Consider the following 67837-nt stretch of genomic DNA (forward strand, 5'->3'; position numbering starts at 1 on the left):
GCAGGCAACCCAAGGCTCTTTTTCAGTAATTTATTATTATCTCTCTCTAGAAAATTTTATAAAACTATAAAACTTGAGCTATGAAAATAAATTGTAAAAAGAAAAAAAAAAGGCAGCCCGGAGCAAAATATTCTTTTGGCGAGCTAAAACTACCATGACACGGTTTTCGGTCGTAAAATTTTATCAAAATATGTCTTTGCTCCGGGCTGCCGAATTTTTAATACTAAAGGTCTATTTAAGCTTCGTTCCAAATTTAAGGATAGTATGTTAAATACAAAAGAATTTACCGAAGAACGCGTGATGGAGAGCGGTGCTTTTATAATGCGCTAAAGTCGCTATACTTTTTCAATTTTGGATTCAAACGAAAGAATTCGCTGCCATATTGTTTCTGACAGCGAACTACGTCATGACTCACGATATCAAGTCGATTGAGCCACAAAAACTATCGGAAAACTTCGGTTTTATATCGCCCACGCTTCGCTTCATCCGAATTCGGTATCGCGTCCCAAACAAATGACGTCATCCATAGCAAAGGGCTGAACGCATGCGTATTTCGACAGTGAAACACGAAACCACACCATAAATTCGACAAACAGCAACCTGACTTGTCGACAGACTTTCTTCGAGTGTTTTAATGATATACCGTAAATCCTCTATTTAGCCCCCCGGGGGGCTTATTTATTTCAGGCACGTTTGAGGGAGGGCTTATTGGAGAGGGGGGGGGGGGGGGGGCTTAATTGAGAGGGGGGCTTATTGATTTAGTTGAAACGCAGCATGTAATATGATTGTAACTCAGGATTAAATGGAAGCATTACTATTGACCGTCTCGCATAATCTGTAGTGATGTACATGGCATTTTTATTATTTGATTCACCTGTGTTAGTCTCTCGAGTATAATTTATGATTATTGTGAATAGCAAAACTAAAACATGGTAACATTAATAAAGCAAGCTAAAAAGAAATGTTTTGAACAACCAAGACTTAAATAAATCACCTTTAATCAGTACACGTGATTCCTTAGTTGTGAAAGGGGGAGGGGGGGCTTATTAGAGAGGGGGGGGGGGGGCTTATTTGAGAGGGGGGGCTAAATAGAGGATTTACGGTATATGGTATACAGTCGATCCCAAAACGTTGTCCAAGTGAAAAGAGGTTTATAGGACAATAAATGTCACGTGTCTCATTAAATATTCAGTTTTACGCGCGTGTGGAAATAGGAATCTGAACGTGCTGCATCACATGCGTGGCAGAAAATGTCGACGGCGGGTAATTCAAAACGAGTTCTTTCGACTGTAGAAGTTCGGGTTTTGGACTCCAAGAAGAAGTCTAGCTACGTTGTAAGAAGTTTACCCAATTTTCCAGTGTTAGAGACCGTTTCAGAGCTACGTTCTGAGCTAGTGAAAGCCTTACCAGACTTAGAGAACGTTCTGCAAGACTGAGTAATGAGTAATGAGCAAACCAATCTGCACGTACCATACCTTCTTGCGCGTGAATCCAAGCCTGTGGACCGTTCTGCATAATGTTTGGGCACTAAAAGCAGAGCAAGTTGTATTGAATATTTTCGACGCTATTTCATTCAATTGCATTTCAGGATGTTCTAGAAGACACTCCATGACGATATACTCTTCATGCGGAAAAAGTGTTCCTGTTTAAAGAGGTCGACCGACGGGCCAAGGATTAATGTCTCCACTAGTGTAGACGTCCGTTTGACCGTTTTAGGACTTACAAACAGATTAGCGGCTATCTCCTGGTATGTTTTTGCATAAAACAAATGTTGGTATACCATTCTCCACCTTAAATCATCCGAGAAAGCCCGCGGCATCTTTCAGATTCAGTTTTCAATACTGTAATTTACTTTTGCAACAGTATGCTAATTTTAAAAATCCACGCGCGTAAAACTGAATATTTAATGAGGCACGTGACATTTATTGTCCTATAAACCTCTTTTCACTTGGACAACGTTTTTGGGATCGACTGTATGTTATTTAGCTTATCAACGAGTGTAACAGAAATATGCATTAGAGAAAAGAGCCTGAAAAGTATAATAACAATAAAAATATATCACATAGACACAACAAGACACAATAAGTTTTGCAGGAGCTTTATACCAGTTAGGATTTTGGTGTCCCGCTGACAATTTCTTAACAATAAGAAATGTTACCTGAAACCCTGAACGTGTCGAAAACGCCAACAAGACACTGCTTGACGTCTCCTGATTTTCACTTCACCTTTTTATTCGCTACGTTTCTGTAGGCTCACATTTACAATCACTGATCGGAATCGCAAACACACCAAGCTAAAAGTCTCTCGAAAAACTCTCTTCGAAGATTATTACACAACCCAACCCCAAACCACAGTAGGCGGGTTGGACTAGAATTACAAACTCACTAACTCACACTTGAGTTTGCCTAATGGTCGTGGGTCGTGGGTCGTGGGTCGTGGGTCGTGGGTCGTGGGTACGAAGTCGTGGGTCGTGGGTATGAAGTCGTGGGTCGTGGGTATGAAGTCGTGGGTTCCAATTTCTTTCCAAATTTATCATTTATAAATTTAAATTTATCACTATACTTCCAAAACAAGATCGTGTGGCTTTGTTCCTATAAATTCGGTGTAATTGTGGGTTGTGCAAGGTAGTCTGTGTCTGATTTGCGTGACAGTGTTATAAAAATACACCAAAATTGGTGGCCTGGGAAATCTTTTAGCACTTTCTTACATTTCATTTAAGTATATTGGCCTTGCTGTTTAAACATAAATTTAGCGAAGAAAAGGAAAAAAAAAAAAAAAAAAAAAAAAAAAAAAAAAGAAGAAGAAGAAAAAACAAACAAACAAACAAACAAACAAAAACCACTAGTCGTCTACCTTGTTCGCTTAAACGAGGAGTCTTCAATGGACTTTATCCGGATGTTACCTAGAAACTGGAGCGACAAGCCGCTGCAAACGTGTGGAGTCGATGGACAGCAAATTCGCGTTTAGTTCGGCATTACGTTTCTCCTCGTTCTATGTGTTTCGTTGCGAGAAAGCTTGTTTCACTATTTCTTAGTAGTTCTCTTTGTGTTAATATGGAAATCCTGAGTAAACGACTTGAAAGTGCGGGGTTTACCGTTACCTACGACTCCAAGGTTGATGAGGACTGCTTTTATGCAGCGGCAGCGTATCAGTTGGGCTTAAATACCAAGTAGGTCAAAGAAGTTATATTCAGTAACTTAGAAAAGAACCGATTTGATGTAAGTATAATCAAAACGATGCTTTATTCTTGATTTTGCGGGTCCATACCTAAATTATTAGGAATAAAGTAGAAATTCGAATAGAGTCAGCTCTTTAAAAAATCATGTCCACCAACTACATGGAATGATGAATAATCGCCGGTTTAGGAGATTCCAACACGTGTCTCCATCTTCATCTTCATCACCAGTCTCAAACCTTATATTCAGTTTTATTGGAGCCAAATTTTAATTTTATGTCCTAATGTATACGAGAGATCTAGTATCTTTTCGTATTGGGTGCGACTGGAAAGAGCCTAGCTATGCCATAGATTGAAATATTTTACTCTGCATGGCTCACGGTGTGTGGACACTACAAAAATTTTTATGAATTTCGAATCATTCTCAAAACACTTCTAATTCGATCGCTTTTCACATAGTCTATTTTTGCTTCTGATTGTTGGTGTAAAGTTTATGGAAATATCTGATAAGATGCTCCTCTCGTTTTCTATTATCACGCCAAAACTCAAAATATTTGCTTTTAACTACCAATGACAAACAGGGAATACTAATTCGTTTCTTTATGTTATATAGAGCTCTAAAGTTGGTCGAGTATGACTATATTCTAACAGACGATAGGCCATTCATAGACGGGTATACTTCTAAACAGATGTGTTTGGACGTCTTCGGTCGGTCTTTTGTTTTGGTTAAAGTGGCAAGAGCTCTTGACAAGCAGCAGTCCAAAACAGCGTCAAGTGTTTACTTGAACAAATTGAGAGTTGTCAACACCTTTTTGATTAAAGACCTTGTGTTCGAATTGCGTGACGTTGAACAACATATTAGTGAACTAAATACTTGAAATATACGCTGATTTCAATCCTGCGCATTCTCTATTTAAAGTCAAATAGTCCTTTGTAATACCAAGGCATTGAAAAGCACCCTAAAAGTCGTGCTTTAGTTTCTGCCCATATTTAAAGGCCAAATAGACACAGACTACCTTGCACAACCCACAATTGCACCGAATTTATAGGAACAAATCCACACAATCTTGTTTTGGAAGCATAGTGATAAATTTAAATTTGGAAAAAAAATTGGAACCCACGACTTCGTACCCACGACCCACGACACTTATCATCTAATTAACGTGCAGTTCCCGACAAACGTGGTTTGGCTGGAATCTAACTTTTAACTAAGGGCGTTATAAGTAGCGACACCTTATTTCGCTAGCTTTCAACTTGATAGTTTCAGTTTGAGTTCAATAAATCAAAATACTGCAGCTACACGGATAAAGCCTTCGGCTGCCTATGATAGAGAGACAATCCGAATTCTACAATGCTATATCTCATTTATCAGAGAACCTGTAGTCTATGTTTCAAACTACAGTGGAACCCCGCTCTAAGGACACCCGCTTAATAAGGACACTTCGTTATTAAGGACAAGTTTCAAAGTCCCAACGAAAGCTCCATACATTTTCTGTTTAATTAACCCGCTTTATAAGGACACCCTTTAATAAGTACAAAGGGCACACTTCTAGGACCTGAATGACAGTTTACCCCGCATTAAGGACACTTTACTGTATTTGTTTATTGATATATAATGAGCATAATACGGATTATATTGTCAGTTTTTGCGTATCAACGGACCACACACTGATCTTTGCAGTATAGTTTCCTATTACAGCATAATGAAATAGACAAAGCTCGCAATACAATTGCACTGTTATTTTCCAGAACTCAACTCAAAATGAAATTGTACAATACAGTTCAGTAAATACGGATGTAGTTCTTGTACGGTAATGCACTTTTTGTTCCAGTTTAGGCTGTTATATTGACAATAAAGTTCAAGGTTTACAGTACAGGGGCTCTATATGGAACTTAAGGTGAATTTGATTAACCATATTAACTCTGGACGGTTGAATATTACTGACGTAAGGAGCATCACGCGGTCGCGTTGTTGTTGGTATAGTACAAACAGAATCAAGTACGGAACGGCCGTTAAAGAAGTAACGCTCATAGGCTATTCAAACCGTTTGACCTTTGGAATGAAAACGTCTGCATTACAACAGCGAACGAAGGAACACGGACGCAAGATAAGTAAACAAGTATAAGGTTGATTTAATTCAAATAATCGAAAGGAAAAAAAACCTATAGAAATCCAACCACATTCGGTGTCCTAGTGCCCTTGCTCGGATTAGAAACGAAGTAAACAAAATGGCTTCTTTCTGTTATGAGAGAGAAAATTAATGTTTTTACAGACTAAGCTAGACATCAGTTTTTCTAATTATTATTTCTTATCGTATGAAAACAAGATAAAGAACGATCAATTAGTTATTGAAAATATCGATATAAGATTTCAGTAAGGCTGCCATCACGCACGAGTTTAGATGATGGTATGCTTTGAATTTACAAGTAAACTACTTAGCTCCTCCCATTAGCATGTACACCTATGGTTACACCCTAAACACTCTTTACCCCTTTGCTTAGTTATTTTAGCACTATTCTTTTAAATCTTATGATACATATATTCCTCGTAGACCTTTCTATACATTTACCATATATTCACATATTATCTTTGGTTTAAGGTATGTTTAGTTCTATGATTGTCACTCGTATTATTCTTAATAAGATATCACACTTAGGAATTTACTATTTCCATTAGCCAATCAAGGCACAGCGATAATATCATATTGATTGTAGGATGACACCTGTCATGAAGTTATTATAAATAGAGCTCATGTAATTAGTTTTAGTCAGAAGAAGAGTAGAGATAGAGTATAGATTGAAGAGAAATAGAATAAAGATCCCGTAGCTCGTACCGAGAGCGGTCCATCCCATAACACTTCGATACAAAGTTTAGCACCGTTTTCTAAGAAAACGAAACAACTAAACTCCGAGAAATCGAGAATATGGATTCATATTATCGTAAACAAGCTAACTAGTTACTAAAAAGTGAGGATTTTTTTCCAGCCACAACTCAGGTCTCATACCTTAAATCACAATAAAATCAGCCTATAATCAGCTGTGAAAATTGCTGTACAAATAAGGTTTATTGGCTAACAGAGCTTCAGGTAGCAAATGAACGAAGAGCTTCTTCCCGCGTGTGTTATCAATTCAGGACCTGACACGATGTCATGACCAAAAACATTTTTATTTAGAACCCTAGCAACCTCGAGGGTGACATACATTACTGGTAACCTAGTGGTTTACATTACTGGTAGCCCAGTAGTTTACATTAGGTCTATGGTCCTCCTACAATTAATAAATTGAAATGAATGATCAAAGAAACATAAAGTGTGTTAAGAATTCCAAATGGCAAGGAGGCAAACCAGTTGGTCGAGAAACTGAATCTGAACTAATAAGGAATCAGGAAAAATACAGTCTCGGCTAGTGGCCACAGCGGGACTCGAACCCGGCACCACCGGATTGCGAGACCGACGCTATGACCATGCTGCCTTCTGCTTAACGTAGCCAATGAGCTTCCTGTCCCCGTTGACACGAGTGAAAAACGACTGTGCATGCTCTGAATCCGTACTCAAAAAATATGTAAATTTGACTTTCAAACATGTCTGGTAAATATAATTGTGTACTTCACAAAATGCCAAAACTTAGTGTCCGTGCTTGAAACTTAAGGGTGATTCTTTCATATTGTGTTTGTTAATACAGTATCTTGGTCTGACAAAGTATACTTGCGGAATTTTTTGTATACTTGGAAAAAACAAACGTTTATTTTCTCATTCAAACTCTTCAAAATTCTTAGAAAACGTGCTGAAATGCACGCATGCGCAAACGTTTTTCTCTAGTGTCGTCCTCGTTAATGATTTACCCGCAACCGAAAGTTGAATTCGATCCCGCTTCACATAATCATTCCGAACTGTATTAGCTCGCATGGGATTTGAAAGGCAACAATGAGGCTAAAAGTATTAATTCTGCTTAGCCTTTGTCTGGTTTGTGCTGTTCTTTTTATCGTGTTTATAGCTTCAGAGAGTAAACTGAGTTTTAATGCGTACACTCCTGTATTTCCAACGAATAATCTACTTGTGGAGCGGCTTGATCTAGATACGCCTCGTGTTGATACGAAACCAGTGATTCAGCCAAATGAATCCCAACAGCCAACAGCCAACAGCACAACTTCGCCTGTACAGGAGAATTACTATTTAAATAGGACGTTCTGCTCCATGAAGTTTAAAAATGGCGAGATGTGTCCTCCAATGTATACCGATCTCGGAGGACAGTGTAGCGGTAACAGCAGTGGCTTCTTCAACTGCGTTGATGTCAGGCGTTTGGGGTCACGCAGTCTAAGACAAGCACAACTTGCCATCACAAGAATGCTTGGATTATTCGACAATATCGCAAGGAAACATAGTATAAAATACTGGATTACTTCTGCCACTCTTCTTGGTGCTGCTAGACACAAGGGGTTCGTTCCGTGGGATTCTGATGCCGATATTGAAATTCCACTAGACGAATATGAGAAGTTCTTTAGAATTGGAAGCGTCGATTTGCCAACAGACGTTTTCTTTCAAAACACCGAATCGGATCGTAACTTGAGACCAAATGCCCAAACATACAAGGTTCATAAATACAAGGATATAGGGATGTATATTAGGACTTGGAATCCAAGACTTCGAGATACGAAAAGCTGTTATAAGTATTGTTTGGCTCATGGATGCAAATGGCACGATGGCCTAATGATAGACATGTATGTCGTTGAATCTGTTCCTACAGGCTCATACCCTTTGAAAGAACTGCTATTTGAAGGGCTGTCTTTACCAGTCCAAAACAACTGGAAAGATGTTTTGAATAGTAAATACGGCGATGATTATATGGTTGTACCAGAGGAAGGAAATAAGAACAGACACCAGTGGGATTGGCCGGACCCAAATCATAGCTGTGAAGAAATTCAGAAGCAACGATAACAAAAGATTTATTAAGACATCATAAAAAACAGTACTTTGAATATTTAGCATTGTTCTCTTTTATATAGAAACCTTTTTATTAATCAAAGGTGATTAGCAATGAAACTGAAAATAAACTGCAAGGCAACATACCACGACGAGAGACGACGATGAAGTCGAGTACGAATTTAGTCTTTAAATGAAATAATTCTGCATGGAGTCCTCGAGAGTGTCTTAGTTTTCTCTCAAGAGTTAGGATTTGTTTTTGATATCATGTCTAGCCTTACTTTTCGTCATCGTATCATACATATCAAGATTCAGCGCTCAGTTACAACAAGAGTGAAGCTTTTGTTTCAGCAAAAACAACGCAATATTAATCTCATTTCTACGGATTCTTTATGTTTTTTTTGTTCGTTTGGATCATTTGCTGGTGAAAATAAATCATTAAACCAGCCATACGCTACAGAAAGAAAAGGAAGTTTATTCAATGAGTTTTTGCTAGCAAATAACCTCAAGGCTTGGCGAACCGACACGTTTCACTCATGACGTGGGCTTTTTTAACCACAGCTTTGCTAATGATTTTTTTTAGTCAAGTAATTCCCAAACTCACGGGACAGAAGAACAATTAACATAGTTGGAATTAGTAAGACTGAGGAGTTTGAAGGAAGTAAGTTCAAAAATCGTGATGAAGATATGAAAATAAAAATAAAATCGAAATTTTGTATGAAAACATTCGTTGGAGGCATCTCTTCAGAAAAGGCTTTAATTCCTACAAAATTCACAATTTTCAAAAATCATACCTTCGCGAGTTTTAAACTAAGTACCTTGAAACTTCACATTTTTCCTGATTTAGACATGGTTTTTGCGGCTAAGGTAATTATTTTTATATTTTACCTGATAAAAGCTTATTTTCTTCTTACAAAACATTTTCATTTTCGACGCGTTAAAAACAACAAAGCTGCATATACACACAAACCTATGATTAGTCAAAATTATATTGTATCGAAAAAAGGAAAAGACCACTATAAGACTACTAAGACTTTTTCGCAAAGGACAGTTAGTCGTATCATGGAAATAAGGATCACGCTAAAAAAACTCTAGCATTCGAAATGAGATCCCGTAAAAATACACGAGAAATTCGAAGATCAATGATTTGGAAAAACGTATTCAGGTTACATAGAGGTGTGTAAATATTATCATAGCTAGTTTGTAAAATACCCAGCTGAATGAATTAAAGATATCAATTTGCATAACGAAAGAATTAAATGATGGCATAGTGTTAGCACAGTCAAAACGGCTAAGATATATAAAAAAAAAAAAAAAAAAAAAACGCAATGAGAACAGAGCTACGATAAAATTTGAATGAAAAACGAGTGGCAAAATGTGAACAAAGTGCATGTATGAAAAAGTGGGTTTAAGAAAGAATTTTGGTTCAATTTCATTTCTGATTCGAAGATGATTCATATACACTTATTTCAATAAAGTTAGTCGCCTGAAAAGCTACAAGGTTAAGACCAACAAGGATTATGGGTAGTTACATTTTACATGTTTCAACCGCTTTAATAACTGTTGATGGATTTTAGATCTTTTACCAGTTACAGTCTCACCTCTTCTGAGCATCCTCAAGCTGCAAATTGTATCAAAAGCTTTACTTGTTAGGTATTAAAAGTTTCCCATGATCCTCAGTGATCTCAGCTTTCTAGGTTTTTTGGTGACTAACTTTATTGAAATAAGTATATATGTACTTTTTAACTTTAAACGATCACAGGGCAAAATATCTATAATAGGTTTATGTAAGCTGTCTCTCTCTCTCTTTCTCTCTCTTTATATCTGAAACTTGTTTCCCGAAGATGAAACACACACCATGATCTTTACCATTAACAAACTGGAACTCTCAATTCACCATACATCAAAACATAAAATGTAAGATCACAGCACATACTCAAAATCTGCTGAGCTTTTTGTTTTGTTTTCTCAGATCACCGGTTCTGACCGGTTTTTGATCGGCCGGTATAGTATACACAGTATAATAGTACATAACTTTATGATTTTTCCTCTCTTTCTGTAGATGTTCTTAGTTTATACCTCCGAACTGACTTAGATTCAAGAAACGCAGAGATTTTTTTATAAACTTTTATTATCATAACTAAAGAAACTCAATGTACAATATCAACGCCTGTGGCTTTGAACAAAAGAAATGGTTTTTGTATGAATTAAGAAAACAGCTTTGCTATTCATGTTGTAAAGAGAACTAAGCCAACAAATTAAAGCAGTTGCACTTAATGGTTTTGCATAATCAAACAAGCACAAGAATTATCTAGGAGGCAAAATAATTTTCTAACAGTCTAGGTTCTTCCACACTTCTGTGTAAACCGAATAAATAACATTAATCTACACTAGAATCTACACTAGAATCTACACTAGAATCTACACTAGAATCTACACTAGAATCTACACTAGAATCTACACTAGAATCTACACTAGAATCTACACTAGAATCTACACTAGAATCTACACTAGAATCTACACTAGAATCTACACTAGAATCTACACTAGATCTACTATCTACACTAGACACTAGAATCTACACTAGAATCTACACTACTATCTACACTAGAATCTACACTAGAACCTATACTAGATCTACTATCTACACTAGGATCTACACTAGAACCTATACTACATCTACTATCTACACTAGGATCTACACTAGAATCTACACTAGATCTACTATCTACACTAGGATCTACACTATATATAGAGCTAGGCTATCAGCTATCAAGCTATCGGCTATTGGCATGTACCTGGCCTGAAAGTCCACACCTGGCTGAACTCATTAGTGAATAAGAATTTTGCACTAATTATTTTTTCAACTTGGATGGACGGTTTGCTTTGTAAAACTGAGAAAGAGTAGATCGTGGTCTTGATATCTAGTAGGTTTTTTTGACTCGCAAATTTTGCAGAACACAGTCCTCTATTGTTTCAAGTGACGGGTGTTTCTATTGAACAAATATATACTGACAATCAAAACATAATACTTAGTTGAATAATACCGGAAAAGAGCTGTAACTAAACTTTTTTTGTATTCACATGCATTGAGCGTTTTATAAATAAATTAAAAAAGGAAAATATTTTTGAAAAACGTGTTTGCTCTTTTTCCTTGGGCAAGTCATTTAATTGTTTGTTTTTCGATGAGTCAACTTCGTAGAACTCAATTAGGGTGAAACAAAAGCATAAAGTAAAAAGAGTCTTATCCTTTAACAATAGGCTTTGTGACAGAAAAACTATATTTTATGAATAATTAGATCAGAACATTTTATTAGGATCAAACTTTGACGTAAAATATAGGATGTGGTGCAATCCAGCAAACTAAGAATAGACATGGCTAGAAACACGGGGTAGTAAGAATAGCCATGACGTCACCGTTATTACGGGTCCGGAGTAGGGTATGGAGGAGAGCACCGGTTCGCACCGGTGGCACCGGATGCAGAACTGTCATTTCATATCTAATACGTCTTGGTTCTAAAATTCAAAGGAAAAAGATTATCAAACTGTGAAATAAAATCCACTTGATAACACAAATGAAAATATGAAGAAAAAGAGTTGGGCATAAAATCTCAAAATCTTTAGTATTCAATATCTTATCGCGGTAGTAAGACAAAGGACAATATCCGTAGAACTCAATTAGAATGAAACAAAAGCCTAAACTAAGCCTTTAAGGCTTTGAGATAGAAAAACTATATTTTATGAATAATTAGAAACTTTTATTAGGATTAAACTTTGACGTAAAATATAGGATGTGGTGCAACCAGTCAACTAAAAACATAAGAATAGCTATAACGTCATCTCTGTAAAGACCCTGAGGGGGAGGGGGGGGGGTACCTCAATGGCACCTCAATGGCACCTCACTCGAGTGATGCAGAACCGCCATTTCATATCTACTCATTAAAACATCTTCCATTTAACACTAAATGATGTGCACATTAAATTTTCAGTTTCTATTTTATCTACATTGATTAAATGCCAGCGTAACTATAGAGGAAGATTATAAAGCGAGCCGAAAAAACCTACGATGCGAGCTGGCTTCGCATGTAAGCGATTTTGTTCTTTTTCTTTTTTCTTTTTTTCTTTTTGCTACGGTAACACCATAATCCCTGATGATGGATCATCTAAGATCCGAAAGCTCTGAAAATAATAAATATATGTAGATGAAACAACAGCTGAATATTTCATGACCCACATTTTTACAGAGAAACCTTAGGTGTTTGTTTACATTATCTAAATAAACAAATCATTAATGTAAGTGTCTTGTTTTGTTAGTCTTAACTTTGCTCCATGAATATCAAACCTTATGTAGGAAACTTGGTATAACTACAGACCTGATTGAAGTCGACAATGAAGCTCCCTGAAGTCAGATAGTTTCACTGAAGAAACGCCATTTAAATTAATAAATTAACATTGATAATATGGAAATTGGTATTCTTAGAATCAGTTAACGTGAAGGAATGTAATTAACAACGGATTTACCAAGATGAGGACGAAGTTTGCTTTTAATAATCTTGCTCCAAAGTACAACATCGCTCGAAACTATCATTTTCTATTAAAACTTAATAGATATTTTATAATTGCTCAGAATAGTGATACATGATTTCCCGAGCATCAGTTGTTGTTGATCTTTGGATGGTTATCCCCAAAGAGTGTCATTCACGAGTTCTGCTTAGTTTCTTTAGATTTCCTTTAATTTTGACCCTTGTGCAAAAATGGTCTTGTGAGGTGGCTCGGTTGAGGTCAGGCTAATCTGTTGACCATTGAGAACCGCTGCGATGATCAGCTTAGCTGCACAAGTAAAAGTAACATTATCCAGTTATTTTAAAGGATGGCATCGCCTGTTCTAGTATTGGGTGTTCAGTACTAATAGCTAAACAAGTTCATAAGAACACTTTCTCCACCTTGTTGGCATCAATGCATCGTTGGCAAGTGAACTAGTACCATTGCTTGTTTTAAGGAGTTCAGGGGCAAGCAAACATGATAAATGTGGAGTTTCTTTGTAATCGGGACTAAATTAGGAGCCTCGTGATAACCTTAAATTGGTGTGGCCCTGAGTGCACGCATCTCATCTAGAGACACTTTAATCCTAATCATGGTTAAAAATGCATTTGAAAGTAGTCACTTGAAACCAAGGATGAGTTATGAAATCAATCAGTGGATCGAATATACCACTGGCACTACTTAGAGTTAGTAGATATGAAATGGCGGTTCTGCATCACTCGAGTGAGGTACCATTGAGGTACCATTGAGGTACCTCCCCCTCCCCCTCAGGGTCTTTACAGAGATGACGTTATAGCTATTCTTATGTTTTTAGTTGACTGGATTGCACCACATCCTATATTTTACGTCAAAGTTTAATCCTAATAAAAGTTTCTAATTATTCATAAAATATAGTTTTTCTATCTCAAAGCCTTAAAGGCTTAGTTTAGGCTTTTGTTTCATCCTAATTGAGTTCTACGGATATTGTCCTTTGTCTTACTACTTAAAGGATTAGACTCTTTTTACTTTATGCTTTTGTTTCACCCTAACTGAGTTCTACGAAGTTGACTCATCAAAAAACAAACAATTAGATGACTTGCCCAAGGAACAACTTTTATTCATAAAACGCTCAATGCATGTGAATACAAAAAAAAAAAAATTAGTTACAGCTCTTTTCCGGTATTATTCAACTAAGTATTATGTTTTGATTGTCAGTATATATTTGTTCAATAGAAACACCCGTCACTTGAAACAATAGAGGACTGTGTTCTGCAAAATTTGCGAGTCAAAAAAACCTACTAGATATCAAGACCACGATCTACTCTTTCTCAGTTTTACGAAACAAACCGTCCATCCAAGTTGAAAAAATAATTAGTGCAAAATTCTTATTCACTAATGAGTTCAGCCAGGTGTGGACTTTCAGGCCAGGTACATGCCAATAGCCGATAGCTTGATAGCTGATAGCTTAGCACTATATATAGTGTAGATCCTAGTGTAGATAGTAGATCTAGTATAGATTCTAGTGTAGATTCTAGTGTAGATTCTAGTGTAGATTCTAGTGTAGATTCTAGTGTAGATAGTAGATCTAGTATAGGTTCTAGTGTAGAATCTAGTATAGATTCTAGTGTAGATTCTAGTGTAGATTCTAGTGTAGATAGTAGATCTAGTGTAGATTCTAGTGTAGAATCTAGTGTAGATTCTAGTGTAGATTGACATCCACCCTGAGCGATTTTGAATTAATATGAAGCGGATGGATGGACTATCGATATTGCATTGGTTAGGGCTTCATTAGCCCTATTCTCCTGGGCAATGGCTCGGGCTGTGGGTTCATCTTCGTGTAGTTTTATCCACTTCATGCTACCTGTAGATCGGAGCCTTATCTTGACAGGCCATTTGTACTATGGTGCAATTCCTAATTCTAAAATAGATATGACGATATCCGTATTGCCTGTGAGTGGTGCAATTCTTACTTTAGACGGTAGTAAAAGAGTTGGGCATAAAATCTCAAAATCTTTAGTATTCAATATCTTATCGCGGTAGTAAGACAAAGGACAATATCCGTAGAACTCAATTAGGATGAAACAAAAGCCTAAACTAAGCCTTTAAGGCTTTGAGATAGAAAAACTATATTTTATGAATAATTAGAAACTTTTATTAGGATTAAACTTTGACGTAAAATATAGGATGTGGTGCAATCCAGTCAACTAAAAACATAAGAATAGCTATACAATACAATACAATACAATTTTATTTGGCACCTTATACTTAATAGTACATGAGTGTTTGATTCCAAATATATTATAGGTATATATATATACTATGTATTAGGTAATTTTCTTATTTCATTTTCACGTATCAGCATACATTGATGAATGTATGCTGATATGGCTCTTTGTAGAGACGCTGATTTTGAATTGATTAAGAACATAAAACGACTGTCAGCGCTCATATTGTTGAAATTAATGCTTGTGTTTTTTTCTATGAACTCTCTTAAGTCGTTTCTATGAGAGTCATATAGTGGACACCAAACTAGAAAGTGTTTTTCGTTTTCTACTCCCGACTTACACACTGGGCAAATCCTTTCACCGTAAATGAGATAAGGCCTCTTATACCTCCCCGTTTCTACTTCAAGCTTATGGTTGCTAATTCTTAATTTTGTAAGCGCCACTCTGTGCTTAATATTGGTGACTTGACTTAAATATTCTTCAAAGTTATAATCCGTTTTGAACTGACGAAAGACTCTGAGTTTATTTTTATGTCTGTCGTCTTTCCTTTCATCATTGTGGAGGTTACTCCATAAAATTTGCCTCTCAATGTCATATATTCTTTGCGTTATTATTTTTCCATATTCATACCATCTTGGAGAAAGTTCATTTTGTTTCATCCAAATTATCTCCAATCCGAGTTGTTCTAAAGTAGTTTTAATTTTTATGCTCCAAAAGGCTTTTTTAGCTTCATTTTTAATATCTTGGTAGACTTCGGCTGAAAGTTTTTTTGGGTGTAGTTCCGACTTTATAATTTTATACCAGAATTTAAAGCTTCTACTGCATGCTTTGCATTTTAGCGGAAACCTTCCTAACTCAGCTCTGCATGCAAGGTTACTAGCATTCTTTGTCACCTTGAGGAGCATTTTGCAAAATTTCAAATGAACAAGTTCCATGGGCTCTTGGTCTTTGGTGCTTAATGTTTCGATACCCCATATCTCACTTGCGTATAGAAGTATTGGCGTAACAAGCGAGTCAAACAGTTTTATAGTTAAATTGATATTGGATGTGAAAAATTCACCCATTTGTTTTTTCATCTGAAATAGTGCCTTTAATGCAGCTTTTTTTAATTCTTGTTTTGCAAACTTAAAGTTTCCAAAGGTTGTAAAATTTAATCCGAAATATTTATATGATTTAACGTTTTCTAGTTTAAATTTGTCAAATAGAATTGGAAGTTATTCATTGTCTTCCCTGTATTATTGAAAACCATCACTTTTGTCTTTGTTATATTAACTGTTAAGCCTGATTGTTCACAAAATGCCTCTAGCTTGTCGAGGTAGGCTTTAGGAGCAGTTACCGCCCTGCACGATCGATAGGCCCCACCATATTCATATGCGAATTGTGTGGATAGATTGATTTGTATGTACCCAAAGATCTGCATACAGCCGTTGATGACAAGGTCTTGTAAAATATAAAAGAAGAAGGAAAAGATGGCGGCCTTTAAAACGAAAAAGACGTCAATTGGCAGTAAAGTTTTACCGTCAAACGCTAATGAAAAAGATCCTTACTTTGTTTCGTACGAGGCACCGCGTTCTCTGGTCATCAGCCCTGCGTTTGATCGCTTGAACGAGCCTTTAGGTACAGTAAATAGTCAAGACATTTCTACTGATACAAGAGAAGGGACACAGAAAGCCGGTCTATCAAACAGCACTAATGATCCTGCAGATTCTACTCTTCAATCACGTAACAAAACATCTCGAAGTGTTCGACAAGGCGGATGGACTTCCAGGAGGAGCTTAATAAAGGATTCTAACAATAACGTCCAGCGCATGAGATGCCAATTCATGGCCATGTTCAGTTTCGTATGCCTTTTATCGATAGGTTCGATATTGCTGACAATGCTTTTAATATTTGGAAAAGTTAAAGGAAACTGCTGTGCCGAGAGGATTAAAGGTATGCGAGACGATATTTTTATTTGATACATCCATTTCATCCTTTACATTCATTTGGAGCTAAGCCTGTTGCTTAATCATCAAATAATGACTTTATAAGATAGAAGAAGGTCAAGGCAAGTGCAGAGCTTAAAGCTATTGCACAAACCAAAAAACCATCCTTAATTACCGTCCACTAACCTCATTTATCCGTTCAATAGGCTGAAGATCTCTAGTCCGCTGACTAAATGTCGGAAAAATTACAATATCAAGGTTTACATTCTAGATTTGAACTGACTACCGACAAAGAATAAATCTACTGAATGTCGTACCACAGTTTTAATCCATGACTTAGCATCATCTTTCACTCGAAACAAATCTATATTCAAAGGGAGTTGACTATAGCTATACTAGTACGTTTCTCTTGCCTTCTCGTTCAATTTCCTTTGTATTTAATCACTCCAACACTCCAATTATTATTTCAACACCAAGCATTTGTTCGCAACAGGTTTTCGTCCGATAACGAGTTTGAATCACTGCAATGTTCCATATTTAGTGTCGAGGTATTTGTTCGTATAAAATCGCTTAAGAAAACACTAAATGTACAAGCAGATTCCTTTCAGCTAGAGGCAAAAGATAAATAACTTCTGCACAATTGATTCTAATTAAATTGATAATAAGATTACTTGATACCTTAGTAGAACCCCTTAATTATTGGCTATGATCACATACTCAAAATAACTATAACTTAAGTGGAGTATTTGCAGCTCGTCATTAGGTCAATGGAGAAAATATTTGCGGAAGTCGGTATGAAATCGATTTTTAAAATCTGTCAATGAAAAATGTCGGGCAATTTTAATTGACTTAGATTATTAAATGGTATACAAGAATTCAAATCGCGATCATTAGAACGATGAATGATCCAACACTTAGTGATCAATAGATGATCAATAGATGCTTGGAGGTTTCAAAAGTCACCATGTTTTCATCCAATCAAGCCCATGTTTCTTAGACTTGTTTTGTGGTGGGAGGCGGAATTATTCGCTCCACATCTTTGAATTATATGTCTTTTGAAATATGTGTCTTAATCCGGCCTTCATTATTTGTGACCTGCGACGGGGGAGGAGTGGGGAGGGTGGGTCTCATTACATTTCTTGCGACGTCATAAGGATTAACTGATCTCCCCCATGAAAAATCATCAGATTTTGTACGTTCCTTACTCGACAATAGTGGTTGTTAATCTCCCATTGTGCTACTCCCGTCTCCCCTTAATAATACCTGTCATCAGTTATATGGTTGATCCATCCTCCAGTTCTCCAGTTCTCCAAAACCTTGTGATTCCCATAAATCCTACGACCCCCCCCCCCCCCCCCCCCCCCATCCCCACCCATTTTATTACGTTTCTCCTTGACTTGGGCTAAACACTTCCAACATCGCTTTTTTATTGAATGATTGTATCTGATGGTTGTGTACATATTTGACAAAGACTCAGGCAAGATTACACTGTAAAGCATTAAAGGATTTATGGATTTACTAAGAAATCTATTCTTAGAACTCTTAATTAGTTGAGTGGAAGAAGTCACGAAATTCATATCACTAAACTAATTATAAAATCTTTAATAAGTGTCATGCTCTAGTATATCACCACCCAACACTTCTGATTGGATGGAGCCTTGGATATTCTCTCTGACCCTGATATCAGGTCAAGTTTACAAGCTATCGAGAATAGTCCTCTTCACGGTTCCCTGCGCCATCTTGAAAGGTAGCCGGGCCTTTGCATCGAAGCGAGACGATCGGTGAGCTTGCAATGATAGAGACATGTGAATAATTGTCCAAGGTGTTAAAAAAGGTCTCTATCATTGCAAGCTCACGGTTCGTCTCGCTTCGATGCAAAGGCCCGGCTACCTTTCAAGATGGCACAGGGAACCGTGTGAAGGGGATTATTCATGGTTCCGACTCAGACCGTAGCAAACCAATCACAATTGCAGCAGTTTTTCAAGTGAAATGAAAATCTTGTCACAAAAACAACTACGCAGTATTCTATTTTTCTATTCTCTTCTATTTTCAAGTGATATTAAACAAAACGAAATTAATTGTCCGCGAACAAATCAGAGTTTTAACTTCCCAGATATATTCTAGTCGATTGGTTGAGATTATGGGACATAGCATGCGCAAAACTGGTAACTACGGGCAGCGCAACCATAAATTGGTTGAAGCTATTGTAATCAAATCAAAGACGATATCTTTTTCAATTATTAAAATACGTATCATCATACATTCCATGCAGGTGCTGCACCAGAGACCAATAAACAGACAGCTAATGAGAGTATGGACAGCAAGTTGAATGGCATGAAGAAGACAATCACAGTACTGGAACAGAAACTAACGACCTTGAATGTACTGGAACAGAAACTAACGACTTTGAACGTAAGCCGGTCCTGTCCACACCTATCCGAAAACGCGATTTTGTATTCCGTTTTCGAAGAAATTCTCATGTACACATAGTGCCTTTCGAATCTTCTTCGCCCGTCCACACGTATCCGTTTTCGAAAAGTTGCGTAAGTGGCCGGTATACTATTCACCGGATCTGAAGTGTAGAATGAAGGCCAATTCGCAAAAGGGAAAATTCCGTTTTCAAAAACATTCAAATACGTGTGGACGAGGCCTGAGTCAACACAAACAATGCTGAAATGATCGGGTGTCGTTAATGGCTTTATGTGCCAATTAAAGACCTGGTCTGGAAGCATAAAGGCTTACGTCATAATGCTATCTTTAAAGTTTACTCTTGATGTAATGAACCACAGGCGGCCCAGAGTTAACGCTAATGGCTTTGAGCGCATACTCACTCCTTTCCATGTGGGATGTGTTTAGTAAAACTAAACGGAACGTGGATCATAGTAAATTTGACCTGCTTCAATTATCTGCTACACACAGTAGATGTCTATTGACTGTCTAGTGCCTACTAGTGTCTATTATGCCTATTTATACACAATAGATGTGTATATTCTGCATCATATCGCAGCTTACTAGTAGCATACACACAGTCTACTCTAGTGAATGATGTCAAAAAGTAAAACTTCGAACGACAAGGACGTTTTGTCACCTAAAAGCAAGTATGAATATGCTGGAAAATACGCGAAAGAAAAGCGTAATGAGAGCAAAGAAGGAAGGAAAGAGTGGAACTAAATCTGCCATAGTTTAATGTAATCCATACTAGTTTCCAAGCCTCTAGATATGTTGGCACTCACACGGTTTTGGTTAGACTACCTGCGTTCTTTTTGTACGTTTATGGTCGTTTATAGCTGTGAATGCCCTCGAGAACTGAGCTCGGATCGATTTCGGATCTATCTAAACTAGATCGATCTAAAATGGACCTAAAGTGTGAACGAGCTCCAAGAATTCGATCTGAGTCGATCGCGATCGATCTGAACTGAATTTAGTTTAAACGTAAAAGGTTTCTATAGACCCCTTGGAGCACTTTGAAATGCAGCTCAATCTGGGTGACAAAACAATAGGTTCAAGTCCTCAGGAGACTGGATTTCTCTACTTTAAGAATTTACCCCACCCCTCCCTCCCCTACATAATGAACAATCATTTAGCGTGGGTCATGTGTTGCAAACGCACTGATGGCACGACAGCGCATGCGTTACAAATAACTAATCGATTAACGTGGTTTTCGTTTAACAGGAAGAAAAGATTCAAGAGACCCTCAAGGTAAGAGTAGAAGAAAAACAAAAGATATCATGCACTTTTACCAATTCAGACAATAGTTAATCATCTCTTGGATGAACGACCTAAGCTGCAGGCTAGCAGTGTCACCTGTATTACTTGGACCTGTCTCACGCAACATCCTATTGCTTCATGATGAATTTTCCTGTGAATCAGGTTAATTCAATCGCTTTATGATGAGTTAATAAGAACTTTTACTTTTTTTTTTTTTGTTTGTAATTCTCATGGGTATTAACATGACTGCCGCGTAATGAAGGTCCACATATTGGGTTGTTTCAGGTGCATGTATTCACCTTTGTTTGTTTGTTTTTGATTGCAGACTCAGTCATTGCAGCAAAAGTATGACAAACTGGAAAAAGAGTTTCACGCCCTGAAACAACAGGTGAAAACGTTTCCTATCAAAACAAATATATTTACGTTACTGCCGTAGAATCCCGGCCATATGCCCTGGCCTCGATCATACAAATTTCATAGGGGTCTTTTAATGAACTTATGACCGGGTTGGGGGGAGGGGGGTTATATTATATCTAGGATGGCTCATAATTTAAACATGCGCAATGACAGCAAGTACCTATAACTAGCCTGTTCACTTGTCAAATCATGCAGAATACAGTGGATATTAGCCATTCCGAGTTTAAGGAAAAAACTGGGTCGAGTTAGCATTGCAATGCATTTTGGGACATTTTAGGGAACACGATAGACGCCATCTTGGAAATATGTCCTATAACATAACCCCACAATGCACTGCAATGTCAGTTAATTCGTCCCAGTGTTTTCCTCGACTTAGGGATAATTAATAGAAGAAAGTGAATACCGAGACAATAAATAACAATCCTGGCTGCTTCGAATTCTCTATCACATCTACAGGTAGAACTAAATCAGATGGCTTTGACCAACACATCAACAAAGGATTGCTGCCTTCAAGCAACTACAGATATCATCAACCTCAAAAACAAGGTATATACTGGTATTCAGAACGTCATCAGATAACGAATAGAGCGTTTGCACTCACGTGACTAGGCAGCCATATTGCTGTACCAAACAACAGAAACTTTCTGCACAGTTTTGTTTCTTCATAAAATAGAGTTCAATTCCCCGAGGTTAGAATACCAACATGGCCCCTGTGACGTCACGTGAAAACGCGAATAAGATACAACAGTTTCAGAATATATACCGTCAATATACCGTCCAACCATTCTCTTTCTGACTTCATTGTTTTCGGTCTTTCTTTGGTAAACGGCAACAATGATTGTCACAAGACCAAAGAAATGCGGCTTATTCACCTATGGGCACTCTTAGTCCCAACGGGATTCATGAACGCTTTGCTTTCAACTAACCCTTTCTTTTGTCTTTTGATTCTTTGTTTTTGTTTCCTTGCCTACCTTGTTCTCGTTGGTTTCTTTTGTCTTATTCTATCATATAAACACTCCTTTCTACCACCTCTTTCTCTTTTACTCCGACGAAGGACTAGCATCCGAAACGTCAGTAAGTTTTTTATCTTTTCACGGTGTATAATTTACCTTTTTATCATTACTATTCGTCAAATTAGTTTTTTTCCAAACAGCCTACAAAATGTTATATTTACTCGTGACACACCATGGAATATCCCATTTGTCATTTGTCACGGGGCTGCACGGCGGTACTCCATCAAAAGAGGGAGCTTATAACATTGAGGGTCTCACTTTCACACTGAGAAAGTGGGGTTATATGCTAAGGGAGGGGGGGGGGGGGGCTTATGACCGGAATTTCTGTGTGACATCACGTCTATTTATTATCATAATTCAAATATGCGGAATGACAGCAAGTACCTACTAGCTGTTTACTTGTCAAATCATGCAGGAATACAGTGGATATTAACTTTTCTTAGGTTAAGGAAAAAACTGGGTCGAGTTAGCATTGCAATGCATTTTGGAGCGGTTTTAGGGGACGAAAGAGACAGCAATTCGCCCTGCTTTTTCCTCGACCTCGGAATGGCTAATTGAAGAAAGTGAATACCGAGACAATAAATAACAATCCTGGCTGCTTCGAATTCTCTATCACATCTACAGGTAAAACTAAATCAGATGGCTTTGACCAACACATCGACAAAGGATTGCTGTCTTCAAGCAACTAAAGATATCATCAACCTCAAAAACAAGGTATACTGGCATTGAAAACATTATCAGATATCGAATAGAGCGTTTGTACTTACGTGACAAGGCAGCCATATTGGTGTACCAAACAATAGAAATTTTCAGCACAGTTTTTGCATAAAAATAGAGTTCCACTCCCGGAGGCTAGAAAATGTATTGTTTTGGTACACCAACATGGACGCTGTGACGTCACGTGAAGACGCTTTAAAGAATAAGATACAACAGTTCAGGTCAAACTGTCGAACTTAACTTGAGCCGAACATAATTGAAACAATAGATAACAAGGCGGTATAATTTTATGTATTTAGGTTCGGCTCATGTGAAGTTAGACGTTTGACCCGACCCTGTTAGTGTAATAACATATGAACAACGAAAAATATAAGATATATAGAGGATATTGGGCGCGCAAAAATACGAAATTTATCTTCGAGTGTTGAAAAGATCTCTCACGAGTGAGCGCGTTCGTATCTGCAAAGAGAAATATAGGTATTTTATAGATAATTATATGATAAGAAAATTCATTTGTCTGTATAAGATCCTTTTTAATATTATAGCCTATCAATTTTTATTCTTTTGTAGCTGAATATAACGACATTTGAAATGAGATCAACGGACCAGACTTTGCACAATACCATAATGCATATCAACACTTCTCTTACCGATCAGGTACGAAAACATATGAAAAATATTTTGAATAAGAAATACTGAGATCAGAAAGACACATGGGAAACTGAACACAAGCAAAGATTGGACGACGTGGCTTGTCAATTACACCTTATACATACCAAACACGTGTCAGCACCTTTGAGTATTACGTAGAAAAGAACGCTATATAAACCACTTTCAATCATTAACTAAATTATTCGATTCTTGGGTTAATTCTTTTTCTCCTCGTACTACAACAACAACAACAATTTTTTTTAGAACCAGATTTGAATACAATATATATAAGCAAGAAAAAATATTGAAACTTAGCCAAAATTGGGTACAAGCTCGATTACAATAACCTTATCTCTAACCAGGTAATCATCTGTATAGAGGCTTTGCATCATCACGTGATGGCAGCTATGAGATGGCAGGAACAAGACGACACAATTGTTTTACATGAGAAAGAATTCAATTCTCCAGAGCAAAGGGATTTTATTGTTCTGCCATCTAATCACAGGTAGTCCAAGCTGTATTATGGGCGAGGGCACGTGATGGTGCAAAGCCTCTATTGATTGTAAATGGTCGGGGACAACTGACTGAAATCCAAAGTAGTATCATGTAAGGTTTTGAGCTTTAATTTGTATTTCCAAACAGCCTATAAAATGTTATATATACTCGTGACACCCCATGGAATGTCCCGCTTGACACTTGTATATTTTTTGTATACCCACACTTCCTTTCTATATTTCATCCCATGAAACTTATATAGAAAATACAAATGCGTAGATTCAATGCGTAGCGCATGATGGAAAGGAAGAATGGAATACCGCTTTCCTGAATTCTGATTGGCTGTATTTTCTACGGTTTGGGATAAATACCTGAATTTAATGTGTGTTTTTATTTTACTAGATTTTAAACGTCAGTAAGCAAGAAGGGCCAATTGGTCCTCCAGGGTCGCAAGGTCCACCGGGATCACAGGGATCACAGGGACCCCCAGGAATTCAGGCACCTGTAACGAGTGGTGGAGCTAACTTTAGCTTATGTCAGTTTAAGATTGCGACAAGTACACCGGTCACAGCCAACAGCCTGGCAGAAACTGATCTCATATGGATGGAACCTAGTGTGAGTACTGTTCACTAGCCAACCAAACGGCCGACTAATACAACCCCAATCGACCGTACGACTAATTAAACGACCAGACTATTGAACTTTTCACCTAAGTATCCATACACTCATCTACCCACACAACCAATCCATCATGAACACACAACAAACTAACCATTCTACGGACAAACAAACAACCGATCAGCCCATTTACCTATACTCCCCTGTAGACACGTCACTCACCCACCCGCCCATTCAACTGGCATCCCATCAACCAATCAAACAACAAACTAGCTCATTCAGCGCTCGCCTATCACCAATGCGACCCGTGTTCGATCCGAGTAGAGTTGTTTGTTGGTTCTCTCCTGTGCTTCGAGGGTTTTTCTTCAGGTTCTCCTGTTTTCCTCCCTCGGCAAAGATCAACTTCTAAAATCGATTTAACAAATCGAGGTCAATTTTCTATGGGTCTGTACTGTAACACGAAATGACGTCAAAAATGATCCAAACTCGACAAGTCAGCTCACTGCAAAAATTGGATCATTTTTGAAGTCATTTCATATTCGAATACAGTACAGACCCATAGAAAGCTGACTTCGATTTGTTAATAATCGAAAAAATTTAACAAAAAGACAAGTAAATAGTTTGAAAAAGTCGTTTCATCCGCTCGCTCAGTGCGCGTGATGGATGTCGTAAGCACAAGCAGGTCTAGCCTCTAATCGACAATGATTCTAAGCCAATCAGCGAGCGGGAAATTTCCAAGTTATGGTAAAAATCAATTTCGATAGAATGAGGGCCCCAGGCTAATTAGCCACTGGCAATTATTAGTGCTACCCTCGTAAAAGAAGGATGATTTTCTACATTTTAGTGCCAACCAACCACAAGCAAGAGAAAATGTTCTTTTTTTAAATTCTATTTTTAGTAACAAATTAATGTCGTTGACTTTTCCAGGGTAAAAGAATTGTCGGTGCTACATGTTCAACAAATGCTGCTCTAGAGTACAATTTCAACTCGTATACAAAACCTAGCGGTGAGCGACTTTACCGATGCATGTGCAAAGGACAGTCATCCAAGTTTTTCTCGAGTACGGGCAAGATGTACTGCTATCTTAACTACTGGGAGTGTCCGCTGAACTGATCCACATCTAGGGATGGTAGTCTTGAAGGAATGAAATGGAATACAGAAGATACTATGAGGATTAATTCTGTATGGAAGATATTGTAAGAGCACGTCGTAGCAATAGACAGTTTTAGATTGACGTTTTTAATTTTCTTCCCGCAAATAGCAAACGTGACCACGGTGGTATCGTTTTCCTGTATTTTACTTTAGCTTTTGCAAACCTTCTCACCACATACGTCTTTCGTTGTTCTATAGCGCATGCAGTAAAACCATGAAATAAAAACAAAGTTGATACTGACAAATAGTAGCTATTTAGTGACTAATAGTTGCTGTCATCCAACCAGAATCGAACATTTACTACGCCATATACAAATACACAAGAGACCATTTGTGTCTTTTGTGTAAAGAATGTTCTGGTTGAGTGATACGAACTATCAGTCACTAAATAGCTAATATTTGTCAGTATCAACTTTGATTTTATTTCATGGTTTTACTGTATGCGCTCTACTACTTCAGTGGATTTTTTTGCAATTCCTTTTCAGTAATTCAAAATAATTTTTCACTGGTCAACTGACGTTTCACGTTTGCCGTGAACATAAATCTAAAACTCTAATGAAACTGGAAGAACGTCAAATCGCAAGTAATAATATTTATGCATATTTAGTGTTATTTTGTGTCTAAGCAATAATTTTTTCAGTTATAAATTTTTACTATACACGCTTACGGAAGGTGCACCGTAAACAATACTCCAGTTTCCATTTTGTGCAGCATATTCACGTGTTCCAGTCAAGGTGCATGGAATTATCTCAATTCGTAGCGTTTAGTTGAAGTTGTGCACTTTTTACTTTAGCGTTGAGGGTAACCCTGAGAAAATAAGTCTGTAATCACACAGCGGTAATTTGGAACTTGAAAATGATTGGTTTATGTAAGTGCGTCTGCTAGTCTATGCATTTTTATGAACTGGTATTGATGAAAGTGCGCATGCTCACAAGATCTATTTGTGGAAGTGCGCGTGAATGGAACAGTCCATTTATGACAATGCTCATATCATGCTAATGAGCATGCTCAGGACTGTTTTCGCTGTTCAACCATTGCGCGTACATGCTCATGGTATATTATCTATTGTTGCTAATGCGTATGATATGCATTAGAATGATAATTATAATCTAATTTTTAATGAGCATGCGCACAGAATGCGGGTTGGGCAAACACACTAAACAAAAAATGTGCATTATATATATATATATATATATATATATATATATATATATATATCTAACCTGTTTTATGAAGAGGTAACCCCCCACCCCCCTAACATGAGCTTGGTTAGGTGGTCAGGATTTCACACTAGAATGCTTTCCAAGTGAAAGGTCAATTCCTGTTTTGGCGCCTTGTGCACACCCCTAGCTCCGCCCTACCTTCCCTCCCCCCCACCCCCCCACCCTCCACCCTTGGTGCCAAAATGTCAGCCATCTATATAGCACTAATGGGTCTCTCACCTTAATGATCTTGTCACTTTTTCAGGTGCGCATGCACTGACTGAGTGTTGGGCCTGGGAAAACAAAAACAAAAATCAAAAACAAAACAAAGCCTTAAGCCAAGCTTGGCGCTGAGAGTGGAACGCTTTGCAGAGGCAGTGGGGAAGTGTTGACGTCAGAACTAGGCTTGGCTGATCTGATTCTATGCCTTTGAAGAGTACAATATTTCGTCAATCAAATGGCATAGCATGCAAATGCTTGGAGACCAACAACCAAACAAGAATACTTAAAAAGCTGCAACCCACATAAAGGAACCAATTATTGTTTTGGCCAGCCATGCATGGCCCAATTGGCTTATTCATGCAAATTTACTGATAGAAAATCATCTATTCTGGGTAAAAAATGAAGAAATCAAACATGGATTTAAAAAAGGGCAGCTCTAGAGGAAACCCCTTCAGCCTTAACTGCACTCGAATGCCTCAAAGTAGGTTTGGAATTCTAAAATCAAACCGAATTCCTGACACCCTAGGCTCTTTCGGGCAAGTCCTGGACCAAGAGTGAAGAGTAAGTTCTGGGGGGGATGGGCATCCCAGCATAGTGACCTTCTTAAAAAACAGGTTAGATATATAAACATGAAAATATACTAGATGTAAATGATACCAGAGGTTACGTAATCATGACTAGATTGTGTTGACATGATCTTAAGCCATTCTTAGGATCCATTACGTAGATAGATAGATAAGAAGCTTAATCATTCGCTATTTATTAGACATTCATACGTAGGTATATATGAAATACTTTTCTGCCGCAGTTTGTAAAAATTTGTCTCTACAATTAATCACAATTAAACTACAGGTGTTTACAGTTTGATGCCCGGGTCATGTTTAATTAATGTTAGACACACAGAAGCTGAAAAACTTTGTCTTGCATTGTTTGTGTTCTTCTTCCAGTTGACATGCGCCACTAGGAAATATCGTGCTTCTGCACATGAAGTGTACGCATGTCATTCAATGTGCACATAGCGTAGTCTTATCCTGTGATTAGGATATGTATCTGGTTGTATTACATTGTTTGTTTTCTTCTTGACATGCGGCGCCACTCGGGAATATTGTTCTTCTGTCTACGTGTACGCATTTCACACGCACATCCCGTAGTTTTATCCTGTGATTAGAATATGTATCTGGTTGTATTACATTGTTTGTTTTCTTCTTGACATGCGGCGCCACTCGGGAATATCGTTCTTCTGAGCATGACGTGTGTGCACTTAATGTCGGATCCTGTAGTTATGTCCCGGCTGCATCTTGATTAGGAATGAAGTTGTAATTTATATCTGCACGTGTATCTAGTTTAGGGATTGTAGGGGTGGTTCGTATCGCAAAGTATGTGTCTTTGTTAATTGGTTTACGCCGGTTATATATCCCTTCTTCTGAACATGACGCATGCGCATTTAAAGTACAGTTCCTGCATTAAGACCATTCTCTATGTTGCAAGCCTGAATAAAAGCTACGGACGTATGACCTTATAGCGATAGATATTATTATATGTAGTTAGAGCTGTAAATAAGAACAAAAAGAAAAAGAAAAGGAAAGAGGAAACCAGAATCAAGCCCGTCACGAGACCAATTAGTAAATCTCCGTAACTATACTTTTACGTTATGTCAATACCATTCAACCAGAGTGAAGTTGGTGTCAGGTTTTAGAGTCAGATTTTTGAGTCAGATTTTCGGATCTAGTGTCAGATTTTTTCCGGGGGGCGTCACATCATGTTGAACACAAAGTGCTCTATATTCGTAGAAACGCTTTTATTTACTATTAAACCCACACCATGCTTTACTCACACGAAATTCCTATACATTCGTTGTCTTCGTGGATCGAAACACTCACCTCAAATAAAATAAACAGCGGTTTCAGATTTTTTGAGCTGTTTTATCTACTATCAACTGGCTTCATGCCACAAATACTTCGAGTACCGCTCCCATATATCGGGTTACTGAACCCTTTTATTTCAAAATGTTGACGCACTTTTTCTTAACGAAAAATATCCATGCTTTACGTCGAAGTACCCAAGCCGTAGTTTGGTGTCCAAATAAACTGTCCATGAAGCAGTACACATAAAAGCATTAAGAAATATCACTTGTTGTCAGATTTTTGAGTCAGATTTTTCTGTCACGCCGCGTGAGAGAGTGATCAGCAAAATTATCTTTTCAACCATTATATTTTTCTTGAATTTTGACATCTCCCAACAAGCGTCATTTCCACGGGATCTTCATGAACGCATTCGGAAGTCAAAATCTAGTCTCCCGAAGAAATATCACTTGTTGTCAGATTTTTGAGTCAGATTTTTCTGTCACGCCGCTTGAAAGAGTGATCATGTTACAGCGGATTTCACGATTACAAAATTATCTTTTCAACCATTATATTTTTTTTGAATTTTGACATCTCCCAACAAGCGTCATTTCTACGGGATCTTCATGAACGCATTCGGAATTCAAAATCTAGTCTCCCGAAGAAATATCACTTGTTGTCAGATTTTTGAGTCAGATTTTTCTGTCACGCCGCTTGAAAGAGTGATCATGTTACAGCGGATTTCACGATTACAAAATTATCTTTTCAACCATTATATTTTTCTTGAATTTTGACATCTCCCAACAAGCGTCATTTCCACGGGATCTTCATGAACGCATTCAGAAGTCAAAATCTAGTCTCCCGAAGAAATATCACTTGTTGTCAGATTTTGACTTCCGAATGCGTTCATGAAGATCCCGTGGAAATGACGCTTGTTGGGAGATGTCAAAATTCAAGAAAAATATAATGGTTGAAAAGATAATTTTGTAATCGTGAAATCCGCTGTAACATGATCACTCTTTCAAGCGGCGTGACAGAAAAATCTGACTCAAAAATCTGACAACAAGTGATATTTCTTCGGGAGACTAGATTTTGACTTCCGAATGCGTTCATGAAGATCCCGTGGAAATGACGCTTGTTGGGAGATGTCAAAATTCAAGAAAAATATAATGGTTGAAAAGATAATTTTGTAATCGTGAAATCCGCTGTAACATGATCACTCTTTCAAGCGGCGTGACAGAAAGATCTGACTCAAAAATCTGACAACAAGTGATATTTCTTCGGGAGACTAGATTTTGACTTCCGAATGCGTTCATGAAGATCCCGTGGAAATGACGCTTGTTGGGAGATGTCAAAATTCAAGAAAAATATAATGGTTGAAAAGATAATTTTGTAATCGTGAAATCCGCTGTAACATGATCACTCTTTCAAGCGGCGTGACAGAAAAATCTGACTCAAAAATCTGACAACAAGTGATATTTCTTCGGGAGACTAGATTTTGAATTCCGAATGCGTTCATGAAGATCCCGTGGAAATGACGCTTGTTGGGAGATGTCAAAATTCAAGAAAAATATAATGGTTGAAAAGATAATTTTGTAATCGTGAAATCCGCTGTAACATGATCACTCTTTCAAGCGGCGTGACAGAAAAATCTGACTCAAAAATCTGACAACAAGTGATATTTCTTCGGGAGACTAGATTTTGAATTCCGAATGCGTTCATGAAGATCCCGTGGAAATGACGCTTGTTGGGAGATGTCAAAATTCAAGAAAAATATAATGGTTGAAAAGATAATTTTGCTGATCACTCTCTCACGCGGCGTGACAGAAAAATCTGACTCAAAAATCTGACAACAAGTGATATTTCTTAATGCTTTTATGTGTACTGCTTCATGGACAGTTTATTTGGACACCAAACTACGGCTTGGGTACTTCGACGTAAAGCATGGATATTTTTCGTTAAGAAAAAGTGCGTCAACATTTTGAAATAAAAGGGTTCAGTAACCCGATATATGGGAGCGGTACTCGAAGTATTTGTGGCATGAAGCCCGTTGATAGTAGATAAAACAGCTCAAAAAATCTGAAACCGCTGTTTATTTTATTTGAGGTGAGTGTTTCGATCCACGAAGACAACGAATGTATAGGAATTTCGTGTGAGTAAAGCATGGTGTGGGTTTAATAGTAAATAAAAGCGTTTCTACGAATATAGAGCACTTTGTGTTCAACATGATGTGACGCCCCCCGGAAAAAATCTGACACTAGATCCGAAAATCTGACTCAAAAATCTGACTCTAAAACCTGACACCAACTTCACTCTGGTTGAATGGTATTGACATAACGTAAAAGTATAGTTACGGAGATTTACTAATTGGTCTCGTGACGGGCTTGATTCTGGTTTCCTCTTTCCTTTTCTTTTTCTTTTTGTTCTTATTTACAGCTCTAACTACATATAATAATATCTATCGCTATAAGGTCATACGTCCGTAGCTTTTATTCAGGCTTGCAACATAGAGAATGGTCTTAATGCAGGAACTGTACTTTAAATGCGCATGCGTCATGTTCAGAAGAAGGGATATATAACCGGCGTAAACCAATTAACAAAGACACATACTTTGCGATACGAACCACCCCTACAATCCCTAAACTAGATACACGTGCAGATATAAATTACAACTTCATTCCTAATCAAGATGCAGCCGGGACATAACTACAGGATCCGACATTAAGTGCACACACGTCATGCTCAGAAGAACGATATTCCCGAGTGGCGCCGCATGTCAAGAAGAAAACAAACAATGTAATACAACCAGATACATATTCTAATCACAGGATAAAACTACGGGATGTGCGTGTGAAATGCGTACACGTAGACAGAAGAACAATATTCCCGAGTGGCGCCGCATGTCAAGAAGAAAACAAACAATGTAATACAACCAGATACATATCCTAATCACAGGATAAGACTACGCTATGTGCACATTGAATGACATGCGTACACTTCATGTGCAGAAGCACGATATTTCCTAGTGGCGCATGTCAACTGGAAGAAGAACACAAACAATGCAAGACAAAGTTTTTCAGCTTCTGTGTGTCTAACATTAATTAAACATGACCCGGGCATCAAGCTGTAAACACCTGTAGTTTAATTGTAATTAATTGTAGAGACAAATTTTTACAAACTGCGGCAGAAAAGTATTTCGTATATACCTACGTATGAATGTCTAATAAATAGCGAATGATTAAGCTTCTTATCTATCTATCTACGTAATGGATCCTAAGAATGGCTTAGGATCATGTCAACACAATCTAGTCATGATTACGTAACCTCTGGTATCATTTACATCTAGTATATTTTCATGTTATATATATATATATATATATATATCTAACCTGTTTTTTAAGAAGGTCACTATGCTGGGATGCCCATCCCCCCCAGAACTTACTCTTCACTCTTGGTCCAGGACTTGCCCGAAAGAGCCTAGGGTGTCAGGAATTCGGTTTGATTTTAGAATTCCAAACCTACTTTGAGGCATTCGAGTGCAGTTAAGGCTGAAGGGGTTTCCTCTAGAGCTGCCCTTTTTTAAATCCATGTTTGATTTCTTCATTTTTTACCCAGAATAGATGATTTTCTATCAGTAAATTTGCATGAATAAGCCAATTGGGCCATGCATGGCTGGCCAAAACAATAATTGGTTCCTTTATGTGGGTTGCAGCTTTTTAAGTATTCTTGTTTGGTTGTTGGTCTCCAAGCATTTGCATGCTATGCCATTTGATTGACGAAATATTGTACTCTTCAAAGGCATAGAATCAGCTCAGCCAAGCCTAGTTCTGACGTCAACACTTCCCCACTGCCTCTGCAAAGCGTTCCACTCTCAGCGCCAAGCTTGGCTTAAGGCTTTGTTTTGTTTTTGATTTTTGTTTTTGTTTTCCCAGGCCCAACACTCAGTCAGTGCATGCGCACCTGAAAAAGTGACAAGATCATTAAGGTGAGAGACCCATTAGTGCTATATAGATGGCTGACATTTTGGCACCAAGGGTGGAGGGTGGGGGGGGGGGGGGGGTGGGGGGGAGGGAAGGTAGGGCGGAGCTAGGGGTGTGCACAAGGCGCCAAAACAGGAATTGACCTTTCACTTGGAAAGCATTCTAGTGTGAAATCCTGACCACCTAACCAAGCTCATGTTAGGGGGGTGGGGGGTTACCTTTTCATAAAACAGGTTAGATATATATATATATATAATGCACACTTTTTGTTTAGTGTGTTTGCCCAACCCGCATTCTGTGCGCATGCTCATTAAAAATTAGATTATAATTATCATTCTAATGCATATCATACGCATTAGCAACAATAGATAATATACCATGAGCATGTACGCGCAATGGTTGAACAGCGAAAACAGTCCTGAGCATGCTCATTAGCATGATATGAGCATTGTCATAAATGGACTGTTCCATTCACGCGCACTTCCACAAATAGATCTTGTGAGCATGCGCACTTTCATCAATACCAGTTCATAAAAATGCATAGACTAGCAGACGCACTTACATAAACCAATCATTTTCAAGTTCCAAATTACCGCTGTGTGATTACAGACTTATTTTCTCAGGGTTACCCTCAACGCTAAAGTAAAAAGTGCACAACTTCAACTAAACGCTACAAATTGAGATAATTCCATGCACCTTGACTGGAACACGTGAATATGCTGCACAAAATGGAAACTGGAGTATTGTTTACGGTGCACCTTCCGTAAGCGTGTATAGTAAAAATTTATAACTGAAAAAATTATTGCTTAGACACAAAATAACACTAAATATGCATAAATATTATTACTTGCGATTTGACGTTCTTCCAGTTTCATTAGAGTTTTAGATTTATGTTCACGGCAAACGTGAAACGTCAGTTGACCAGTGAAAAATTATTTTGAATTACTGAAAAGGAATCGCAAAAAAATCCACTGAAGTAGTAGAGCGCATACAGTAAAACCATGAAATAAAATCAAAGTTGATACTGACAAATATTAGCTATTTAGTGACTGATAGTTCGTATCACTCAACCAGAACATTCTTTACACAAAAGACACAAATGGTCTCTTGTGTATTTGTATATGGCGTAGTAAATGTTCGATTCTGGTTGGATGACAGCAACTATTAGTCACTAAATAGCTACTATTTGTCAGTATCAACTTTGTTTTTATTTCATGGTTTTACTGCATGCGCTATAGAACAACGAAAGACGTATGTGGTGAGAAGGTTTGCAAAAGCTAAAGTAAAATACAGGAAAACGATACCACCGTGGTCACGTTTGCTATTTGCGGGAAGAAAATTAAAAACGTCAATCTAAAACTGTCTATTGCTACGACGTGCTCTTACAATATCTTCCATACAGAATTAATCCTCATAGTATCTTCTGTATTCCATTTCATTCCTTCAAGACTACCATCCCTAGATGTGGATCAGTTCAGCGGACACTCCCAGTAGTTAAGATAGCAGTACATCTTGCCCGTACTCGAGAAAAACTTGGATGACTGTCCTTTGCACATGCATCGGTAAAGTCGCTCACCGCTAGGTTTTGTATACGAGTTGAAATTGTACTCTAGAGCAGCATTTGTTGAACATGTAGCACCGACAATTCTTTTACCCTGGAAAAGTCAACGACATTAATTTGTTACTAAAAATAGAATTTAAAAAAAGAACATTTTCTCTTGCTTGTGGTTGGTTGGCACTAAAATGTAGAAAATCATCCTTCTTTTACGAGGGTAGCACTAATAATTGCCAGTGGCTAATTAGCCTGGGGCCCTCATTCTATCGAAATTGATTTTTACCATAACTTGGAAATTTCCCGCTCGCTGATTGGCTTAGAATCATTGTCGATTAGAGGCTAGACCTGCTTGTGCTTACGACATCCATCACGCGCACTGAGCGAGCGGATGAAACGACTTTTTCAAACTATTTACTTGTCTTTTTGTTAAATTTTTTCGATTATTAACAAATCGAAGTCAGCTTTCTATGGGTCTGTACTGTATTCGAATATGAAATGACTTCAAAAATGATCCAATTTTTGCAGTGAGCTGACTTGTCGAGTTTGGATCATTTTTGACGTCATTTCGTGTTACAGTACAGACCCATAGAAAATTGACTTCGATTTGTTAAATCGATTTTAGAAGTTGATCTTTGCCGAGGGAGGAAAACAGGAGAACCTGAAGAAAAACCCTCGAAGCACAGGAGAGAACCAACAAACAACTCTACTCGGATCGAACACGGGTCGCATTGGTGATAGGCGAGCGCTGAATGAGCTAGTTTGTTGTTTGATTGGTTGATGGGATGCCAGTTGAATGGGCGGGTGGGTGAGTGACGTGTCTACAGGGGAGTATAGGTAAATGGGCTGATCGGTTGTTTGTTTGTCCGTAGAATGGTTAGTTTGTTGTGTGTTCATGATGGATTGGTTGTGTGGGTAGATGAGTGTATGGATACTTAGGTGAAACGTTTAATAGTCTGGTCGTTTAATTAGTCGTACGGTCGATTGGGGTTGTATTAGTCGGCCGTTTGGTTGGCTAGTGAACAGTACTCACACTAGGTTCCATCCATATGAGATCAGTTTCTGCCAGTCTGTCCGCTGTGACCGGTGTACTTGTCGCAATCTTAAACTGACATAAGCTAAAGTTAGCTCCACCACTCGTTACAGGTGCCTGAATTCCTGGGGGTCCCTGTGATCCCTGTGATCCCGGTGGACCTTGCGACCCTGGAGGACCAATTGGCCCTTCTTGCTTACTGACGTTTAAAATCTAGTAAAATAAAAACACACATTAAATTCAGGTATTTATCCCAAACCGTAGAAAATACAGCCAATCAGAATTCAGGAAAGCGGTATTCCATTCTTCCTTTCCATCATGCGCTACGCATTGAATCTACGCATTTGTATTTTCTATATAAGTTTCATGGGATGAAATATAGAAAGGAAGTGTGGGTATACAAAAAATATACAAGTGTCAAGCGGGACATTCCATGGGGTGTCACGAGTATATATAACATTTTATAGGCTGTTTGGAAATACAAATTAAAGCTCAAAACCTTACATGATACTACTTTGGATTTCAGTCAGTTGTCCCCGACCATTTACAATCAATAGAGGCTTTGCACCATCACGTGCCCTCGCCCATAATACAGCTTGGACTACCTGTGATTAGATGGCAGAACAATAAAATCCCTTTGCTCTGGAGAATTGAATTCTTTCTCATGTAAAACAATTGTGTCGTCTTGTTCCTGCCATCTCATAGCTGCCATCACGTGATGATGCAAAGCCTCTATACAGATGATTACCTGGTTAGAGATAAGGTTATTGTAATCGAGCTTGTACCCAATTTTGGCTAAGTTTCAATATTTTTTCTTGCTTATATATATTGTATTCAAATCTGGTTCTAAAAAAAATTGTTGTTGTTGTTGTAGTACGAGGAGAAAAAGAATTAACCCAAGAATCGAATGATTTAGTTAATGATTGAAAGTGGTTTATATAGCGTTCTTTTCTACGTAATACTCAAAGGTGCTGACACGTGTTTGGTATGTATAAGGTGTAATTGACAAGCCACGTCGTCCAATCTTTGCTTGTGTTCAGTTTCCCATGTGTCTTTCTGATCTCAGTATTTCTTATTCAAAATATTTTTCATATGTTTTCGTACCTGATCGGTAAGAGAAGTGTTGATATGCATTATGGTATTGTGCAAAGTCTGGTCCGTTGATCTCATTTCAAATGTCGTTATATTCAGCTACAAAAGAATAAAAATTGATAGGCTATAATATTAAAAAGGATCTTATACAGACAAATGAATTTTCTTATCATATAATTATCTATAAAATACCTATATTTCTCTTTGCAGATACGAACGCGCTCATTCGTGAGAGATCTTTTCAACACTCGAAGATAAATTTCGTATTTTTGCGCGCCCAATATCCTCTATATATCTTATATTTTTCGTTGTTCATATGTTATTACACTAACAGGGTCGGGTCAAACGTCTAACTTCACATGAGCCGAACCTAAATACATAAAATTATACCGCCTTGTTATCTATTGTTTCAATTATGTTCGGCTCAAGTTAAGTTCGACAGTTTGACCTGAACTGTTGTATCTTATTCTTTAAAGCGTTTTCACGTGACGTCACAGCGTCCATGTTGGTGTACCAAAACAATACATTTTCTAGCCTCCGGGAGTGGAACTCTATTTTTATGCAAAAACTGTGCTGAAAATTTCTATTGTTTGGTACACCAATATGGCTGCCTTGTCACGTAAGTACAAACGCTCTATTCGATATCTGATAATGTTTTCAATGCCAGTATACCTTGTTTTTGAGGTTGATGATATCTTTAGTTGCTTGAAGACAGCAATCCTTTGTCGATGTGTTGGTCAAAGCCATCTGATTTAGTTTTACCTGTAGATGTGATAGAGAATTCGAAGCAGCCAGGATTGTTATTTATTGTCTCGGTATTCACTTTCTTCAATTAGCCATTCCGAGGTCGAGGAAAAAGCAGGGCGAATTGCTGTCTCTTTCGTCCCCTAAAACCGCTCCAAAATGCATTGCAATGCTAACTCGACCCAGTTTTTTCCTTAACCTAAGAAAAGTTAATATCCACTGTATTCCTGCATGATTTGACAAGTAAACAGCTAGTAGGTACTTGCTGTCATTCCGCATATTTGAATTATGATAATAAATAGACGTGATGTCACACAGAAATTCCGGTTATAAGCCCCCCCCCCCCCTCCCTTAGCATATAACCCCACTTTCTCAGTGTGAAAGTGAGACCCTCAATGTTATAAGCTCCCTCTTTTGATGGAGTACCGCCGTGCAGCCCCGTGACAAATGACAAATGGGATATTCCATGGTGTGTCACGAGTAAATATAACATTTTGTAGGCTGTTTGGAAAAAAACTAATTTGACGAATAGTAATGATAAAAAGGTAAATTATACACCGTGAAAAGATAAAAAACTTACTGACGTTTCGGATGCTAGTCCTTCGTCGGAGTAAAAGAGAAAGAGGTGGTAGAAAGGAGTGTTTATATGATAGAATAAGACAAAAGAAACCAATGAGAACAAGGTAGGCAAGGAAACAAAAACAAAGAATCAAAAGACAAAAGAAAGGGTTAGTTGAACGCAAAGCGTTCATGAATCCCGTTGGGACTAAGAGTGCCCATAGGTGAATAAGCCGCATTTCTTTGGTCTTGTGACAATCATTGTTGCCGTTTACCAAAGAAAGACCGAAAACAATGAAGTCAGAAAGAGAATGGTTGGACGGTATATTGACGGTATATATTCTGAAACTGTTGTATCTTATTCGCGTTTTCACGTGACGTCACAGGGGCCATGTTGGTATTCTAACCTCGGGGAATTGAACTCTATTTTATGAAGAAACAAAACTGTGCAGAAAGTTTCTGTTGTTTGGTACAGCAATATGGCTGCCTAGTCACGTGAGTGCAAACGCTCTATTCGTTATCTGATGACGTTCTGAATACCAGTATATACCTTGTTTTTGAGGTTGATGATATCTGTAGTTGCTTGAAGGCAGCAATCCTTTGTTGATGTGTTGGTCAAAGCCATCTGATTTAGTTCTACCTGTAGATGTGATAGAGAATTCGAAGCAGCCAGGATTGTTATTTATTGTCTCGGTATTCACTTTCTTCTATTAATTATCCCTAAGTCGAGGAAAACACTGGGACGAATTAACTGACATTGCAGTGCATTGTGGGGTTATGTTATAGGACATATTTCCAAGATGGCGTCTATCGTGTTCCCTAAAATGTCCCAAAATGCATTGCAATGCTAACTCGACCCAGTTTTTTCCTTAAACTCGGAATGGCTAATATCCACTGTATTCTGCATGATTTGACAAGTGAACAGGCTAGTTATAGGTACTTGCTGTCATTGCGCATGTTTAAATTATGAGCCATCCTAGATATAATATAACCCCCCTCCCCCCAACCCGGTCATAAGTTCATTAAAAGACCCCTATGAAATTTGTATGATCGAGGCCAGGGCATATGGCCGGGATTCTACGGCAGTAACGTAAATATATTTGTTTTGATAGGAAACGTTTTCACCTGTTGTTTCAGGGCGTGAAACTCTTTTTCCAGTTTGTCATACTTTTGCTGCAATGACTGAATCTGCAATCAAAAACAAACAAACAAAGGTGAATACATGCACCTGAAACAACCCAATATGTGGACCTTCATTACGCGGCAGTCATGTTAATACCCATGAGAATTACAAAACAAAAAAAAAAAAAGTAAAAGTTCTTATTAACTCATCATAAAGCGATTGAATTAACCTGATTCACAGGAAAATTCATCATGAAACAATCGGATGTTGCGTGAGACAGGTCCAAGTAATACAGGTGACACTGCTAGCTTGCAGCTTAGGTCGTTCATCCAAGAGATGATTAACTATTGTCTGAATTGGTAAAAGTGCATGATATCTTTTGTTTTTCTTCTACTCTTACCTTGAGGGTCTCTTGAATCTTTTCTTCCTGTTAAACGAAAACCACGTTAATCGATTAGTTATTTGTAACGCATGCGCTGTCGTGCCATCAGTGCGTTTGCAACACATGACCCACGCTAAATGATTGTTCATTATGTAGGGGAGGGAGGGGTGGGGTAAATTCTTAAAGTAAAGAAATCCAGTCTCCTGAGGACTTGAACCTATTGTTTTGTCACCTAGATTGAGCTGCATTTCAAAGTGCTCCAAGGGGTCTATAGAAACCTTTTACGTTTAAACTAAATTCAGTTCAGATCGATCGCGATCGACTCAGATCGAATTCTTGGAGCTCGTTCACACTTTAGGTCCATTTTAGATCGATCTAGTTTAGATAGATCCGAAATCGATCCGAGCTCAGTTCTCGAGGGCATTCACAGCTATAAACGACCATAAACGTACAAAAAGAACACAGGTAGTCTAACCAAAACCGTGTGAGTGCCAACATATCTAGAGGCTTGGAAACTAGTATGGATTACATTAAACTATGGCAGATTTAGTTCCACTCTTTCCTTCCTTCTTTGCTCTCATTACGCTTTTCTTTCGCGTATTTTCCAGCATATTCATACTTGCTTTTAGGTGACAAAACGTCCTTGTCGTTCGAAGTTTTACTTTTTGACATCATTCACTAGAGTAGACTGTGTGTATGCTACTAGTAAGCTGCGATATGATGCAGAATATACACATCTATTGTGTATAAATAGGCATAATAGACACTAGTAGGCACTAGACAGTCAATAGACATCTACTGTGTGTAGCAGATAATTGAAGCAGGTCAAATTTACTATGATCCACGTTCCGTTTAGTTTTACTAAACACATCCCACATGGAAAGGAGTGAGTATGCGCTCAAAGCCATTAGCGTTAACTCTGGGCCGCCTGTGGTTCATTACATCAAGAGTAAACTTTAAAGATAGCATTATGACGTAAGCTTTTATGCTTCCAGACCAGGTCTTTAATTGGCACATAAAGCCATTAACGACACCCGATCATTTCAGCATTGTTTGTGTTGACTCAGGCCTCGTCCACACGTATTTGAATGTTTTTGAAAACGGAATTTTCCCTTTTGCGAATTGGCCTTCATTCTACACTTCAGATCCGGTGAATAGTATACCGGCCACTTACGCAACTTTTCGAAAACGGATACGTGTGGACGGGCGAAGAAGATTCGAAAGGCACTATGTGTACATGAGAATTTCTTCGAAAACGGAATACAAAATCGCGTTTTCGGATAGGTGTGGACAGGACCGGCTTACGTTCAAAGTCGTTAGTTTCTGTTCCAGTACATTCAAGGTCGTTAGTTTCTGTTCCAGTACTGTGATTGTCTTCTTCATGCCATTCAACTTGCTGTCCATACTCTCATTAGCTGTCTGTTTATTGGTCTCTGGTGCAGCACCTGCATGGAATGTATGATGATACGTATTTTAATAATTGAAAAAGATATCGTCTTTGATTTGATTACAATAGCTTCAACCAATTTATGGTTGCGCTGCCCGTAGTTACCAGTTTTGCGCATGCTATGTCCCATAATCTCAACCAATCGACTAGAATATATCTGGGAAGTTAAAACTCTGATTTGTTCGCGGACAATTAATTTCGTTTTGTTTAATATCACTTGAAAATAGAAGAGAATAGAAAAATAGAATACTGCGTAGTTGTTTTTGTGACAAGATTTTCATTTCACTTGAAAAACTGCTGCAATTGTGATTGGTTTGCTACGGTCTGAGTCGGAACCATGAATAATCCCCTTCACACGGTTCCCTGTGCCATCTTGAAAGGTAGCCGGGCCTTTGCATCGAAGCGAGACGAACCGTGAGCTTGCAATGATAGAGACCTTTTTTAACACCTTGGACAATTATTCACATGTCTCTATCATTGCAAGCTCACCGTTCCTCTCGCTTCGATGCAAAGGCCCGGCTACCTTTCAAGATGGCGCAGGGAACCGTGAAGAGGACTATTCTCGATAGCTTGTAAACTTGACCTGATATCAGGGTCAGAGAGAGTATCCAAGGCTCCATCCAATCAGAAGTGTTGGATGGTGATATACTAGAGCATGACACTTATTAAAGATTTTATAATTAGTTTAGTGATATGAATTTCGTGACTTCTTCCACTCAACTAATTAAGAGTTCTAAGAATAGATTTCTTAGTAAATCCATAAATCCTTTAATGCTTTACAGTGTAATCTTGCCTGAGTCTTTGTCAAATATGTACACAACCATCAGATACAATCATTCAATAAAAAAGCGATGTTGGAAGTGTTTAGCCCAAGTCAAGGAGAAACGTAATAAAATGGGTGGGGATTGGGGGGGGGGGGGGGAGGGGGGGTCGTAGGATTTATGGGAATCACAAGGTTTTGGAGAACTGGAGAACTGGAGGATGGATCAACCATATAACTGATGACAGGTATTATTAAGGGGGGACGGGAGTAGCACAATGAGAGATTAACAACCACTATTGTCGAGTAAGGAACGTACAAAATCTGATGATTTTTCATGGGGGAGATCAGTTAATCCTTATGACGTCGCAAGAAATGTAATGAGACCCACCCTCCCCACTCCTCCCCCGTCGCAGGTCACAAATAATGAAGGCCGGATTAAGACATATATTTCAAAAGACATATAATTCAAAGATGTGGAGCAAATAATTCCGCCTCCCACCACAAAACAAGTCTAAGAAACATGGGCTTGATTGGATGAAACATGGTGACTTTTGAAACCTCCAAGCATCTATTGATCATCTATTGATCACTAAGTGTTGGATCATTCATCGTTCTAATGATCGCGATTTGAATTCTTGTATACCATTTAATAATCTAAGTCAATTAAAATTGCCCGACATTTTTCATTGACAGATTTTAAAAATCGATTTCATACCGACTTCCGCACTAAATATTTTCTCCATTGACCTAATGACGAGCTGCAAATACTCCACTTAAGTTATAGTTATTTTGAGTATGTGATCATAGCCAATAATTAAGGGGTTCTACTAAGGTATCAAGTAATCTTATTATCAATTTAATTAGAATCAATTGTGCAGAAGTTATTTATCTTTTGCCTCTAGCTGAAAGGAATCTGTTTGTACATTTAGTGTTTTCTTAAGCGATTTTATACGAACAAATACCTCGACACTAAATATGGAACATTGCAGTGATTCAAACTCGTTATCGGACGAAAACCTGTTGCGAACAAATGCTTGGTGTTGAAATAATAATTGGAGTGTTGGAGTGATTAAATACAAAGGAAATTGAACGAGAAGGCAAGAGAAACGTACTAGTATAGCTATAGTCAACTCCCTTTGAATATAGATTTGTTTCGAGTGAAAGATGATGCTAAGACATGGATTAAAACTGTGGTACGACATTCAGTAGATTTATTCTTTGTCGGTAGTCAGTTCAAATCTAGAATGTAAACCTTGATATTGTAATTTTTCCGACATTTAGTCAGCGGACTAGAGATCTTCAGCCTATTGAACGGATAAATGAGGTTAGTGGACGGTAATTAAGGATGGTTTTTTGGTTTGTGCAATAGCTTTAAGCTCTGCACTTGCCTTGACCTTCTTCTATCTTATAAAGTCATTATTTGATGATTTTAAGCAACAGGCTTAGCCCCAAATGAATGTAAAGGATGAAATGGATGTATCAAATAAAAATATCGTCTCGCATACCTTTAATCCTCTCGGCACAGCAGTTTCCTTTAACTTTTCCAAATATTAAAAGCATTGTCAGCAATATCGAACCTATCGATAAAAGGCATACGAAACTGAACATGGCCATGAATTGGCATCTCATGCGCTGGACGTTATTGTTAGAATCCTTTATTAAGCTCCTCCTGGAAGTCCATTCGCCTTGTCGAACACTTCGAGATGTTTTGTTACGTGATTGAAGAGTAGAATCTGCAGGATCATTAGTGCTGTTTGATAGACCGGCTTTCTGTGTCCCTTCTCTTGTATCAGTAGAAATGTCTTGACTATTTACTGTACCTAAAGGCTCGTTCAAGCGATCAAACGCAGGGCTGATGATAAGAGAACGCGGTGCCTTGTACGAAACAAAGTCAGGATCTTTTTCATTAGCGTTTGACGGTAAAACTTTACTGCCAATTGACGTCTTTTTCGTTTTAAAGGCCGCCATCTTTTCCTTCTTCTTTTATATTTTACAAGACCTTGTCATCAACGGCTGTATGCAGATCTTTGGGTACATACAAATCAATCTATCCACACAATTCGCATATGAATATGGTGGGGCCTATCGATCGTGCAGGGCGGTAACTGCTCCTAAAGCCTACCTCGACAAGCTAGAGGCATTTTGTGAACAATCAGGCTTAACAGTTAATATAACAAAGACAAAAGTGATGGTTTTCAATAATACAGGGAAGACAATGAATAACTTCCAATTCTATTTGAACAAATTTAAACTAGAAAACGTTAAATCATATAAATATTTCGGATTAAATTTTACAACCTTTGGAAACTTTACGTTTGCAAAACAAGAATTAAAAAAAGCTGCATTAAAGGCACTATTTCAGATGAAAAAACAAATGGGTGAATTTTTCACACCCAATATCAAATTAACTATAAAACTGTTTGACTCGCTTGTTACGCCAATACTTCTATACGCAAGTGAGATATGGGGTATCGAAACATTAAGCACCAAAGACCAAGAGCCCATGGAACTTGTTCATTTGAAATTTTGCAAAATGCTCCTCAAGGTGACAAAGAATGCTAGTAACCTTGCATGCAGAGCTGAGTTAGGAAGGTTTCCGCTAAAATGCAAAGCATGCAGTAGAAGCTTTAAATTCTGGTATAAAATTATAAAGTCGGAACTACACCCAAAAAAACTTTCAGCCGAAGTCTACCAAGATATTAAAAATGAAGCTAAAAAAGCCTTTTGGAGCATAAAAATTAAAACTACTTTAGAACAACTCGGATTGGGGATAATTTGGATGAAACAAAATGAACTTTCTCCAAGATGGTATGAATATGGAAAAATAATAACGCAAAGAATATATGACATTGAGAGGCAAATTTTATGGAGTAACCTCCACAATGATGAAAGGAAAGACGACAGACATAAAAATAAACTCAGAGTCTTTCGTCAGTTCAAAACGGATTATAACTTTGAAGAATATTTAAGTCAAGTCACCAATATTAAGCACGGAGTGGCGCTTACAAAATTAAGAATTAGCAACCATAAGCTTGAAGTAGAAACGGGGAGGTATAAGAGGCCTTATCTCATTTACGGTGAAAGGATTTGCCCAGTGTGTAAGTCGGGAGTAGAAAACGAAAAACACTTTCTAGTTTGGTGTCCACTATATGACTCTCATAGAAACGACTTAAGAGAGTTCATAGAAAAAAACACAAGCATTAATTTCAACAATATGAGCGCTGACAGTCGTTTTATGTTCTTAATCAATTCAAAATCAGCGTCTCTACAAAGAGCCATATCAGCATACATTCATCAATGTATGCTGATACGTGAAAATGAAATAAGAAAATTACCTAATACATAGTATATATATATACCTATAATATATTTGGAATCAAACACTCATGTACTATTAAGTATAAGGTGCCAAATAAAATTGTATTGTATTGTATTGTATAGCTATTCTTATGTTTTTAGTTGACTGGATTGCACCACATCCTATATTTTACGTCAAAGTTTAATCCTAATGAAAGTTTCTAATTATTCATAAAATATAGTTTTTCTATCTCAAAGCCTTAAAGGCTTAGTTTAGGCTTTTGTTTCATCCTAATTGAGTTCTACGGATATTGTCCTTTGTCTTACCACCGCGATAAGATATTGAATACCAAAGATTTTGAGATTTTATGCCCAACTCTTTTTCTTCATATTTTCATTTGTGTTATCAGGTGGATTTTATTTCACAGTTTGATAATCTTTTTCCTTTGAATTTTAGAACCAAGACGTATTAGATATGAAATGACAGTTCTGCATCCGGTGCCACCGATGCGAACCGGTGCTCTCCCACATACCCTACTCCGGACCCGTAATAACGGTGACGTCATGACTATTCTTACTACCCCGTGTTTCTAGCCATGTCTATTCTTAGTTTGCTGGATTGCACCACATCCTATATTTTACGTCAAAGTTTGATCCTAATAAAATGTTCTGATCTAATTATTCATAAAATATAGTTTTTCTGTCACAAAGCCTATTGTTAAAGGATAAGACTCTTTTTACTTTATGCTTTTGTTTCACCCTAATTGAGTTCTACGAAGTTGACTCATCGAAAAACAAACAATTAAATGACCTGCCCAAGGAAAAAGAGCAAACACGTTTTTCAAAAATCTTTTCCTTTTTTAATTTATTTATAAAACGCTCAATGCATGTGAATACAAAAAAAGCTTAGTTACAGCTCTTTTCATTTTTTAACTAAGTATTATGTTCTGATTGTCAGTATATATTTGTTCAATAGAAACACCCGTCACTTGAAACAATAGAGGACTGTGTTCTGCAAAATTTGCGAGTCAAAAAAACCTACTAGATATCAAGACCACGATCTACTCTTTCTCAGTTTTACAAAGCAAACCGTCCATCCAAGTTGAAAAAATAATTAGTGCAAAATTCTTATTCACTAATGAGTTCAGCCAGGTGTGGACTTTCAGGCCAGGTACATGCCAATAGCCGATAGCTTGATAGCTGATAGCCTAGCTCTATATATAGTGTAGATCCTAGTGTAGATAGTAGATCTAGTATAGGTTCTAGTATAGGTTCTAGTGTAGATTCTAGTGTAGATAGTAGTGTAGATTCTAGTGTAGATAGTAGTATAGATTCTAGTGTAGATAGTAGTGTAGATTCTAGTGTAGATTCTAGTGTAGATTCTAGTGTAGATTCTAGTGTAGATTCTAGTGTAGATTCTAGTGTAGATTCTAGTGTAGATTCTAGTGTAGATTCTAGTGTAGATTCTAGTGTAGATTCTAGTGTAGATTCTAGTGTAGATTAATGTTATTTATTCGGTTTACACAGAAGTGTGGAAGAACCTAGACTGTTAGAAAATTATTTTGCCTCCTAGATAATTCTTGTGCTTGTTTGATTATGCAAAACCATTAAGTGCAACTGCTTTAATTTGTTGGCTTAGTTCTCTTTACAACATGAATATAATAGCAAAGCGGTTTTTTTAATTCATACAAAAACCATTTCTTTTGTTCAAAGCCACAGGTGTTGATATTGTACATTGAGTTTCTTTAGTTATGGTAATAAAAGTTTATTAAATACACAACACTCGTTGGGGTTACTCGGGTCATTTATTGTGCGAGACCAATTGCAATATCCCCGGGGGGGTTACAGAGAGTAATAAAAATTAAAAAAAAATTTTTTTTCTAAGCTGATTTCTTGAACGCTAGCTTGCTGACAACATGAACAACTGGCTGACAACTATGAAGCCCTTGCTTTCTATGCTCACCGCACATCCTGCCTCGCCTAGTTATTTAATCATGATAAACACATGTCTATCACTCACAAAAAAATCTCTGCGTTTCTTGAATCTAAGTCAGTTCGGAGGTATAAACTAAGAACATCTACAGAAAGAGAGGAAAAATCATAAAGTTATGTACTATTATACTGTGTATACTATACCGGCCGATCAAAAACCGGTCAGAACCGGTGATCTGAGAAAACAAAACAAAAAGCTCAGCAGATTTTGAGTATAAGATGAGAGTATGTGGACCGCGTGGCACTAATGAAATAGTACAAGATAATATAGGTAAGTTGTAGTGCTTGGGAACGAGGTTATTCCGGGCGAAAGCCCTTGGAATTAAATTCGGAAAAATTAATTTCCGACCTCGCTGGGATTCGAACCCACGACCTTCGGAATTGTACTACCTCGTTCCCAAGCACTACAACTTACCTATATTATCTTCTACTATTTCATTAGTGCTACGCGGTCCACATACTCTCATCTTTGCATCATAATTACCGCGACCTAACATCTATTTCACCCCGGCCTGCTCTCAGTCTGACCTCTAGCTCAGCTGGTAGAGCATCGGTAGTACAATTCCGAAGGTCGTGGGTTCGAATCCCAGCGAGGTCGGAAATTAATTTTTCCGAATTTAATTCCAAGGGCTTTCGCCCGGAATAACCTCGTTCCCAAGCACTACAACTTACCTATATTATCTTCTAAGATCTTGAGTATGTGCTGTGATCTTACATTTTATGTTTTGATGTATGGTGACAAACATGCGCCCAAAGTCACTCGTATTGTCATCTTACGCCCAAACGCTCCTTGGTTCACTGATTTATTGCGTGAATCCAAACGAAAGAAACGTCGGTGTGAGCGGAAATACCTCTCAACCCGTCTAGACGTTCACCGACAGATCTACAAAGAACAATGTCGTCTCTATCTTTCACAGATAAATGCAGCAAAGTCTGAGTTCTATAAGTCTAAGATTATAGAGGCTGACCAAAAACAATTATTCCATCTTGTTGACGGTCTATTTGATATACGGCGTGCTCCATCCCTGCCAACATGTGAATCTTTTCATGATCTAGCTCAACAGTTCTCTCTGTATTTCTCTTCGAAAATACAGAAGCTCTGGGATGAAATACCACCATCTGCCCAGCTGGACAATGATGCTTCTGATTCCAGCACCTGTGTATCACACTTCAGTGAATTCCAACCTACTTCTAAAGATCTTATTAGTCGTGTTATCTGCAAGTCTGCATCGAAATCGTGCCCACTAGATCCAATTCCTACTGGTCTCTTTAAGGACTCTCAGAATGTACTACTTACAGCTATTAATCATCTTATCAATTTATCCTTGGATCATGGTATTTTTCCTGACTCTTTCAAGACAGCTCTCATTCGACCGGCGCTGAAGAAGCCTAAGCTGGACCCTGAGGAATTTTCTAACTATCGACCAATTGCAAACCTCTCCTTTCTATCCAAGACCTTGGAACGCATAGTGGTCGCACAACTCAATGATCATCTTGAGTATAACGATCTGTTACCAAAAATGCAATCTGCATACCGTGCAAACCATAGCACAGAGACCGCACTTCTGCGCGTTTTCAACGATGTTTTGCGATCGATTGATAGTCACCAAGAGGTCGTACTCGTCCTTCTGAATTTATCATCAGCATTTGACACACTGGATCATATCATCCTTCTCTCCAGGCTTCAGCATAGATTCGGCATCGTTGGTACTGTGCTTAAATGGTTTAAGTCGTATCTTACCGACCGGTCTCAAGCTGTCATGGTTAACAATGTCACCTCGGACAGTCGACCCCTCCTTTCTGGTGTTCCACAAGGGTCCGTGCTCGGTCCTGTGCTTTTTACACTTTACTTTGCGCCATTAGAGGATGTCATCAAAAAACACGGTTTGGATTGCATGCTGTATGCTGATGATAGCCAACTCTATGTCTCCTTAAACCCCAAGAACAGGGACCCTGGTTTGTCATCTCTAGAGTGTTGTCTCCAGGACATTTTGCGTTGGTTGTCCTCTAACAAGCTAGTATGTAACCATGGGAAAACTGACATTCTTCATTTCACGTCGCGTTTCCGTCAACATCTGCCATTGTCTGTCAGCCTGAATGGTAATGACATTTCTCCAAAAGCTGAAGCTCGTGATCTTGGTGTCGTTCTCGACAGTCATCTTCAGTTGACAACACACGTGAATAATGTTTGCAAATCAGCATCACTGGGAATACGCAATATTGGACGAATACGTAACTACATTGGAAAGACCGAGACTGAACGTCTTATACACGCTTTTGTATCGTCAAAACTTGACCACTGTAATAGTATTCTTTATGGTCTTCCTGACTACCAATTCAAGAAACTACAGAGGATCCAAAATACTGCTGCAAGGATTGTCACAAGAACGAAAACTACTGAACACATCAGCCCAGTTCTACGAGAGCTCCACTGGCTACCGATTAAAGAGCGAATAATCTTCAAATTGTTGCTGATTACCTTCAAGGCTCTTCATGGTTCTGCTCCTGCTTATGTCTCCGCGCTCCTACAAGAACACAAGCCTGTACGCTCACTGAGATTATCTAAACAAAGCCTACTGTCTGTTCCTCGTACCTTCACTTCAAATTATGGCGACCGTGCTTTCTCAGTTGCTGGTCCTACACTATGGAACTCACTACCGGACACTATCAGGAAATCTGACAGCCTTCCCGAATTTAAGTCATTACTGAAAACTGTACTCTTTCAATCAGCCTACTTAATTTAAAACTTTTGAACCTGTTTGCTGGACTGAACTATTTATTATTTTTCGTTTTTATCTCCACAGCGCATTGAGGTAGCAGAATGCGCTATACAAGTACTGTTATTATTATTATTATTATGGTGAATTGAGAGTTCCAGTTTGTTGGGTTTTATCCAAAAGCAAATTTAGTACTCATTCAGCGTTTTGGATTAGCCGAAATGATCAATCCACTCTCATCAATATCCTATAATGTACTCTTTGGGCCAGGGATTCATTCCGATACTGCGGTTTATATCCTGACTGATGTCTTAATCATTATTCTTATGAGAAGATGTGATGAACTCAACCATGGCGGACATGAATTTTACTGCTCTTACAACTTTTATTATTTTTGCTGTATTGCTTCAATATAAGCTTTACGCAACTTCACATGAGATTAAAATTGGTTCAATCTCTAACCCAAGCTACCATGAACCGAGAAAAAGCCGTTGGATAACTTGCAGAAGTCGAATTTCATACTACAACAACAGTTCTGCCACCTTCCAGCCTCATAAGCCGCTTCTTATCGGAATCCATCCTAATCCTGGACCCAATAAAAACCAAGATAAAGACTCAACAGCTCCTAACCCTGGACCTCACGCAAGATCAAAAGAAAGTAACCAGAATACTCATGGAACACCAAAGAGAAACACTGAACTTTCAATCTTTTATACTAACGCTCGAAGTATTGTTAACAAAATTAGCATACTGAACCTCGAAGTCTCGAACAAGCCCTTCGACATCATAGTGCTAACCGAAACTCACTTGGATAACACCATTGCTGACAGTGAAATTTTCCCTGTAAATTACACAGTTTTCAGGCACGACCGCAAGCATAATGGTCGCTTTGGCGGAGGAGTACTTATCGCAGTTCGAGATCATATTAAAGCTGTATCAAGGGAGATAACATGTTGTGACTCCGAAATGATCTTCATTGACATAATATTTCTTAATAACCACAGGATTACATTAGGAGTTTTTTATAGACCTCCTAATAATGACCCAAAGCCTCTTGAAGATTTACAAGCCGTTCTTAATGATATTTCCGCAACTGACCTCGTACTTGTTGGAGATTTTAATCTACCAGAATTCGATTGGACTAACTCTAGACCTTTAAAAAATTCTGAAAACTACACTTTACTGACAGATATTATACAAGATAATTTTTTCACTCAACTAGTATGTGAACTCACCAGAGACCGAAACGTGCTGGACCTTGTGTTTTCTACATCACCCGATATTATTGATGATTTGCTGGTTGGTGAACCATTTTCCGATCATAACTCCATCACATTCACACTACTCGGATCACCATATGCCCAACGTAAATCACAAAAATATGTCTACTGCTACAAGAAAGCTGACTGGGATTCACTGAGCTCACTTCTTTCTTATATTCCGTGGCACTGTGCTTTTCTGGAGGATAATATTGATTACAACTGGACCTGCTGGAAAGATCTACTGTTCACAGCTGTAGACGAGTGTATTCCGAAACGGAAACCTAAAAAGAAACTCCATGCGCCATGGATATCAAAAGAACTTATAACACTATGTAAAAAGAAGAAGTCACTCTACAAAAGAGCAAAAAGACGTAATGATGAGAATTTGTGGGTAAAGTACCGTAGTTTAAACAACACAGTCAAACGGAAATGCAACTTTGCTCGATGGGCGTATATTAACGATCTAGCACAAGATTTAAAGGAAGACAACCCCAAGCCTTTCTGGAACTTTGTAAAATCTAAACGATCTCCTATCGCTGAAAATCGACGACACTATCTTAACTGATGACTACGATATCGCTAGTAGCATGAATGAGTACTTTTCTTCAGTGTTTACTGTGGAAAACCACGATACTTTTCCGTCACTAAACCGCATTGTTGACAAAAAACTGGAAAACATCTATTGTTCTACTAATGAAGTCAAGAAACATCTTCTGAGCCTGAAGCCTAACAAATCCCCAGGGCCAGATTACATTCCATCGCGTATACTGAAAGAGTTCGCATTGATGCTGGCACCTTCCATAACAGTACTGTTAAACAAATCATTTACATCTGGTACTCTACCTAACGACTGGAAAATAGCGGACGTTACGCCAATCAGCAAGAAAGGTTCTAAACACCTTAGGGAAAATTACCGCCCAATCTCACTCACATCTATTGTATGTAAAATTGGTGAAAAAATTATCAAAAACAATGTTATTGAATTCTGGCGTGAATTAAACGTATTAAACGACAACCAGTTTGGTTACCTTCAAGGAAGATCTACTGTAACTCAACTGCTATCTACTGTTAATGATTGGGCGAAGTCAAGAAATTCTTCTATCCCTACAGACGTAATCTTCCTCGACCTGGCGAAAGCCTTTGACAGCGTGCCACACGAGCGCTTGCTCTTAAAACTAAACATGTACGGAATATGTGGGAGCTTACTTCTATGGTTCAGATATTTTCTCACTAATCGACACCAACGTGTGGTTATAAGAGGAACTTGTTCAAACTGGCTTCCAGTGGTATCTGGAACACCTCAGGGTACAATCGTAGGTCCCATCCTCTTCTTGCTATACATTAACGATATCACAGATCGCATTTCCTCTAATGTGAAACTGTACGCGGACGACACCAAGATTTACAGGCAGCTTATTGACCCTGTTCTAGACACACTAGCTCTTCAACACGATCTAGACCATCTTAGAGAATGGGCATGCACATGGCAGTTACGCTTTAATAATGATAAATGTGAATCTATGCGTATAACCCACTTGCGCGACAAGTCCAAACCGAAGTACATCTTAGGGGAGACTTTAAAGGACGTTAATAGTTTCAAAGATCTTGGTGTTACTATCTCCAATAATCTATCCTGGAGTGAACACATTGGCATCACCGTAAATAAAGCTAACAAAGTCCTAGGGACTATTTTACGAACTGTTGGCACCGCCAATACCACAGTCTTTTCGATGCTATATATCGCGCTTGTAAGACCAATCCATGAATATGCGTCACCCGTTTGGTGTCCACACCTGGTGAAAGACATAACTGCATTGGAAAAAGTACAAAGAAGAGCTTCCAGACTAGCACTTCGACAAACTAGAGGGGAAATGACATACGATGAAAGATGTAAAATATTGAAGTGGCCTACTCTCTCGACCCGCAGGGACTACCTAACTCTAGTTGAATGTTACAAAATAGTTTTCGGTTTAGGTATTCTAAATTTCCGTGACTTTTTTGAATTTACGAAAGTTACGTCTACCAGAGCTAATCATTCCTACAAACTTTATGTTAAAGCAGCCAGAGTTAACTGCTACAAATACTCCTTTTTCGTCAGAGTTGTTAATATGTGGAACGATCTACCTAAAGACATTGTTGAAACCGATGGGTTTAGATCATTTAAGCAGAAATTGAAGTCTCACTTAGGTGTTTAATGTTTACATATTGCAGTACACATCGATTAGTATATTTTTTAGTAGAGTCTAGATTAAGGAGGAGACGGGTTCTCTGTTGCTCTGGGTTTCTCGCGCGTGCGCTCACCAGGCGGACAGACTTCATAATCTGTCTGGTGGGTGCGCGTGCGGGGGTGGGGCTCAGGGTGGCGGAGAGCTTGTCTCTCCTTTATTTAGTACATATTCATATACTTATACTTCATTTATAGAGCATTTTTCGCTAATTACGCTGCTTAGGGTCTTTCTTTATAATGCATTTTTGTCATGTTTTGTTTTTCTTGGGAGTTTTCACATAGGGATAACCTCATAACTTCCTTTCAAGTCGCCTATTATTGTGCTTTGTTGTCTTATTTGTATCGCTTTTTGCTAGCCTCTGCTCTTACTTGTATTTTACTATTTGTCAATAATTTATTTGCGATTTGAATAAACTATGTATGTATGTATGTATTCATCTTTATTATATGCGTTTCAAACAATGGCATCAGGCACGCGCCATGATTTTTTCTTAGTTCATGTAAGCCGATTCTAAATGTGCGAATTTTGGCTTTTCATGTCGTAAGGAATCTGAACTACTTTTCTCATTAATGTATTTGAGGCTTGTAATCATGACTACATTATATATCCATCAAAAAGTTTTCAAAGTTTTGTTGTTGTTGTTGTTGAGGTTTTCGTGTTTGCTCTTTGATTGTATAATTAGTAACACATCGATAGCTCCTGGCGTCTACTTATAAGTTTTCTTGAAGTAAACATAATCATTCTCTCTCTCTCTCTCTCTTTCTCTCTCTCTCTCTTTCTCTCTCTCTCTCTCTCTTTCTCTCTCTTTATATCTGAAACTTGTTTCCCGAAGATGAAACACACACCATGATCTTTACCATTAACGAACCGGAACTCTCAATTCACCATACATCAAAACATAAAATGTAAGATCACAGCACATACTCAAAATCTGCTGAGCTTTTTGTTTTGTTTTCTCAGATCACCGGTTCTGACTGGTTTTTGATCGGCCGGTATAGTATACACAGTATAATAGTACATAACTTTATGATTTTTCCTCTCTTTCTGTAGATGTTCTTAGTTTATACATCCGAACTGACTTAGATTCAAGAAACGCAGAGATTTTTTTATAAACTTTTATTACCATAACTAAAGAAACTCAATGTACAATATCAACACCTGTGGCTTTGAACAAAAGAAATGGTTTTTGTATGAATTAAAAAAACCGCTTTGCTATTATATTCATGTTGTAAAGAGAACTAAGCCAACAAATTAAAGCAGTTGCACTTAATGGTTTTGCATAATCAAACAAGCACAAGAATTATCTAGGAGGCAAAATAATTTTCTAACAGTCTAGGTTCTTCCACACTTCTGTGTAAACCGAATAAATAACATTAATCTACACTAGAATCTACACTAGAATCTACACTAGAATCTACACTAGAATCTACACTACAATCTACACTAGAATCTACACTAGAATCTACACTAGAATCTACACTAGAATCTACACTAGAATCTACACTAGAATCTACACTAGAATCTACACTAGAATCTACACTAGAATCTACACTAGAATCTACACTAGAATCTACACTAGAATCTACACTAGAATCTACACTAGAATCTACACTAGAATCTACACTACTATCTACACTAGAATCTATACTACTATCTACACTAGAATCTACACTACTATCTACACTAGAATCTACACTAGAACCTATACTAGAACCTATACTAGATCTACTATCTACACTAGGATCTACACTATATATAGAGCTAGGCTATCAGCTATCAAGCTATCGGCTATTGGCATGTACCTGGCCTGAAAGTCCACACCTGGCTGAACTCATTAGTGAATAAGAATTTTGCACTAATTATTTTTTCAACTTGGATGGACGGTTTGCTTTGTAAAACTGAGAAAGAGTAGATCGTGGTCTTGATATCTAGTAGGTTTTTTTGACTCGCAAATTTTGCAGAACACAGTCCTCTATTGTTTCAAGTGACGGGTGTTTCTATTGAACAAATATATACTGACAATCAGAACATAATACTTAGTTAAAAAATGAAAAGAGCTGTAACTAAGCTTTTTTTTGTATTCACATGCATTGAGCGTTTTATAAATAAATTAAAAAAGGAAAAGATTTTTGAAAAACGTGTTTGCTCTTTTTCCTTGGGCAGGTCATTTAATTGTTTGTTTTTCGATGAGTCAACTTCGTAGAACTCAATTAGGGTGAAACAAAAGCATAAAGTAAAAAGAGTCTTATCCTTTAACAATAGATCGTTTTCACGCACGTGACCAAATCACTTGACAACCGTTGCTAGCCGCCATATTGGTGTACCAAAAGTGTAAACAAACCAAGAGCGTCTTGAGTGTGAAGATGGTTTTATGTATGATTGTTGGCTGCGCATCGAAAAGTGGAAGAGATAAAGGAGTTTATTTTGCAAGAGTACCTTCTATCGTTACTAGTCAAGGGGAAGAAGCTAAATATTTGTCAGAAGAAAGGCGATCGAGGTGGATCACAGCTATAAGCCGAGATGATCTGACGGAGGCGATTATCGAGAATGATCGAGTATGTGGCAAACACTTCGTAAGTGGAAGGGCTGCGAAACCTTGGGATAAATACAACATAGACTGGGTTCCAACTCTTCAATTAGGACACAAGAAAAAGCAGCGTTCAAATCTGGAAACAGCGGCAAAGAGAAGCGAGAGAGCGAGAAATCGCGAGCAAAAGAGGTCTTTGCCGTTTGACACTGAACACACTAGTGACGAAGAGCTGTTGGCAAAGCGAAAGAAACTGAATGAACCAGGTACTGAAGTTTTGAATATTGACTTCTGTACACCAGAAGAAGATGATTCAGAACAAAAGGATGCTGCCACTCAGACAGAGGAAGCAAAAATCTCCCAAGCAGGTACACAAACCGATGAGTTTGAATATCTTTTCGAGTCTCTTAAGCTGGACGATAATAAGCCATTTGACTGTTATGACTTTGAAAATAATGATGACAAAGTCTCCTTCTACACTGGATTACCCTCTTTTGATATATTAAACACAGTTTTTAAACACGTTTCACCACACGTAAACCGAAGGACTCAAAGCCTGACACAGTTTCAAGAATTTGCCATGACACTGATGAAACTCAAACTTAACATGCCATTTCAAGATCTAAGCTATCGATTTTCGGTGTCTTTATCTACAGTCTCAAGAATTTTTTCTTCCTGGATGGTAGCTTTGGATATAAGATTACAACCATTAATCCACTGGCCAGAAAGGGAAGATTTGCACCGTACCATGCCCCAAAGTTTTCACTTTTCCTTTGGTAACAAAACCACTGTTATCATTGACTGTTTTGAGGTCTTTATTAACAGACCTTCAAACCTTTATGCCCGTGCACAAACTTTTTCTTCTTATAAGCACCACAATACAGTGAAAATACTCATTGGCATTTCACCACAAGGAAGTATCTCCTTTGTTTCAAAAGCCTGGGGAGGAAGAACTTCTGACAAGTTCCTGACAGAGAACTGTGGTTTAATGAAGATGCTAGTACCTGGAGATCTAGTCCTTGCAGACAGAGGCTTCACTATTCAAGAAAGCCTAATGTTTCACCGTGCACAGCTTGCCATCCCTGCGTTCACCAGGGGAAAAGACCAACTTGATCCTGTTGATGTGGAGCAAACACGTGGCATTGCTAATGTACGTATTCATGTGGAGAGAGTCATTGGACTTCTTCGGCGAAAGTACACAATATTTTCTGGCATTCTACCCATAGATTTCCTTCAGTGCAACCCTAATGATTCCAACGAAGATTCAAAACCAATGATTGACCGTATAATTAATGTATGTGCTGCTCTTGTAAACTTGTGCCCTGGAATAGTTGCATTTGATTGATTAAAACCAGAGAAATATATTGTGAGCCATTGTTCGTAGACAATGTAACATGTTTTGAATGAGAATTGGGGCTCACAATCATTTCTCTGTAAATTAATGCAGCAAATGTTACTATTACCCCTGATGCATTACTACACAATACTTTTTAAAATGTTAACATACAGCGTGTTTCAGTTGAGTATGGAGGGCTGAGTTTTATTGAAAATTTTATCAATATGTTTTCGTGGGATAAAACTAATGTGGTCAAGCTAAGGCGGATCACTGAAGTTGTGATGGAAATGTGAAATACATGTAGGCATGTGAAAGTTTGAATTAGGCATGCACACTTTCATCGCAACTCCAACACAATCTATCTTTAGAAATCTTTGTATATGATTAAGTATCATAACATGTACATATGCTTTTTTGAAATTTTCTAATAGCATGAACACTAACTTTTTTAGGTCATTGTATTTCATAATTAACTCTTATAGTTAAACCTTTAGAGATAAATGTCTCATGAAATTAAAGAAATAGGCAATAATTTTTATTCCAAAATAAATGCCTCAAGAAGTTCAAGTGGTAGGGAAAAGTGTCAAATGACCAGCTTTAAGACAACTCAGCAAATGTGGCCGCATCCTTGGAATGATGAACTTCACAACTGGAGTTTTACCATAGGCTAGGCATGTGGCATATGCAATGGCAAACACACCACAATCACTCCCATTTTGCTGTTGCTGTACAGGTATATGAGTGATATTCTTGAAATTTGGACCAAGCAAATTCTTCGTGAGCTCAATTATCTCTTGCGAAATTGGTGATGTCATGCTGTCTAACAGGTTAACATACCCAGGAAGACAGCCAATAGATGTTAAGCATGCCCAGTGATTGTTATTCAAATGCACTATCTGAATGAAATCACCAGTAACAACATTGAACTGTCTGACAGGACCAAGGGTTGGTCTTTGGAAACCACTTACATTGCTGTTGACTTTCATAAGCAGTACATGTGCTTCTTGGATCACAGAACAGTCTAACCATCCTGTTGGAGATGCAATAAGGTCAAACTCTGACTGTGTAAGCTTTCCAAGTGGCTTTTGTTTGTCACTCACACTGCTGTTGGTTCCTTGGATTTGTTTGACAAAGTTGACACTTCCACTTCCTTTTTTCTTATTAGATTGTGCTTGATTCTTTTTACAATCTGGGCATGACCATGTGGAATTAGCATTGTTTGGCATACGTTTAAGGCTTAAACAGGCCAAGTGAAAAAATGTTCCATTTTTGCACACAGGGTTATGGCACTCAATAAGCTTATCTGTATTCTTTGCCTTGCTCTTGCATATACAGATATCATCCAGGGCCAAGGCTTTAGAAGATGCTATTTTTTTCTTGCTTGATTGGGACTTGCCTTTAGAGTTTTTGAATTCAGGTAACAATCTGCAATTTGGGCAGTACCATGTTTTGGATGTGGTTGTCAGTCCCAAGCATGAAAGATGAAATGTACTGATTGGGCACATGGGGTTGGCACAACAGACACATGATCTATCTTGGGCAGTTCTACAAAAGCAAATAGCCCCACTTGCTGTTGGCTCACTTCTTTTTGAAGTATGCCTTCTAGTGGACCATTTTCCAAGCACTTCAGGTAAGACACAGGTTCTCCAAAAAGTGGTGAGCTTTGGCAATGCAATTTCCCAGTGTTCTTTGTCTGGGAATATTCTCGGCTGGACAAGTGTCGTACTCCCATCATCTCCAAATGCACATACAACAAAGTCACAGTAATCTTTGTGTAAAGTAAACAGCTGCTGCTGAACTTGATAGTAATACTGGTGATCATGCTTAAGGGTAAACATTTCATTGTTATCTTTTAGTAGACAACATGATGACTTTGATAGATAGCTATTAAAGTCACAGTCCTCAATGCAAAAAGGGCATTTCACCTCCCCACATCCTTCTCCACAACAGTCACAAGAACATAAGAAGTCAGGTGTCGCATGTATATATGGATAAGCTTCATTGATAAACAGACCACACTTCTGAACCTTGAAATTGGTGTGCTTCCCTTTCATTATTTGTTCATAGGCCTTGATAGCATCTTCCTCATGTTTACAACCATGAACAGTGGCTTTAGTAGTAAACTTGGCTAGCTCTGGGTAACAAATTGATTGTATTAGAGACAGGGAGGGCAAAGCAGGATCTGAGTGGCATGCAGCCTTACTTTGAGAAGCTCCAATTCTTCCAGCTCTGTGTTTGAAAAAGTTATGTCCTTTTGACTGTTTTAAGGTATCTCTCTCAATTTGTTCTATGTGATTTTTTGAAATTTCAATCTTTATGCCTTGACAGACCTTTATAAGCTCTGGATATGATAGATCTAAGTATTCCTTTTTACAAAGATCATTTACTGTTGGAACAGATCTGCTTTTCAGCACAAAGCTACTTGAGTATGGAGAAATCAAGCTTAGAACCACGGCCTTGTTTTGACTCTTGTTGATTTCCGCGTAGAAAGCATCCATTTCCGGTTCTGTAGGAGCTTTGCATTCTTTTGAAGAAGACTTAAATGTTCCTAAAACTTGTGTTGACTTGCTTTGACTGGGAATATCGTTATGATAATCGATTTTTTTCTCTAAGTCCGTCTTCATTTTTCGTGCAGAAGTAAAATTGATATCTCGTACTCTAGCATAATCAACTTGTTTCACGTAGGTTGGCAAAATCCACGTGCACTTTACTTGGGTACAGGATAACTTGCCGTTTATTTTCGTCCAGGCTTCTAGGTAAAATAGTACGCTAGCTACGTGAGAACACGACTCACCAAGACCCGCTTTACAACCTAAACAGTGACAAGAAATTATGTTCCCCTGTTTTTCTGTGATTATCCATACTGGGATCAGAGCATCGTTCATTCGCTGAGAATGTCTCACCTTCGCGACAACAACAAACTTGTCAGAAATGATGTGGCCTTCTACGCTTGCAATAAATCCGGAGACCATCTGATTATAAGCTTCCAGACTACGAAAAGCTTTAAACTGTTGGTTTGTGTAGAAACTTGTTTCTAGGACGAGATAAAATAGCAGATCTGTAGATTCTACTGGAGGTAAACAGTCCGGCTCAAAAAGGTTGCTGTCAACTAACACGGGGTCGATTCCAATCGACGAAATTTTATCAAGATAACGCCGTTTCACTCGAGTTTCCAGCTTCTTGGCATACTCAGATAGAGGTATTGAAGATAAATTTTCGCTAAACTCTTTTTTTTCCTTTTCGCCGGCAACATATTCCATATTATTCAGAGCACTTCGCTAGTCATGGCATGATTGTTACACACATGTTTTTGCATAGTCACGCTATCGAGGTACACCAATATGGCGACCGGAAATTGATGACGACACGTGAAAACGGTCTATAGGCTTTGTGACAGAAAAACTATATTTTATGAATAATTAGATCAGAACATTTTATTAGGATCAAACTTTGACGTAAAATATAGGATGTGGTGCAATCCAGCAAACTAAGAATAGACATGGCTAGAAACACGGGGTAGTAAGAATAGTCATGACGTCACCGTTATTACGGGTCCGGAGTAGGGTATGTGGGAGAGCACCGGTTCGCATCGGTGGCACCGGATGCAGAACTGTCATTTCATATCTAATACGTCTTGGTTCTAAAATTCAAAGGAAAAAGATTATCAAACTGTGAAATAAAATCCACCTGATAACACAAATGAAAATATGAAGAAAAAGAGTTGGGCATAAAATCTCAAAATCTTTGGTATTCAATATCTTATCGCGGTGGTAAGACAAAGGACAATATCCGTAGAACTCAATTAGGATGAAACAAAAGCCTAAACTAAGCCTTTAAGGCTTTGAGATAGAAAAACTATATTTTATGAATAATTAGAAACTTTTATTAGGATTAAACTTTGACGTAAAATATAGGATGTGGTGCAATCCAGTCAACTAAAAACATAAGAATAGCTATAACGTCATCTCTGTAACGACCCTGAGGGGGAGGGGGGGGTACCTCAATGGCACCTCAATGGCACCTCAATGGCACCTCAATGGCACCTCACTCGAGTGATGCAGAACCGCGATTTCATATCTACTTTAATGCCATGAATTAATTAACGGTCAAATTAGGATGATCTTCGTTGATCGACATGTTTACTTGTACGTCATCATGACTTTGATTTATTAGCCAATACTCAGCTTATAATTTCTGAAGCCTTTTGCTGCCGTAATGTAATGAATTAGGAGTGGTTCGTGTTCAGTGAAATAGTCGATCAAATTGTAAAATCTCTCGCATAGAATGAAATGATGGTGAAATTTTATTTCCCAAAATCATCATATATTTCTAAATCATATTTATTGAAGATGTTCCATGGTCATTATAGATTGTAAACAAACAAAGATTCAGCTAATACGGCGGTTTTTGTTTTCACTACCTCATCATTTTAAAGAAGACAGCCACAGCGGCAGTAGAAACGTCTTGTGTTACTAAAAGTTAAACGCGTAAAAACCGTAAAGTCTCTTTTTTATCAAAAATTCAGCTGTTACATCTGATGCCATTTTGTTGGTTGACAACGCACTCCAAAGAGAACAAGGAAGAGATCTTAATAGGAGTGCAAAGTTGTCATAAAGTATTGCAATCATCACTGTTTTATGATGAAGACCTCGTCATATCATCAGTTTCGCTGGGAGAGCACGCTACAGGCACTCGATGAAATAGGAATCAATCATTAGCCACTAGAAAGGACTTATTATCTATCCCACCCTTTCTAAGATTGAGCTACTCGGCTGGTTGTAAAAACTGACCACTTGCACTGACTTAAAGTTATTTTTATGTCTTCCAGTCTTGATTGCACTCAAACTCCGGCAGTACAACTACAACTTGTCTTGATGATCTGGATTTTTTAAATCTGGTTTTGGTATAAAGAGAGAAGTTCTTTCTCAGACGCAACTCGGATGGAAAGGTTAGACAGTGTCAGAACACAGAGGGCACTTAACGAACGAAAATATCCATGCAATAAATATATCATGGAACAGAATACTAGGATTAATGGTAGCCTTGATGTCAACACTACTTAGAAAAATATTTGACCAACAGCAATTTAATTATTTCTGATGGACTTACGTAAATCTGTCAGGAAAGTATTTTTGGCGGTGAACTGACTCTGGACTTCTTTTATTCGTCTGCAGCTGTAGATTTGAGTAAAAAGCGTAAAGTGTCCTGACCTTCCTGAAATATAACTCAAATGTACCTGCGGAGTCTAAAACCAAGTACAACCATGATAATTATATTTTTTGGTTCAAATCCTATCGAGATTCGAGTTCAAGGAATGCTTTAGACTAAGATTTAAAATCAGTTCCTAGCATAAAGAGATGTACAGGGTGGACCAATGATGTTGCCTAATCTCTCTAAAAGGACAACGTACTGAAACTAGCAAATTAGCGAACAATAGAAGTTAAAGTTCATCGGTTAAACAATGAAGGAGTATCCCCAGTTGCTTTCCTGCTCCGCCGCCAAAGATGACTGAGTGAAACCATGCTTAGTACTCGTACACGTTTCGTTTTGTCTACGCACATAAAACTGATGATATCATGTAGGTGGCACGTGCTAACTCCTTCTCGATGATATTGAGACCTTTGGTGTGTATATCTCAATACGCATGCGCATAAAAGTACTTTGAATGAGCCCGTATTCTCCATGGACAGATTATTTATTGTTTATTTTTTCTAATAATCTGGGGTTTTCTTTCTTTTTAATGAAATTTTCGTTCATTTTGTCTGTAGTCTGCCTGCCCTCTTGCCCATTCTTCATTCCTTTCTTTCTTTCTTTCTTTCTTTCTTTCTTTCTTTCTTTCTTTCTTTCTTTCTTTCTTTCTTTCTTTCTTTCTTACCGAAGACCTCTAGTCTTAATTCTCTAGACCACAATCATTCATTTGTTGACATATTCCCTATTTTCCCGGAAGTCTTTTAATATTTCCTTTTTCCAGCCATAATTTACTTTCTTGCTTGATTTCAAGAGTACGTCAGGAATGCAAGGAGTGGTTTAGGGTGCATGGAGTACGTCTGGGGTCTATCAAATTAACAGCTCTCTTAACGAAGCCCTAAGGGGCCCTTTGTATTCGTATTCTGTCCAATAGCGTGATGCCTAACCCTTGTAGTTAATACCATCGGTACTGGACTTCTTTTGGTGTGAGAATGTAGCGACCTCTAATATTGGACATTTTCACTACCTTATTTTACACTCATACTGTAGAGAATGGTATCATTCCCTTCCAGGAGAACCACGTGGTAATCAGAGATCTGTCTGGCAATTTTCTCCCACGCGATGCTCGCTAGATCGTTACGAAACCATACAGTAAGCGAAACACACTTTAACAGACGGACACACGGACACACAGACCTACTCACAGGACACACTTTTACACACACACACACACACTACACACTACACACACGTTACACACACACACACACGGACCACACGGATAGGACACACCACGGACACACAAACATGGACACACACGGACACACACGGAAACAACGCACACACATACACACACTGACACACACGGACACGGACACGACACTTACACACACTGACACACAACACTTACACGACACACACTTACACACACTTACACACACGGACACACACTGACACACTTACACACACACTGACACACACGTGTACACACAACTGACACACACTGACACACACTTACACACACTTACACACACTTACACACACTGACACACACTACACACAATTACACACACGTACAACACACTTACACACACTTAACCACACCTTACCTCTGAAGACCCGGCCGGGTATACGTCTTCTTTTTTTGTTCTTACCTTATCTACTGAATAACTTCTTGATTTTTTGTGGTCTCACCACGTGGCTGGAATGCAGAGAGTATCTCGTGGTTTGATCAAAAGAAAAACGGTTCTCGAATACTCGAATATTTTAATGCATTTCAAGTTTGGGAGATAAGAATATTAAGAAATCAGAAAAAAGGAAAAACCACTTTAAACTAGACCAATGGACTTTGCAAACTCTCCTAAAGACCGGCCGTCATAACCAACCGTCTACTGATCTTTTGTTCAATTTTTTTTTTTTTTTTGTTGTTTTATTTTTGCCTTTTTGCCCCAACTTATAATTTCAAATGAAGTCCTATGTATGCAAAGTTATTACCTAGCTATGTAAAGTCCTCTCCAGGAGAACATTCCTTGGTGAATCAAACAAAATGTCATCACTTACTCGGTAAATATTGACTAACTTACACCTTATTAATTTTTAAAGTTTACTGTATTTGTTTGCAAACCATTCACACTTCCCGTCCGTATGACCAATGACCTAATCGGCAGAATATAGAAATCTTGCAGTATGCATTATTTCACAAATGCATTCGGAAATCCACTGTAAACCATTACATCTTATTCTACCACCCATACCACCCATTAAGGCCTTCAAATTGGACTAAAATTGATCTTGAGATTGTGCAGCTGATAACATGCATGTAAATAATAGTTTGTCTCCATGAGATAAGATAACAGATGTAGCGGCTTCTAAGGATTTAATACGGTCCTAAGAGGTCTGGCGTTTTTTCTTATGCTATTCGCTATCACTACGTGTAATTTAAGACTGACCTTCACGCTGTCAGTGCACTAGTACAGGACTATAGCACGGCAACTAATACCATAAACAGCCTAGTTTCAGTTTTGTAGCCCTGTTGCTCTTACATAAGAGTGTTTTGACGCCCTTTTATTGGCAACACGATGCAAGAAAGCATGGAACACGTAATACTAAGAGGATTAAGGGCCGTTTATAGGGACACAAAGTCCAGCTATAATCAGTTATTGAATAGGGCGAATCTGCCTACACTGTTAAATAGACCTCTTCAAGACATTTGTATTCTGATGTATAAAGTTAAACACACCAAGATGTGTTCCGAAGCTATTATTAACATGTTCAAACCTCGTGATTCTTGTTACAGCCTTAATAGAAACTTATACCTAGATTTAACACAGTCACGTTTGGTAAGCATTCCCTTAGATATCTAGGTCCCATACTGTGGAGCAAATTAGACAAAAAAGACAGATTAAGCAAATCCTTAGGTGATTTTAAAAATCGCATCCGTAAAAAAAACCTTACATCTTTAATTGACAACGGATGTAGAGGGTGCTTTTTATGTAATAGTTGAAAGGCTGATTAGGATTTTATTACATTATTATCAAAACATTAGAATATTTATATTTTATATTTTATAATTATAGAATAATTTTTTAGTACTTTATTGAATTAATTTTTAGTCTCAATATCATTGTATATCTTATGATTTTATTGTGCTGGGCCTATGGGCACAGTACATTTGCTTTTGGTGAGTTAGGTATGATAGGAATTTAGTGTTACGAATGCCATTGGTGGACCTCGTCATGATTGACTTTGGTGAAACACGAGGTGAAAATGCACGTTGAGATCTGTAAGATCGGGACACGGAGGTGAAAGAGGTTGAACATATGTGGTTTTCGTGGTAAGTGTTAAACTTAATTTGGTAGATTTCTAAGCACATAATTAGAAACTGGAGCTAAATTAGAAACTTTAAGTGCGATTTTTGTTTTTTTGATACAACTCGAATTAGTTACGTAAACAAAAGATTGTAAATGGACAGGCCAGGAATTTCTACTGCGCCATTGATGTAAAATAGTACTCGCACGAGTTTTATATTATTTTATTAGCAAGAAAAATGATATTTGGTTTGATTAGCAAAACATATTTATTTCTAGTCGAATATTTTTATGACAAAAACGTATTTCATGCCGTAAGCTTGAATGGGGTCGGGCCAGGAATTTGTACTGCGTCATTGATGTAAAATAGTACTATTGGTGTTTACTAAAACAAGGAACGACCTAAAACGACCTGAAACCACGTAGGGAAAGAGATACGTTTTTCGTACTATTTCCATTCTGAGGTTATCCCGCGAGCAAAGTCTCCTTTACCTTCCCCCGAGTGAGAGAAAGGAAAGAGTCTTCTTTCCTTTCTCTCACTCGGGGGAAGGTAAAGAAGACTCTGCTCGCAGGGTATTCTGAGGTAAATTTTCGAGGCCAAACTTTTCTGTAGATGGAGAATCTTCTGTTCAATAATGTTTTGTGTGGTGTTTTGAGCCGATGGAGCCACCATAACACTGGTCCTCAGAGAGACAGAGGCTTGCTTTGGGGTTTGCGACCAAGACTCGTTTATGCTGGTTCAATTTGACCGTAAAAAAATATTCAAACCGAATCCACGGACTTTCTTCTGTCTTACAATGACTAAATCCCAAATAGTCTTCTACTCTATTCAAAGGTATCCAATGTGCCCAGCACATTTGACACGTTTTCCCGTGTCAAAACTTGTTTTATTATTATACCTTAGGTGTCCCCTATTAGTAGAGGGTTTTCCCTCAGCTAGTTATTTTCTTGACACGTTAATAAAGTATCTATCTATCTATCGTTTATAAGTATAGGTAGAATGTTAAATGCATTGCTAGTCTATAACGTAGCTAGTAAGCAAAGGTTCAGAGTTATTTTCTCTAACTACGGCCGCAATGTTTTGTATGGACCACCTGTTCAGATTTCGTCCTGCACGATGATTGGCTGTTTTTTGATGGGCTGTCGAAAGCAGGTCAACTGGAGGAGATAGTTATAAATAAATATTTGCATATTAATTCAATATCTTAGTTTAAAAAGCACCCTTCATTCTATTCTGTCTTATATTGTCACAGGTGATTAGTGAGCCATACTGTATGAAATAAGTAAGAGATCAGCTGGATGACATTTTTGACCCAAATACTCAAAACAAAAATGCTAAGATAAAGCGAATAATGTTCTCAATGATTTCACCTTCACCTGCAACAATTAGAGCTTTGGACAAAAAATCCTGTCATTACGAAAAAGTAAGAAAAATTTTTATAGTAACTGTTTGTCGTATGTTCAAGCTTAAACCCACTATTCTCCCTGCGCACATCAGTCTTCTAACGTACAGCTTGCTGAGGATTTTAATAATTTTTTCATCAATAAGATTTCTGATATCCGTGCTGGCCTTAATGAGTCGTCACCGTTTGTTGAGGGTGGGGTACTTTCGTGTCAGTTTACGGATTTTGAGGCACCTTAATCTGACTCGTATGTCGTAGATGTCATGCGCTCACTATCTTCCAAGACTTGCGAACTATACCCTATTCCTACATCAGATGTGAAGCAGCTAGCGTACTGACTTAGCGCCGGTTGTTGCTAGGATCGTGCGCGCCTCACTGGCTGCTTGTCAATTTCCTACTCCACTTAAGTTGTCGGTTGTTCGTCCTAAGCTTAAGAAATTGGACTCAGAATCCTCTCAGAGCTACCGACCTTTGGCTAAACATTGCGGCTTATAAGTAGTCATGGAAAAGTCGGCTGCTACCCAAACCCAACAACTATCTCACAAAACAATGCTAATTTGCTTCACTTCGGTCAGCTACGCGAACACACTCCACTGAGACGCTCTCTTACGTGTAAAGAATAACAGTTTGAAGACCCTTGACTCCCGTAATGGCGTAATACTCGATTACTCACCTCTCAGACAGATTTCGATACCCTGGACACAATGATATAATATCCCGTCCTATCTATACTTTGGATTAAAGGGGGACTGTTCTGAATTGATGACAATAGCACCCATTAATCTCCAATGTATGTTTATTGGCCGAGATCACCCAGCTCTATAGTGCTGTAAAACAAACTTACACCTGACTTGGCTGGAACACATGTAATAAGCTGCAGACTAATCGAGTAAAAACAGAGGTACTATACGTAACATCACGATGGTCAAACATCCAATGGAGCTCGTTTATGGTGATGTGTTCCTGTGACCATTAAATCAAAGGCTCGTAACCTTGGTATTAGTATGGACACCAGTCACATTAACAAGTCATATCAATGAACTCTGAAGGAAAGCTTTCTTCTCCATTTATTTATTGGATCGTTTCGGAAGTATCTACCCCCTGA

The 67837-nt window shown here is 38.1% G+C and overlaps 5 protein-coding genes across 5 annotated transcripts; 3 read left to right on the plus strand and 2 right to left on the minus strand.

The window, feature by feature from the left end:
* The first annotated feature begins 7008 nt into the window (after nt 1-7008).
* LOC116292579 (uncharacterized) lies at nt 7009-8546 on the plus strand. The gene has a single exon (XM_031699922.2). The coding sequence runs from the start codon at nt 7099-7101 to the stop codon at nt 8107-8109; it is 1011 nt and encodes a 336-aa protein (XP_031555782.2). The 5' UTR covers nt 7009-7098; the 3' UTR covers nt 8110-8546.
* Nucleotides 8547-16065: 7519 nt separating this feature from the next.
* LOC148905186 (uncharacterized) lies at nt 16066-25949 on the plus strand. Its single transcript, XM_089024129.1, has 9 exons — nt 16066-16772; nt 19038-19177; nt 20438-20464; nt 20799-20861; nt 21347-21436; nt 22528-22617; nt 23191-23277; nt 24169-24381; nt 25312-25949. The coding sequence occupies exons 1-9, from the start codon at nt 16310-16312 to the stop codon at nt 25495-25497; spliced, it is 1359 nt and encodes a 452-aa protein (XP_088880255.1). The 5' UTR covers nt 16066-16309; the 3' UTR covers nt 25498-25949.
* Nucleotides 25950-32874: 6925 nt separating this feature from the next.
* Nucleotides 32875-43720, minus strand: LOC116293655 (uncharacterized). The gene is made up of 9 exons (XM_089024134.1): nt 42981-43720; nt 40571-40710; nt 39284-39310; nt 38886-38948; nt 38311-38400; nt 37131-37220; nt 36471-36557; nt 35367-35579; nt 32875-34436 (listed from the first exon to the last, which is right to left on the minus strand). Exons 1-9 carry the CDS (start codon nt 43441-43443, stop codon nt 34251-34253), a joined length of 1359 nt encoding a protein of 452 aa, XP_088880260.1. The 5' UTR covers nt 43444-43720; the 3' UTR covers nt 32875-34250.
* Nucleotides 43721-55234: 11514 nt separating this feature from the next.
* Nucleotides 55235-57372, plus strand: LOC148905187 (uncharacterized). The gene has a single exon (XM_089024128.1). It carries the CDS (start codon nt 55335-55337, stop codon nt 56841-56843), a length of 1509 nt encoding a protein of 502 aa, XP_088880254.1. The 5' UTR covers nt 55235-55334; the 3' UTR covers nt 56844-57372.
* LOC148905188 (uncharacterized) lies at nt 57012-60523 on the minus strand. The gene has a single exon (XM_089024122.1). The coding sequence runs from the start codon at nt 60092-60094 to the stop codon at nt 57398-57400; it is 2697 nt and encodes an 898-aa protein (XP_088880248.1). The 5' UTR covers nt 60095-60523; the 3' UTR covers nt 57012-57397.
* Nucleotides 60524-67837: the final 7314 nt, after the last annotated feature.

The sequence above is a fragment of the Actinia tenebrosa genome, unplaced genomic scaffold (assembly GCF_029948245.1).
Source record: "Actinia tenebrosa isolate PJP-AT-01 unplaced genomic scaffold, QUT_ActTen_1.0 PGA_scaffold8__29_contigs__length_14323225, whole genome shotgun sequence".
Taxonomy (NCBI): domain Eukaryota; kingdom Metazoa; phylum Cnidaria; class Anthozoa; order Actiniaria; family Actiniidae; genus Actinia; species Actinia tenebrosa.

What these genes read in the sequence shown, in the direction of transcription:
- LOC116292579 (XM_031699922.2), top strand. Translation starts at nt 7,099, where the DNA reads ATGAGGCTAAAAGTATTAATTCTGCTTAGCCTTTGTCTGGTTTGTGCT.
- LOC148905186 (XM_089024129.1), top strand. Translation starts at nt 16,310, where the DNA reads ATGGCGGCCTTTAAAACGAAAAAGACGTCAATTGGCAGTAAAGTTTTA. An exon ending in CTGTGCCGAGAGGATTAAAG is followed by an intron (nt 16,773 to 19,037) that starts GTATGCGAGACG and finishes CATTCCATGCAG; the next exon opens with GTGCTGCACCAGAGACCAAT. An exon ending in TCATATGGATGGAACCTAGT is followed by an intron (nt 24,382 to 25,311) that starts GTGAGTACTGTT and finishes TGACTTTTCCAG; the next exon opens with GGTAAAAGAATTGTCGGTGC.
- LOC116293655 (XM_089024134.1), bottom strand. Translation starts at nt 43,443, where the DNA reads ATGGCGGCCTTTAAAACGAAAAAGACGTCAATTGGCAGTAAAGTTTTA. An exon ending in CTGTGCCGAGAGGATTAAAG is followed by an intron (nt 40,711 to 42,980) that starts GTATGCGAGACG and finishes CATTCCATGCAG; the next exon opens with GTGCTGCACCAGAGACCAAT. An exon ending in TCATCAACCTCAAAAACAAG is followed by an intron (nt 37,221 to 38,310) that starts GTATATACTGGT and finishes TCACATCTACAG; the next exon opens with GTAAAACTAAATCAGATGGC.
- LOC148905187 (XM_089024128.1), top strand. Translation starts at nt 55,335, where the DNA reads ATGGTTTTATGTATGATTGTTGGCTGCGCATCGAAAAGTGGAAGAGAT.
- LOC148905188 (XM_089024122.1), bottom strand. Translation starts at nt 60,094, where the DNA reads ATGGAATATGTTGCCGGCGAAAAGGAAAAAAAAGAGTTTAGCGAAAAT.